Source organism: Molothrus aeneus, chromosome Z, assembly GCF_037042795.1.
Source record: "Molothrus aeneus isolate 106 chromosome Z, BPBGC_Maene_1.0, whole genome shotgun sequence".
NCBI classification, from domain to species: Eukaryota; Metazoa; Chordata; class Aves; order Passeriformes; family Icteridae; genus Molothrus; species Molothrus aeneus.
This window is the reverse complement of record NC_089680.1, coordinates 66,378,998-66,451,086: the sequence shown is the minus strand read 5'-3', so window position 1 is coordinate 66,451,086 and position 72,089 is coordinate 66,378,998. Positions and strand designations below refer to the sequence as shown.

At 38.8% G+C, this 72,089-nt stretch overlaps 1 protein-coding gene across 1 annotated transcript; it reads left to right on the top strand.

The window, feature by feature from the left end:
* Positions 1–24,736: 24,736 nt before the first annotated feature.
* PJA2 (praja ring finger ubiquitin ligase 2) lies at positions 24,737–57,640 on the top strand. The gene is given in 10 exon segments (XM_066569074.1): positions 24,737–24,858; positions 36,519–36,710; positions 41,706–42,714; positions 47,534–47,719; positions 49,117–49,302; positions 51,366–51,474; positions 55,701–55,815; positions 56,105–56,220; positions 57,471–57,546; positions 57,549–57,640. Coding segments are annotated over 9 exon segments (2,040 nt in total). The 5' UTR covers positions 24,737–24,858; positions 36,519–36,520; the 3' UTR covers positions 57,602–57,640.
* The last annotated feature ends 14,449 nt before the right edge of the window (positions 57,641–72,089 follow it).

Genomic DNA, 72,089 nt, shown 5'->3' with positions numbered 1-72,089 from the left:
TTTCCAGCATTTTCTCATTTCATTGGCATTGTTAATGGCAATACAGACTACTACTGCTTTTTTGGGGGCTTCATTCTTATAAGAGTTAGATTTGGTACAACTGTGAGAGCGACACATCTAGTACTTGTCTCTGATAATGGAGCAGTTACAGAACGACACGTGCGGATCATTCCTACAGCTGGAACCAACAATTCCCACTGTGGCCTTTGCATGAATACACTTTTTAAAAGAAAACAAGTTTGAACTGTTTTCTCCGTTATTGGCAGGACTAGTTTGGATCACAGATCGTATCTCAGATACTTGGGAGATGGCTGGGTGGGAGATGATGGGATAAGAAAGTTCTAGGGGTTGTAGGGGAAAAGTGATGGGTTGTAAAGGTGGTTCCATGTCTTCCATTCCTGGGTGGTGTGTGGCGGGAGCTCTCCTCTCCAGCTGTCAGAGTGCAGGTCCCCATCCACAGACATGGCTTTTGTTCTCAGACCATACCTGAACAGCTGCTTAATCCTTACAGCAAATTCCTCCACCTTGATCTGTTTTTTCCCCCTTCAGAGAGCTTTGTAGCCTTCTGAAACACTCACATGATCTGATATCTGTTTGGCTTTTCCTTCTGAGTAACCTTCAGAGAATCAAATCTGCAAAAAACCCAAAAGCTTCCTCTTTATTTCCTCATTGTCTTCCAGATTTTAAGATCTGTTTTACCAGTGCTCCCCTCCACATTTCTGGCTAGCTGTTCATGGGAAGTTACCTCTTTAAGAAGAGATTAATCACAAGGGTGTGGTGTTTTCATCATCCTACATTAATACGTTAATAAACATACGCTCAGCATATCTATACTGCTTCTAGCTCTAATGTAATTAATTTTAAAGCTTTTATTCATGAAATAGCTAAAATTAGCTATAATGTCATTAAAACTTCTGAACAAAGTCTTCTATTTGAGCCTCCAAAATGGGGCTTAAGTGTAAAATTTTCAGTGGATTCATTAAACCTTTTATCAGTGATTGAAATTCTTACTTTTTCACTAGAATTCTTGGTTTACATATTCTTGATCTCTTACAGCAATTAGTTAGTGTAATTAATCATAATTTTCATTCTGATAACTTGTAAACATTCCTTACCCTGGTACAATCTCCATTCATCTGGAGCCTCCTGATTTTTCTGGTGTCTGGGCTGGTGAGAAATATGCTTGACACCATTTCACTAGGAGTCAGCTTGAAAATGAAAATGAAAACAGAATAGTGGCACTCTGCTTCTTCCAACAGCTCTACAATCTGCCTCCTTTTTCTATCCTATGTCCTCCTTCCTATGCTTCTGTCTTCTCAAACACATGCCATGGCAGTGCATTGTTAATAAAAATAAGTTTATAAGGTGTCTATACAACAATTGTACACCTCTGCAAATTGGGTATTTCCAGAAACAGAGTTCAATATTCTCTTTGGGTTCCTCTCAAGGAGGGTATCCAGCAGGGTGCAAAGACATTTTCTTAGCCTCGTGCCTTGGATTACATCCCTAGACAAAACTCTTCTTGTGCTAAATATTTGTCAAAGCAAAACCAGGCAAAATTATGGACATTGTACAACATATTTGCTTCAGACACATTGCCCTTACATTTCCTCCTTCCCTTTCATCATTATTATTATGTAGCCATTTTTCTGTCTGCCTCATTAATCCTTTTGTTATATTTGGTATCCTATTTCAGTCATTTCTGTACATTACTGTACACTGTTTGTATTTGCTTGTTCTGCACAGCATGTCTTCCATCACCCAGTTTTTTTGTTTTTCTTTTGTTTCAAGCCATGTGGTTTCCCTGGATTCCTTTCTGGATATTGGTTGCTTTGTTGCTTCTCAGTATTTCTACATGTATCATTTTATTTTGGCTTTTGATTCTGTTGTTCAGGTTTGGTGTATATTTTATGAGTATTATATTACAGTATGTTCATAATTTTAATGCAATTATGATATCATTTTATTTACTTTTAATCTAGGTGTATCAAGGAATTAGCAATAGGAATTCAAGCATGATGTGATGGAAAGATGATATTATTGCACCAGTGTTAGCAGATTTTTAAAGATGCTTTTTCAATATCTTACATATACAAACAAGATAAATAAAATTTGATGACTAATAGATTTCTATGTAAGTGAAAGAAAAATACTAATCTTCTGTGGGAGGAATGATGACTGATTACTAGCAAGATAGAAATCTTTGGGAGAAACCTGAGAGATGTTTAAAATTCCTGACAGTAGAAACCCACAAGGTTTCGACAGCTGCCTAAAAAAGGGGTCAAATAAGAAGGGTAACACATTACTGACTTAAATAGTCTGAAAATAACTTCAGATAGAAATCTTTATCATAAATACTGTTGGGTTGGCTTTGCTTTCTACATTTACTGAACATCTGTACCTCTTTCTCTCTCTTGCTTTTTCTCATTCCACTTTTTCTCTCCTCCCCCTCTCCTTTTTCTCCTGAACTTATCTCTTTTTTCATTTCACTTCTTTGTATTGATTGTTATCAGAATTAAAATAATCCACATGTATTTTGTCCCATTCTGGTTTTACTACAAGGAGAAATCAAAACTAACAGAGTCTTCAACCACAGGCATCTAAGACAATAGTTGGCTTTAAACTGCCAGCGTACACATGGCATTTTCTGTCATGCCTACATTTGCCCATATAGATGGAATGATAATCTGTTGCATTCTGATTTGAATATAGGAAAAAATATAATTAATGGGGCTGCTACTCTTGCTGCTATGTTTGTGTAATGAGCTTGTGGGCCCCGGTAGTACCAAGCACAGATGTAAAACAAAGGAATTGCCTATGTTTTGAAGAATTTGTAATGTGTTAATTTCATTCAGGTAGATGTATTCCACTACAAAGTTACACAAAGTTCATATGCTCAAACTAATATATAAATAAATAATGTTCATACTAATCCACTACAGAAATACAATTTTAAAAGGGAAATTCAATGGAATTTATTATCTCTAAATGGAATTTTAGTCTCTCAATGGGATTGAGACTGTCTTGAAATTCAAGTTTTCTGTGATTATGAAATTGTATTTTATAAAATGTCTCACAGTTATCAATCTAAAAGGAGTTGTCAATATTGCTTTACAATGTTATTTGTATAGCCAACTTTCTTTATTTGAGAAAAGCCCAGGATTAGCTATTTCTTCTTTAATGCTTTCCTGAATATTTTGACACACTTTGATTGAATACACATGATTTTTCTTTACTTTCCAGGGATTTTATCTCAGACTTGTATCTGTGAGAATTGATCAGTACAACTACCTATATAGACACTGTAATTTTTTACAAAACACTAGCTACTGTACATATAATTTAAAACATTTTCAATTAATTGTGAAGGACAGGGAAAAATTAAACATGGATTCAGAATACAGATGCTTTTTTATGTGTGATATGTGAAGGAAGAAAGCAGGGAAAAGAGATTGTGGTCTGCCTTATCATGATTAGATAAAAAGCAGGAATAATTACCAGCTCAGTGGGTATGCTGGTACAAAGGAAGAAACACTCATAAAGCAGTTGTTTTTTCAGCTTCAGCAGATTGTGCACATAAACACACACACCCCCCTTGGTGAGTTTTGCTATCCTGTAAAATCTAATGAATTACCTCCATGGCACATTTTGATGAATATTGTTTTATATTACCAGTTGATGTTATTTCAGTTTTTGTATTGTCTAAGACATTATAATGGCTGCAATTCAAATTAAGGATAACAAGGTACATGTGGAAATTATGAGGGCATTTTCCCAAGTCTTTCCAGATTAAGCTTGTTAGCTGCATGAAATGCAGTGAAGACTCATTGAATAATACTTAAAAATTGAGAGTCTAAAATGTAGACAAGTATGGATAAACCCTAGTGAAGCAAAGCTTTGTTTTCCCCACTTGCTATTCTGGAGTTAGTTGAAATAAGAGATTAGTTCTTTTTCAAGTGGTCATTCAAGTAAACTTCAGAATAGACCTGGGAGTTCTGCAAACCTGGTACAGAGTAAATACATTAATATTAAACAGTATGCTTTTTTATTTGAAATTGCTTGATGTACTCAACATTCTTTTCCAAAATGCCCTGAAGTGTATTATATACATTGCTCACAGGAAGAAGAAGAGGGAGCTTCAGAAAAAAAGTTTACAGAAATCCAGACTTTGTACCCAAAACAGGAATGGTGAGACGAAGACAAAAGATCACATACAGAATCAGGCTCGTCAAGTCAGATGGTTCATGGGCTGCAGTTCTGTTGGAAATGTTTGTTAGTAGTTAGGTGAATGTTGCACAGATTTCTAAGTCTGAATCTACCAACATACAAAGTTCCCTGTCTCTTGGGAAAGGGAGGGAATCATGTCTCTCATAACAGCATAGTTTCTGAGGTTTTAAGTATCTATAATTCTTGCTTAGGTAGTGTGCATCACTAATTTTAAGATAAGGACTAGGCACTTAGAGAAATTAACAATGGAGGTATATAGATATATAAGGAAGTACCAGAGATGAGGAATAAGAATATTTTTATTTTTAGAAGCATCCTAATGATTAGGTAATGATTAGCATCTTCTAATCATTAGTAACAGGCCTAGGGCTATAGATTCAAGGGATACAGTCAGGAGAGAAGAAATGCTTACTGAAACTAATGGTTTGTGCCAGCTTGGTACGAAAAGCAGGCTTAGATGATGTTTGCCTCACATTTTATGTTCTCCGTCACTTAAATCAATGGCTTTTTCTCTTTAGAGTACTAGGTGTAATATAAATCACAGACTACACACACCTTCTTTTTCTTTTATTTTTTTAGCTTCATAAAGTCTTTTTCTTCCTATAATGATTTGAGGAACAAAATTATTTGCTCACTATATGGTGTTACACACAGTTAATAGACTATCCATGCTTCTTTCAGTGAAATATCCAATTGATGGACCTAATTCTTTTTTCATTGGTACCAAATTCAAACTCATGTTTAACTCATGGGAGTACTATATGACGTTTTACCGCTACTCAGGTTTGTTCTTCTCAATGCATGCCCCATAATTGAATTGAAATAGAAATTAAAAGTTAGAAACTCAGTATTTGTTATAAGGAAACACACATCAGTTAATTGTTTCAAGATACTAATTTGTATTTAAGAAAAGGACGTGTAAGGTAGGAAACATAGACATGTTCAATGCATAAGACAATAATCCACAAGCAGATGAGGAAAGTAGAAAATTTTCCCAAGCCAGAAAGTATGATCAGTCATCTACTGACTCACCTAATCTATGCAAATTTGCAGTGTGCTCAGCAGAGATTAAATGTGGTATCAGTAAAGATGGATGTTCCATGTAGACAGAAAGCAATGTTTATCCAGCTGCTGCAAAGCCATCTTAATTTGTGGCTCCTTTAGACCAAGAACAAAGCAAACAGCTTGCAACCATAGCTACTAGTTCAAATGTCAAATTTCTCTCCTAAATGTACTGTGGAGGCAGCAGCAGCTGACAGGCAGTCCAAGCGTAGAGTATAAGTGGGTAATGGAAATTCCAGGAAAGATCCTTTGCAACAATTGAGGAAAGCCAAAGGTAAAAAAAAAAATGCTTCAGTCACTTGGGTGTGAATGTCTGTGAGTATTGCTCTGTCCTGCACTGAGCAGTGCATATTGAGTTCTGTTTCTATTGTCTTCCTCACCCTCTGTAAGAAGACACAATTCTTTTTTCTGTCTTTATTACTGGAAATGCAGACTATAGCTATAACAACAACATCAAGTAAACACCTGGCCTACTCAGCAAAAACGTACCCAGGGATTCTCTCTTCCTGCCCCATGTCTAAGTGCATGGAAATTCTGGTGTCTGCCCAAGTAAAGCATAAAGCTGGAAGGATTCTTCACATATGGTGATCCTGCAGGAAAACAGAGCTCCACAAGTCAGCACCAGAGCCTAGCAGGCTTACTGGACCAGGTGGCAAAACACAAAATTTTGACTAGGTTTAGCTTTTGTCCTTTCTTATACTGTTTTTGAATGGGATGATACTAATGGACAGATCTGACCATCCTAATGCTTTGGAAGGTCATTCCTTCTTTTGTAACTCATATTTGAGTAAGAAAGTGAAAACTTATTTAATATTCTTTTCTCAGTCTCTCCCTTTTTCTTTTTTTCTTTTTCTTTTTCTTTTTTTCTTTTTTATTTTTTCTTTTTTAACATTAAGAGAAGCTAAACAAGAGAGCAGAGGAAAATTCCAGGAACAGGACAGTTCACCTACAGCACATCATATTTTTAAATTAAGTTCCTTGTTTAACACAAGTTTTAACCATTGTCATGCTGACATCTGGGGTGCTGAATAAGCTTGTTTGGGATACAGGCTAGCATTTGCATGTGTATGTTCTTATGTGCAATTTACATAGGGGTTTTTTTGAGATACGTCAAAATTTACATCACTTTTTCTAAAGTGCTTGCAGTATACCAGATGGAATAACTGTTTTCCTTTCCTGAAGGATTATTTTAAACCAAGATCCAGTGCAGTACTCTATTTGTAATTACAGAGAAAAGAAAGAAGCAAGATATAAAGGAACTACATTAAATACTATTTTGTCAGAGTTCTTAGGTGACATTTGACCTCTGTGAACAGTTACTGCTTATCTTCTCTCTGAAATAAAAAACTCTTTTATCCATATCCATGTTGCATTCTAACAAAGACAAATGTTATAAATGCAAAGTCAAATGCACATAAATTAATTAAAGTTTGAAATGGTTCTCTTTCACTGAAACTGCAGTGTTCTGACTGAGTATCACCTGCTTCAAAAGAAAGCACAAGCATTGCTGCAGCAAGTGGCTTAAGGAGAAAAAATATTATTCAGTGGAAATCTCCTTTAAGAGAACAGTTTAGTGTTCCATATTCTACTTTAAACAGTATTCCTGAAGGGAAAGTTAGCCATATGAAATTTGGAGTTAGTCACCTGGTTTCAGATACCCAAAATGGCTAATACAAAACTTGCCATGGTACCTCTGTAACACCTCACCTCAGCTTTGCTTCAAAATTCCCATCACCTTTTCAATACAGCAAGGTTACAAATTCAGTTTGTTTACTGACACTCTTTTTTTTTTCACTTTCAACACATTCAATTTGGTTGCATACCATAAGTATCTGAAAACCTACTTCACAATCTATCTATCAGCTGATGGGTCTGACTAGATGGCATAAAACAAATCTAATTTGAGAGACAGGTAACTCTACATGTTTCATTCCTAAAGATGGTTAGAGTTTGTTGATTAGATGACAGACTGGCGTGATAGACAGATATAAATAAAATTAACAAAGGAGTCTTCCACCTTGGGGCACTATCTGATCTTCCTGCAGCTCTGTGTGAAAGCAGTTAAAATTCTAAACAACAACAACAATAATAATAATTTCCCCATATCTTCTGAAGGCCTAAATAGTACATATCCAGTTATGCATACCTCTTTTGGCCAGATTTTCATATTTTGAGATTTGCATAATCCTCATGAAAACTAAAGGGAAATAATCCTTTTGAAACTATTTAGGAAGGCCATCCTGAGAAAAGAAACTGAACTATTTAAAATTGCCCTAATTTTTTTTAGAGATAATAACCATGTAAAGTATACCACCTAGCTCCTTTGCCTAATTACACCAAACCTTTCCTAAATAATTCTTTAGTTTGAAATGTGATCTATGAATCTTCCATATAATTAAGCTTTACTTTTTAAGGAAAAGCCTGCATTTGTATTAAATTTAAAAGAATTGCCATCCTATTTCTGATAAATACACGAGTTCCACACATGTTACTTAAATCTTTGCAGTAGTTCCCCAGCATGCAACCAGTGAACACAGCGCTGAGTCACAAGAATGTCACTATTCACAAGCACCAGAACCAAGACACTCTTTGCAGTAGCAAATTGTAGACTATTATTTTTCCATCACTTCTCACTCCTTAGTGTTTACCTCTAATGCACCCACAACTTATTTAAGAGTCCGCACGCAAAGTCCTGTGGCTTCACAAGTCCTATGCCCTTAAAAAGACTCGCAATATTACAAGATATAACATTATGCAGAAATTATGCCAGCAGCAACAGCTTTAAACAATCTATTATTTCTCATCATTTTTTGAGGCTCAAAATATGGACAGCCTACTATCCTGAGTGTCATGCCACAATTGAGTAGAGCAGTATTATTCAGCAGGAACTAACTGTAACTATACCAGTAGGAGATATTTGCATGATGAGCATAGATGTAAGAAAAGATTTTTTAATGTTTTGGGAACCAAGAATTTATGAGACCAAATTTGTATCAAAAAATGTGCAAGAACTGCTGTTGGTGTGGGGTATTTTTCAAAGTCATCATACTATCAAAGATCATGATACCATGTAGCAGAAAATAACACTAAAATACAGAGAAAGCATAACTTACAGTACTGGTTTTTTACCAATATTCTTGTAAAATAGTTTTCCATTTTCCAGGAAAGCCATTCATTTTGTTCCTCATTAAAATTCTCATAAAATAACTTAAATGGAATAATTTCTGTGGAAAATCTTACTGTGTTACCATGACTGGATGCAGTCCTAGTTGGGAATATTTGGTCAAGAGAACAACTGGAAACAAAACACCCATGGTGAAATTATGAACAAATTGTTAAGCTCTTAGGACAGCTCTCTACAGCCTTCCTTACTTTTCATAACTCCAACCAATTTATCCATTTCTATAACTTCCAGGCTGTACAGGATGACCTTTGGAATGGTGTCAGTACTGACCACAGCTGTTACCTGATGGCTGCTGCTCAGCAACAAGAGGAGTCAAATTCTGGAAGATGTGGATGGTGTGGAACAGTTTTGATAGCTATGAAATTATGAAATAGAGTACAGTTCAGAGCCACCTGGCAGCCACTCTGGTTAACTGCTCCTCAACAAAAAAATCCTGTTTCCTTTTGATGAACTTGCTTTGTCTCTCTCTCTCTGTTTATTAGCTGAGTCCACACTGAATACAGTAATGGAAGTCAGTGTAAAGTACGTATTGCAGTAATGATACTGAAATATCACATAATTAATAAATTATTGTATCACATATGACTGATGGAGAAGGAGAAATCAGTAGGAATGGGAAAATGACATAGGGCATACAATGCAGTTTGAAAGAAGAGGGGAAGTTAGCAAGAAATGTCAGGAAGAAATGTGAATGGCTTGGACAGTCTGCAAAGGAAGAAAGGAAGGAAGCAGGTTCAAAAGGAAAATAGGAAGTGATGGTGCACAGACAATTTAGGGCTGTAGCTCAGAGGAGGTAAACTGCAGAAAACCTGTAGAGATTGCAAAAAGAAAGGGGTGGCTTTGAACTGGATTTTTTGCCTGACAACTTTCTTCAAGGGGATCAGTTTCTATTCTTAGTCTAAGGAGTGAGATGAGTTGCAGAGATCTGCAGGTAAGATTACAGAGGAGTTACAAGATGACAAAAGGGAATTAAATGGAAAGGAAAGACAGGCCATAGTGCTTGGACAGTGTGCTCAAACAGAGACATGCTGACAGTGGGAACAGAACCACAGTCTGGGATCCAGAGTCCACCACCCTGAGAGGAGTCCTTGACTTCTGTGCCTCAAAATAGCCTCCTCTCTAAATGGGAGAGACACAGATTTGACAGACAGGACAGTCACCATCAAAGGGTTGTTGTCAATGGCTTGATGGTCCCAGGTGGAGACCAGAGACTGATGGATTCCTCCAGTGTTATTGTTGGGTCTGGCCCTGCTGAACACCTTTGTCAGTGACACAGGCAGTGGGATCAGAGCACCCTCAGCAAATGTGCTGACAACACCAATCTGTGTGGTGTGATGGACACACTGCAGGCAGGGGATATCACCCAGAGGCACCTTGACAGGCCTGAGAGGGGCCTGTGTGGATCCCATGAAGAGGAGAGGGAGAGGGAGAGGGAGAGGGAGAGGGAGAGGGAGAGGGAGAGGGAGAGGGAGAGGAGAGGAGAGGAGAGGAGAGGAGAGGAGAGGAGAGGAGAGGAGAGGAGAGGAGAGGAGAGGAGAGGAGAGGAGAGGAGAGGAGAGGAGAGGAGAGGAGAGGAGAGGAGAGGAGAGGAGAGGAGAGGAGAGGAGAGGAGAGGAGAGGAGAGGAGAGGAGAGGAGAGGAGAGGAGAGGAGAGGAGAGGAGAGGAGAGGAGAGGAGAGGAGAGGAGAGGAGAGGAGAGGAGAGGAGAGGAGAGGAGAGGGGCATATAGTGACAGGACAAGGGGGAGGGGGAATGGTTTTCAAAACAAAGAGGATAATTTTAGAATAGATCTTAAGAAGAAATTCTGTACTGTGAGTAGGGTGAGACACTGGCACAGGTTGCCCAGAGATGTTGTGGATGCCCTATCCTGGAAAGTGTTCAAGGCCAGGCTAGATGGGGCTTTGAGTCACTTGGTCCAGTGGCAGATGTCTTTGCCCATGGAAGGTGTCCCTGCCCTTGGCACAGTTGCTGGAAGTAGATAATGTGTGAGCTCACATCAAACCCAAAGCCTTCTCTGATTCTGTCAAGTGAAATACAAGTAAGCAGTCAGCAGTGTCCTCAGAATCCTCCTTACCCTCATAATGCTGCATCTTTAGAATTTTCTGGTGTTATTTCCAAAAAAAGTCAGCACAGAAATCAGCAGCAGAAATCAAACAAAATTTGCAAGCTACCCACACTGTCTGCTAATTGCAACAGGGTGAATGACCACTAATGAGATTCCCATTATACTTAACATCCTCTGAGTTTAACAACCTCTCTCTAGCTAATAAATATATTTTGAGCATTGAAACAGAATGGCTGCAGTTAAAAAAAAAAATAATTTAATACTTAATTGTCATGCTTCAATAACAGACAGCAATTAAATACCATGCAGCCTCTTGCTCATCCCTCTGAGCCCATCATAGTAGGGAGGAGAATTGGAAAAAATAGGTAAAATTAATGGGTTGAGATAACAACAATTTAATAATTGAAACAAGTATAACAGTGATAAAAACAGTTAAAAAAAATAAAAAGCAGAGATAGAGTAACAGAACCCAAGAGAAACAAGAAATACACAATGCAATTATTATCTGCTGACAGATGCCCTGCCCATCCTCAAAGAGTAGCCACCTCCTCCCAGCCAATTCCCTCCAATTTACTTACTGGGCATGTCAGTCTATATTATGAAATATCCCTTTGGCCAGTTTGGGTCAGCAGTCCTGGCCATGCTCCCAAACAACTTCTTCTGAAGATCCTCACTGGCAGAGCATGAGACACTGAAAAGTCCTTGACTAAGGAGAAGCACTATTTAGCAACAACTAAACATAGAGTGTTAGGAACATTATTATCACACTGAAAACAAAATCCACATTATTGAAGCAGCTACTGTGAAGAAAATGGACTCTATCTCTCATCTGATAGTAATGTTAGTGTGTTTACATAGCAGCCTTCGCACTTCTGCATAGAGGTTTTCACCATGTGCTTGCATCCTGCTCTGTCAAATGCTTTGGAATATTCAGAAATCAAGTCAGAAGGGAGTGCTAAAGCCATACTAACACACAAATTATCCTAACCCTCATTCATTTTTTAGAGGATTGGAGCTGTGCTACTGTTTTAATGACATTTACTCAGCTGAAGAATTTCTCACAAACTTTGTTCTGCATTAAAAAACAAACCAGAAAAAAATTTGTATCCTCACCAGTCTTTCTACAAGAGCTTTTCTTCCACCTTGGATACCCTAGATGCTTATTTCCAACTTCCTAATTTGCAGACTTCTCAGCATACTAACTTTTTGGCCTGTCAGCTAATGTCTGTTGACCTCATGGAACATTGCCTTTATGGATTTCAAGCACATGCCAAGCTCCCACAGCAACAGCAGCAGTGGATTATCACAAAGGCCCTAGAGATAAGAAGTGACATCATGCATTATTGTTACTGCTTTTGCTAGCTCAGCAATACACATATCCATACAGCCAAACACTTTGTGGACTTCCTCTCCACGTTGTGTTTCACCTCTTGCAGATGTGAGCCCTGTGAGAGTCACAGACTTATCCAAACATTCAGTTCTTCAACCAGAGTTCCTGTTCTGATGTAAACTGCTTGTGTTAGATATTCCCATGGTAAGCTAAGAGCTGTAATCTGTATGTGTAATCCTCTTTATGTTGTGACGTAGCACGAGTCCACTGTCAGCTATGGTATTTGTATCGTCTCTCACACAGAAAAAAAGGTAGCTAAATCACCATAGTGTCATGAAATTGCACCATATTAAGCTGCTTGTGCCATAATGCTTTGGATACTTCCCATATTCTGAAAAATATGGATTAAATCTTGTTTCCCAAATCCCACCCCCGAAGAAACTGAAATGGTAGATAAGCATTACCAAACACAATAACCAAAAGAATTTATGTAAGAGCTGCACCGGTGCAGCCCCACACCTTCCACAGCTCCTCCACATGTGCATGTGAAGTGTCCCTGGGTGTGATGTCCTGCCACGGCGGAGCCTGGGAACACAACTTTCTCCATTAAACAGCTCATTTTTCGTGTCATTATGTGTGAATCAGCAATTCCATAAACAACAGGGATTTGACTGAGGGCAAGAAAAACTTCACTGCGGCAAGAAGGAAGGGATGAGGTTTACAAAAGAGAGTTCGATCTTGTTCCTGTTTGTCGATTTATTTATGTATTTGTCTGGCTAGCTGTCGTCCCTTCACTTACTTGTTTCGTTAATTATTTAATTAAAGCTGTCCGCGCTCCCCGCCCGGCCCGGGGTCGGCCTCAAGGCAGCCGCGCGGCGCCACCTGGCGGCCGTGCCGGGGAACTGCCGGGGCGGGGCCGGGAGCCTCCCGGGCCCTGCGTCCCGGGAATTCATGGAATACCGACAGCTGCTGCCCGCGCCCCCGCGGCAGGCTTTTCCTTTCCTCACCTGGCAGAGGGAAACACGTCCGTGCTGCAGGCGGCGCCCGAGCCCGAGAGCGGCAGGCTCTCAGGAGTACTCGGTCGGGAAAATCGTCTTTGGCAGCAGCTGCAGCGCAAGGTTGAGGCACCAAAACAGGTGCTGGTGGCTGGAAGCTCAGCAAGAGCTGGCCCTCTTTTTCTCCTGTGAGTCGCAACTGGATCCAAGCCATGTTCTCCAGATTGTGGGGTTTCCTCCTGCAACTGACAATGTCAACCATTTCACAGCTGCATCCGCCACAGCCTCTGAGAATTGATCTAGGGACAGCCCGCACCTCTTCACCTCTGCTGCTCAAGGATTAAGACCTATATATGCTGCTAAGTATCTTCATCTGTGACCAAAACCTCGCAGTTTTGTCTTATTTAATAGCTGGGTGCTTTGGAGCATTGTGATAGTCTGTAGGCTGTGTCAGATCCTTAGACTTATCCCTTAGTACTAGCATTCCTTCTTATTAATGGCAGGGATAAAGTGTGTATGGAGACTCCTAGAAACCTTGACATAGCTTGCTAACAGGCACATTAGGCAACAGTGCAATTCACCCCCTGATCCTCTACAGATCTCTGCTCTACGTAGGGGGATAGACTTTCAGCACAATAATTGGCTGCAATTTGGACTGAAGTGCACAGGAGGCTAGCTGACCATTAGTGTTAAGTTGTAGGAATGCATTGCATACTAAATCCTTTGAAAAAAACTCTTCCATTTCTAAAATCTTATGCCAAGCATATGTGGACAATTGCCAGCTGACATTCTTCTCTTGTACTGTACGAATGCTCCTCTCTTGGCTCTTCACCTTTACACTGCAAGCTCTTCAGGGCTGGGACAAACACTTATATTTCCTTTTGTCTGAAACAACAGAAAACATAAACCAGGTAATAATAGATACTAACTATTGTGCTATGATATTTACATATTCATACAGGTGAAGGAAATGCAGGGCAGAGATGCTTGACATTTCTCTCTCTATCTCTCTTCTTAAAATATCAGTTTTTCAGAATTAATGCCTCCACAGAAATGTCTCTATTTAGGAAAAATGCATTTAGAAATGTATAATATAAGGTGATGTGTCATAAGGCAAAACTGAAAAATTCCATTTTGGAATTTCAGCATTTAGCTTTTTTCTGTTTCAACAGCATATTGCATTATTTAAAATTTTTATATAAGAAAGCCCCTAAAAGCTGGAAATACACACTGGTTTACAAACCATTCAAAGTCTTTACTCACTTTTTTAAGCTGTATAAGCTATTGCTGAAAGGAATTCCAATGAGTCTTTGCAAGCAGAATAGATCCCCAGGATTTCTTCCATGAAATTTTGCTCAAATGAGTATACACTCAGATTTTGTTGTTGATGTCTGCAAGTGTTGTGAGAGACTTCATTGTATTTTATTCTAACTCTCCTTGTAATAGTGGGCTTCACTGATTTCTATGTTCACTTTGAACAATAAGGTCCTAAAATCTGTAGATTATCCACATATAATAATGCCATTATATTGTCTATTATTTATTTTAACATAAGAGATAAGATTTGGGAAATTCTGCAAAACAGCCTTCTGTGTGATTTGTTAATGAGTTTCTCCCTAAAGCCTGTTTCTTAAGGCAGAGAGCCAGACCACTTCCACAGTATTTATTCTCTGTTTACATATGGGACAGTATCATTGGATCTCATTCCTTAATGTCATCTCTGGGTCACGAAGGTCTGAATCCTGCCTCTTTAAACATGTCCTGTGGTACAGCTTCTTAATGTGACCTGACTGGTACCTTTTCAATGCCTACATACACAGTATGTGAAAAATACGTAAACTTGTTTACTCATAGAAGAGTAGAATGGTTGTCAGTAGACTTTTCTCCTTTAAAATTAGATGAGATGTTGCTGCAGTGAGAACATTCTTTCACTGTTTATTTCCTGGATGATACGTTAAAATACTGGTACTGGGAAAATCAACACAGTATATTTGAAAGTGTATAGAAACAGTAAAAAAAGGATGAAGAAAGTTGGGCATAATTTTGCACGTTACAGCAACCATTTTAAGTCAGATAACTGTGTTTTGTATAGTTATTAACTGGCTGAGTTTGAATAAGTAATCTGACTGGCCAGGGAAGATTATGAGCTCAATAAATAAAGAAAATTCAGACTGTTTATATATGCCACTTTCTTTGCCAGGAAACAAATTAGCTTGAAGTGTGTAACAGAATAAACAAAACAGACTTGGCTTTCCCAGCACGATCTGTGAGGGTTGCAGAAACCATGCATAACTTTTAGATTCTGCCAATGATTTCCTGATGTCTTGCACATAAAAGATATGAACACAGCCACCAGATTCTAGAGGATAGGGAAGTATGTAGCAATCAATAGCATAGTAGATTATCAACAAACATAACAAGGAGGCTTGATTTAATATAGGTCAATATGTACATCCAATTTAATATTCTCCAGTTGTCCTACACAATGACTGTATAAAAAAATCAATCACTTCCCTCCCAAAAAAAATTTAGCAAAGTTGCCATCTGGTTTGCTTGTTACATCAATAAGATCTTGCAGGTGCTGTTACTGAAACAGAATGAAGATAAGTAGCAAGATAATTCCTATAATAACTCCTAGGTTCTGGTTGCTGAAAAATCAAGCTCTAGCAAATGCTTTACGCCATCTTATTTAACCTGGAATGTTTCCATTCTGAATTTTCAGTTCCTCTGTTAATTATGTTGTTTGTGCCATGCTTAAATCAGTTGTGCTATGAAGAGAACTGATGGGTCAGGCCTCCTGTGGATGAAAGAACTGGTGCTGAACAAACATAGGAGTTATTCCACATGGACTCTGGACTGTGTGTTTTCACTGTTCTACTCACTGCCTTTGAACAAAAACTCTGAGGCAGGCAGACAGACAAATAATCGGATTAATTAGGAAACCAAACTGCAGAAATTACATACTTAACCATGGAATTTGAATATTTTAACTTTCTAATAAGTAGGCCATGTCAATTTTTTGATCAGTTAGCTTTTTGATGAAGCTATACCCGAAAATTGACAGATTTTACCCTTTTCATAAATTAGTTTTCATTGCAAAATATTTGCCCTTCTTAGGCTTATTATCTTAATTAAAAGGATAAAAAATTCTGTTTCCAAAACAAGTGCAGACTTTGTCTGCAACTTCGGCCAAAGTATCTCACACATTTCTGCTGTGCAGCGTTAGGGAGGGAGGACTCTGGTGTTTTGTGTGCAGCAATAAGTGTTAGGCAGCAGTCCCAGTTTCTCTGGGGTGGTACAAGCTGAGGCTCCATAATTTCAGGATTTGTAATTATAGTGAGACACCTAAATTTCTTCTTAGCCATTCACATGAAAACTCAGTATTGCACTACCTGCAGAGAACAACTTGTAAAGGTTCAGACAGTCTTGAGTTTGAGAAAAAATATACTAAAAGGTACGGGAGAACAAATTCTACTAAATGTAAGCTACTCTTTTTGGGGGAAAGATGCACACAGCTCTCTTGAGCCTTTTGGAAAACCTTAACCACAATACTTACAGATAAGATCACCATATGTGCATTTATCATCTAAAATAACTTTATTCCCCTTTGTAAAGCCAAGACCTCTTTTTCTACGTATGATTGCAGACTTGCTTAGAAAGTTTTTAATATCACCTAGACTCAGTAAGGAAAAGTATATTGAAGAAGTGAAAAATAGATTCACAGCACTACAAAGTGGTGTCAGTGAGCTGGATGGGGATTCTTCAACTTCAGTAGCTTAAGATGGAAAAAATCCCAGTTCACTCATAAGAAAAAAAAATTTAAAAATCAATTCTCTGTGGACATAAACACATATCCTCACAGGGAAAAAAAACCCAACAAAAACAAACCAGGCAGTTTTAAAATATGGGGTCATTTTATAGTACTTTCTGTATAAATATAGCATACAAGGGTTTGAAAGACATGCTTGCAGTAGCTATACAAGTCATACAGTTATTTTCTTTGCATTTTAGAATCAAGTTTTCTTCACCCATAGCACCTAGCAAATTACAGAGTAGCTTAATGCATTAGTCTCCCTTCTCTCATGAAAGATATTCCATCATTTCAAGAAGGAGAAGGGAGTGGCTTGAGCATTTGTGTATTCAAGTGTGTCAAAAAAAAAAGGCTAAAAGGGAAGTTTGGAACTTGGAAAAAAGCACAGTAATTCAGACTTTACTGACAATTACATGAATACAACTCCTTGGATCATACTGCCTTTGCCAGAAATGGAGTCAGAAGTAAAAATGCATCAATGTTGTCCTTTCTTGAACCTGTACCTCTGCACTTAAAAGCAGAATTTTGTTCAATACTTATAAATACATCTGTCAGATCAATAAGCTAAGACAAATTCCTCTTTCATTATGTTTTTTGCTAAAAAGCCAGGCTGAGGACTAGAGATTCTGAGACACAGGAATGGTTTTCCTTATGACTGCTTGAGAAAGGTAATCTTTATCTTCCCCAGGCTTGGAACAGTAATCTTTTTATTCTCTGAGCAGCAGAAACCCTCATGCAAGCAAAGTCAGAAGGCACTTATGTTGAGCTTTTGAGAAGCTTTCCAATATTTTGTCTCTTTGTTCTTGACTAGGCCAGGATTTATTTTTAAATTTAATCTTTACCATGATACCAATAATGGCAGCATGGCAAACCTCTTAACTTACCTGGGTCCTAATGTATTAAACTTGAGGTGTATCTCTCAGGCTTTGAGATCCTTCTCAATAAACAATTTCTAGTCCTAAATTCCAAATTTGTTTCTTTGTGACAAACCAGTTTCTCAGAGTTGCATTGGGCCCAGTGAGGCTTGACTGCTCTGGAAAGGAAGGCAAGCCAGCATCCAAGTGTGACAGCAAGACAGGTGGGAGCAGTGGCCTCACTGACAAAATGACAGAGCTCAGAATTAAGGTCAAGGGCTGCTGACCCCAGTTAGACACAGCCCAGGGTGAGGCTGAGCTGGGAAGTTCATCCCAAGGGTGCAGCTTCTGGGCCAGACAGGGGAAGGTCCAAGACTGTGCCCAGACCAGCTGTTGCACAGCTGTGGCACCAGCAGTAAACCCACAGCTGGAAATTCCCCCTGGGGGAACTATGGGGGCAAGTCCTTCCCTCCAGCTTTCCTCACTGCACTGGTGGGAGAGGCCACCTTGGACTCTAACAGCTCTTCACCCTTCCTTCACTTCAACTTCTTTACTCTGTCAACTAAATCCAAAGATGTTCAAACTCATAGACCTGACAAATTTGACTTTGTGCCAGAATTTGGAGATGTAACACACATATATAGATATATATGCTGTATTTCCATCAGCCTCAGAGAATTATGACAGAATTGCTTCAGCTACTCTGGGCTTTGATACCAAAAAAATAATTATAATTCTGTTCTGAAAAGCAAAAGTTATCCATTTTGGAACAGTTGTTAGGATTTCCAATTAAGCTGGTTCGCTTACTATAAATGGGCAAAATACAGACTTTTGAAACTAGTGGCTGAAACATTTTGCTATATATTTATAAACTAATCCTAGAATCTCTTCAATTTTTTTGGCTAGAAAACCAAATCAATCACTGTGGCAGTTTTCATTTCTGTCAGTGCGCTTAGAGGATGCAGTGTCACTATTTTACTGTGTTACATTATCACACTGACACCCGAGACATTTGGAAGAGGGGAGGAGTCTTGCCCGGCTACAGGCTCTTATTTCACTCAATTTTGTTGGAACTTTCATGACTAGTTTTAAAGGCTGTTGCATGCCTACAACATAGCAAGTTTGAAGCAACAGCTATAGCTGCTACAGTAGATGAAGGAGAGGCATAAAAGCATTTAGTTGTCTTTTAACATTCTTTTGCTCAGGACAGAAAAAGTTGGCTGCTTCTGTTTAAAAAACCTCCTTCCCGTCATTTAGGAAGGAGGTACAGGGTTTCCACAACCTTAAGGGAACCTTTGACTTGTCTGTGCATAGGCCTTCTGTATCTCTTTGAATGCTTTCCTGATGAAGAACATTTCCCTGACTAAAGCCTTTTGAATTAAAATCTTAATATGTGCTGTATTGATGGATTAACAGGATATATATTTGTATCTTGAATAAGAAAGCCTCTTATAACTATAACTAGTAGGGTACCTGATCTATAACTAGTAGGGTACCTGTTTGTGTAGCAGCTTTTTGTGAAATTTTGGAGGGTTTTGTGGGGGTTGTATTTTTAATACATGGGTTTTAGACCCTATGTGCTAGGGTCTATTCTTTGATTCAACGTATCACTGCCAAATGAATTGAATTAATCAGAGACCTTGTTGGGAATTCAAATTACAAAGAGCTTTTCTTTAGGAATTACTTTTAGAGATAGAGAGATTGCATGCAATATTTTTTTCATACTTAACAGCCTGTGTATATCCTAATATAACATGAGATACAAATATATGTAGAGTATTCTGTCTCTTTAATGAAACTTTAATTTGTTATGGTTGCCTAGGGAATTTTTCTTTGTTAGTATTTAATTTACTAGTCTGAGTTATGCTGCAGAGCTCAGGTTTTGCTAAACCGTATCAACAGGTACATGAGGAGGTCTGGATGATAGGAACATGGCTGAGTCTGTAATTCATAGTTTAACAGGTATTTGTGCAATGCCCTTCCTAATACACTTTACCTGTTGGTCAAGCCTGAAGGGGTCAGACAATTAGACATGATGATCATTTTATGTCCCTTACAACTGAAAATTCTAATTCGATTCTATTCTATTCTATTCTATTCTATTCTATTCTATTCTATTCTATTCTATTCTTTTTTTTTCTATTCCAATATAAAACATACATTTATTAACCAGTTAGTAATTGCTATGAATAACAACCATGTTACCAATAAAACAATCATTTAAATATTGTTATTCTTTCATGCCCGGTTTAAGTGTACAGCACAAATGAGGACTGTCCAAGCAATATTTTATATCTTAGAGTTGTGTTTTAGCATCCAAGTGGATTATCTAGATAATGTGACCTGGAATAAAACCATATTTCATTTGTTACTTTTTTTCTTTGTTTTTGGAGATGTAAAAGGATCTGAAACAGTAGCTAGTTTGTTTAGCAGCTCAGTAGGCTGAGTCCTAGTGCAATGCAAAGGAAGTGATTTTAGCTGTAAGAAATAAAAATAAATTTTATTAAGCTGGTTTTGTGTATTTGCAGGACTATTTAATTGATTTTAGTACAGAAATTAATGTTTTGTTACATAGAAATTGCCATAGTGAGTGAAGGAAAAACTTAAATCTTGTTAAGTCATTGCTAGAGCAGCAGGAATAAAAGGATCTTGGGGAAGTACTCTGAAGTACAAGGGCAGGAAATAATCCAATAATTGATTAAGAAGAAATAGTCTTCTTAATCAATTAAAAATAGTTTGAAATCTAAAATTCTGGACATAGATTTATAATAATTTCTCCCATAATTGTTGGTATGCATTTGTTATTTATACTAATGTAAAATTAGATGTTGATCTTATATCCATAATTTGTAAAGTATACCTTATATTTTACCAGACACTTGTTCTTAATGATAGTTTTAAATAACACAATTTGTATGTAATACTTCCTTGCAGATCCCTTGGCTAGTTTTACAACGTGTCAGCTAAATTATTTTAAACAGTTTAAAATTTTCTACCTTTACTTTATTAAACTGAACGTTTCCTTGTTCTTGTGTCACATGGGATTAAATTTACATTATCTATGTTTAAACCTGGAATACAATATGCTTTCCTAAACTTACAGCCATCTGAATATTCTGGAGACAAGATTTCATTTGCAGTTTTGTATTTGTTAGTGGTGTTTTTACAGCTTCTTGTGCTGTAATTTCAGAGTTTGGGGGATGCCTCTGAGTAACTGTACTTAAATAAATCACTTGTAGTGTGTACATACAATAATTCTTTTTCTTCTAAGAAATATTTGCTCTGCTGTGAAGTACACATAATATCCTGTTTGCTCAGAAACATCCTGAAATAACCAATTGTACAACATTCCTAACACAGAACAATTCCAATTGAAGCTGCTGTTCATGCACACTGTAGGGATACCAAGCACCTGAAAAAAAAAAAAAGAAAAAAAAAGAAAATACTTGAAAACTGCTAGACAAAATTTCTGCAGAGAAAATGGGACACATCAAGAACGCACATCGGCATGACAGTTAATGGTTTACAATAGAATTTTTTTACAGGAATCATATTTTCATGTCTGCCTTTCAGTATTCTGTCACAGTTTTCTTTGAAATCCTCTGTGAGGAAGGATGCTCATAAAAACTTTTTTCAATCATTATAAAGAATAATAAGCTAGGGTTGGAAAAAGAGGTGGCACTCCTTGACAATGTGATCTTGATAATATTATGTATGCTTTTTCTGGGTGCAGCATCAGTATGAGAAGCTACAGTTTGGCTTCCTGAGGAAAAACCCGTATAGTCTGAATACTGGAAGATTTTAAAAGTTATGAAATACTAAATGCTTACCTGCACAGATCTTTCTATTTATGTGTTTATTTAGCCCTTTGAATACAACATGAATGATAGCATGGATGCATCAGTTGCATCAGAAGGGTCTTATGCAACCATTAAAAATTCATTAGAAAAAAACTTAATGGACTTTTGTATTTTGTTTTTACTAGAGTAAAACCATCAATCAGCAAAGCAAGTCTTCCGAAAGAATTCCCACTTGTTGCTAGCTGAAGATACAAAAGCAAAGTGTTTGCACAGTAGTAGCATTCCTCTATTTAGACAGACATTTTCAGCCAAAACTTCTTGTATTGCCATGGAATGATGAGTTGGTGCACCATGATGAGAATTCACAGAGGGTCATTTTAACCTTTAGTGCCTCATTTCTCCTGTTTCCTTTTATGCCAGTCTGTGGGTATGGGGGTTGACTCCTTAAGAGGATGTTTATCAATAGAAGCCAGAGTTGAAAAGTTGTATCCTTTGCTGCTGAAGGATTTAGGCTCTACTAATAATAGAGATAGTCTACAAACAATAGCCTAGCTTGACCATTTTGAATAATTTTGCATCATTGCCTCAAAGTATCTGAATTGGGCTTGCCTTTCCACAAGTCTGTCTGCATACATTCCTGTAAGCACCCCTCTCTAATAGTTTTGAACCATCAGCTGTTCCTAGGAAAAGTAATTTTAGAAAAAAGGAACTCTGGAATAGATTTGAATAAATAGAATAGAATAGAATAGAATAGAATAGAATAGAATAGAATAGAATAGAATAGAATAGAATAGAATAGGCCTCACCAACAGAGTACAGCAGGACAAACCCCTCTGTTGGCTGTTGGGCTGTGCTGTGTCTGTCACACCCCAGGATGGGGTTTCCCCTCCTGCTGACTGAGGTGGAGCCTGCTGTCCTCCAGCACCCTCAGACCCCTTTCTGCCAATCCTCTCCCATTCCCAACACCAGGATTGTGCCTGGTGTTACTTGATTCCAGGGTCTCAGTTTAGTGTCATCAGCAAATCTGTCAATTCCTGCATCCAGAGAATTGATAAATACATGGAATAAAACCGTCTCTAGAACTGAGCCCTGAGGAACAGCAACAGCATCAACAGACACATTTGCAACAACCCTTTGATCCCAGACTTTATTCAGTGCAGCTTGTACGTTCTCTTTGGAGAACTTGTCCAAAAGGATGTTGTGAGGGACAGTGTTAAAATCCAAAAAAACCAACATGCACTTTGGATGAAGCCTTCCCTTCATCCTATGGGCAGGTGACCTTAGCATAGAAGGATAGAAATTAGTTAAGCAGGATTTTCCCTTTCTGAATCCCTGTTGACTGTTCCTGAAGATTGTATTGCTCTTTTGACTGTCTTTCAGTGGTACCCAGTATGTTCTTCTCCATAACTTTCCCAAGTCCTTAGACCCACAGGTCTGTCATTCCCTGAGTCCTCCCCCACACCCTTTTGGGTAAATTGGAAAAACATAGTCAACTTCCAGTCGGTGGGGACCTCCCTAATCTCCCAAGACTTCTTGGATGATCAAGAGGGGTCATGTCATAACATCCACCAGTTCTACCAGTACCTTGTGATGAATCCCACCAAACTCCATGGACTTCTGAACATTCACCTCATACACAATTTTAGTGTCCAGGAATAGAACTTGACTGTTCCCACACTGGTGGTAGTGACTCATGGGACCAGGCCACACAGTTTGCTAAAAGGCCTGTCAGTTTACTAAAGACTGAAGCAAAAAAAAGAAGTTATTGAATACCTCTGCTTTTTATTCATCCCTATTAGTCAGGTGACCATCTTTAGCACATGTAAACTTTTGTAAGTTCTGCAAAAAATTAGCAACTATGTACAGAAGAAAGAAAACAAATTCAGAATTTCTATGGGGCATGAATTCCCCAGCTAGCTATTCAGGAGGCTAGCAGCTGGCATGGCACATACTGGCCAAGGTATTAGAATACTAGAAATTAGCTGCAGTGCATCCTGTCACTTCTCTTGCTTAAACTGGAGGGACATGAAAAATTATGACAGAAAATACAGAAGAGCAAAATGAGTAAAAATGAGATCTGAACTGATAATGTAAGGGAGGAAGGAAGGGGTTTGATTTATTTTACTCTTTTTGCTGAATGGCAGCACAAATATGGGCTACATTAATAGAAATCACATTTCTTTAGGCCCAGTGATCACTTGTTTTCTTCTTTAGGGATAAAGTTTGTTCCCTTTCATGGTTGCCATGTTTCAATAGGTAGATATTGGTGTTCCTAACCATTTAGAATGTACCTAACATGGTAATACTGAATAGCCAAAAAAACATTTGATGTAGATAGAAGCAGGTTAGGGTGCCATCATCTAATACTTTTTCTATTTTCCAATAACTGATTTTGTGTATCATTGGAACAGAGTGTAGGAATACTTGTGCAGATAAGAGTGTCAAACAGTCTCAGCTTATCTTAGTTGAAATATTCCACACAAAGCTGACATTGAGAGATTTCCCTGATGAATGACTAATATTAATAAAAATTAATAGTCAAGTCTGTGCTGGTTTGACTGGGGTTCAGGTAGTTTTCTTCACAGTGTCTAGTATAAGGTTTTGTGCTGAACAGAGATCTGATCATTCAGAGATGTTTTTGTTATTGCTGAGCAGGGATTGCACAGAGCCAAAGCCTTTCCTGCTTTTCACATCACCTTACTGGGAGGCTGGGAGGGGACATAGCCAGGACAGATGACCCCAAACTGACCAAAGGGATATTCCAGACTATATGGCATCACAGTCAGTATAAAGTGCGGAGAAGAAGGAAGGGTGGGATGTTTGGACTGATGGCGTTTGTGCTCCCAAGTCACCTTAGTGTGATAGGCTGTCCTCTGCTGGAAATGGCTCAACAACGGGAAGCAAGGAATTCATTCCTTGTGTTGGTTTGCTTGTGCGCAGGCCTTTTGCTTTCTCTGTTATAAACTGTCTGTATCTCAATGCATGAGTTTTGTAGTTTTTACCCTTCCAATTCTCTCCCTAGTCCTGCTGGCGGGGAGTGAGGGAGCAGCTGCCTGGCGCTGGGCTGCTGCGGGGGTTGAAGCACGGCAAATCCTACAAGGCAGTGGTGAGAAGTGGCAGTGGTGAACAGCAGACGAAGGCCCATCCGGGGCGCTCCGGGCACGGCGTCCCTCACTGCCAGCCCGGCCCGGCCCAGTCCTCGCCGCGCCCCGCCCCGGGCCCCGCTCCTCATTCGAGATTGGCCGCTGCCCTCCACCCTGGCTTCTGATTGGGCGGCGCGGGCGCTGCTGGCGGCGGGATTGGCCGCGGCGGAGGCGGCGGGCGGGAGGTGGTGGCAGGAGTGGGCGGGGTGAGTGCGGCTCCAGCCCCGGCCCGGCTCCGCAGGGCGCCCATAAAAGGGGGCGGGCGGGGGCCGGGGGCACCGGGTCGAGCCGCTGGTGGTCCTGGTGACGGTCGTTTGTGCTGTGGAGCAGCCGCCTTGCTCCATCCCTCCGGGACGGGCCTGCGGCCGAGGGCGGGGGCCTCAGCCGGTGGGTCAGGAGGCACGGCGGGCGGGCCGTGGCGGCCCCGCGAGTGCCCGTCCGTGAGGGGCCGGGGCCGTTTGTGGGCGCGGGGCAGCCAGCGGGGCGCGCAGCGGCAGAGCAAACATGGGCAGGTCTTCGGGGGCAAAGGGCTTGCAATTAGTTTCCTTTCTTTGTTGCTGGTTTGGTTTGTTCTTGTTTGGTTGGGGGTTTTTGTTGTGTTTTTTAGTTTTTCTCCCACACCACCGTGGCGGTGACTCAGTACCCTGGGGAAAGGGGAGGTCCTGGCCTGGGGTCTGCGCTGTGCTATCCGAGCACCCGCGGGTGTGAGGAGAGCCACTGGCCAAGGGACATCGCTGACATCGCTCCAGCGAGGTTGTGAAACACTCACACTTCTCTCTTTGCTTGAGGAGAGGATGTCCGAGCCAGCAGAGCAACCCTCAAACGCAGGGTCAGAGGGAACGTGCTTTGGGCCCAGAATCCAGGGGGGATTTGTCAGTGCCTTTTCTTCCGCACGAGTGAAATTAATTAACCTGTAGTTACACTGCCAGGGATGGTTCTTGCACCTGTAGGAAAGCAGCACCTCCTGCTGCACCTTTGGAAGTTCTCTTGAATGCTCGTGGCAGTGTTGGCTATGGTGGAGCTGAGTGTTCTCAGGATGCCCTGACCTGCTCATGGGCTTTACTGGGTACTGCTGGTCAATTAACACTGAAATATTTGGGTGACACAGCATATGAATCTCCGTGGTGCACAAAAACTTAGGAAGTTTATTCTAAGTTTAGAAGCTGTGTACTTTAGGGGATGTGTTTGAAAGCTTAGAGACTGTGTTTAGGTCCTCTTTATGTACTGTAACATATTCACCACATTTTTTTCAGTGTAGTTCTTGATCTGCATTTGTCTGTGCATATAGTTAAGCAGTTTAGAAGAATGACTTTTGATTGGATTTTTGCCACACTATCTAGAAAAAAATGTGTACTGTAGCAATGAAGAATGGTGTCAGACTGTTAGTGTTCTCTTTAATGCAGAAATGAAGAATACATACTTTATGGTTTGAAATTTCATTTGGGAGAAGTATGTTTATTTAAAATTGTGTGAGCAAATGTGCATAATAAAATAGGTTTTCTTGTAGCTGAGTCAGCGTCTCACAGAATTTATTTTTCTCTCACTCACTAAGAAAGGAAGAAGTCTGGAAAAAAGTTGTTCACAAAAATCTTTATTTTGAAGTTGCATTAAAATGCAGGATGAGAAAACTTCTGTGAAATAGGCCTGTTTTTAAAATTTCCTTTACTGGTAGAGTGAATGGCAGTGTAGTAAGGTGCAAGAGTTCCTGACAGATCAAAACCTCATCTAAGTAAGAAATACTCATGAATTGTTGCCTTGTTAAGATAACTGATCCTAGGAAGAGGTGTGCCTTTACAAAAGTAGTTTAGCATAGCAAGTGAAAAACACTGATGGGATGTACTGCATGACTTCCCCAAACACTGTAGTGGGTATTTATTGCAAAAAGTTGATCTGGCATTGTTACCATTTTTACACAGTAATCTCCTTGATGGCCCATAGTACTTGTTGAGCTGTGTTTGTTTTGATTCTTGGATTCTTAGGAAGGCTTGAATGAAACCAAAAGTATTACTGTGCTGTACAGCAGTAGGGCTGTTTTTGGGGCAGGCAGGTGGTTGCGGGATGAGTCACGTTTATTTGGCATCTTAGGTAATTGGAGGTGTGGATGTTGTTTGGAGATGTGACCATATAACTTACCATTCTCTCAAGGCTTGTCCTAATAGTATTTTGAATAGTATTTTGAAAAATAGGGAGAAAAAATTGGTTTTAATTAATTTAATTCACTGATACAGTAATAAGCCCCCTGCATTTTAGTGGCTATGTGTATGAATCCAATAGAGCCTACTTCAGTTGCAGTGGTGCTTCAGCAATCCTGTATCTCTATGTTTAATAGTGTACGTTTATAGGTTCTAAAGGGCTACTTTGCATTTATTTCAGTTGGAAAATATGTTTAAAGACTTCAGTTACTACTGTGCAATAAACGCTCAAGTTACAGAAACAGCTTCAAATGTGGAATAAGCAGATAAACCCTGACTACTAGAGAAGGACAATGAGCTCATCTCAGCCTTCTGTTCAGAACATCCATGGATAGGGGGCACTGTGGTTGTCCCTAAAGGACACACTCACCTGAACCAGTGTCTGGAACTTCAGCTTCTGTGGTTTTGATAGCCTGGACTCAAACAAAACTCACCATGCAGTTTATTAAGGGAATGTCCTGAAGCTCTTGTAGTGGTGCTGTGCACATTTAATTGGGGGGCAGTTATTTGAGGTGTCAAGGTGCAAAATGCAGTAATTCTTACAAGAGCCTAAGTTGTCATACAGGCCACACCTGGCTGTCTGTTTATGTGGAGCAGGGCAATGACTTATTTATATGGGAAATTGAGGTAATTATTGATGAGCTCGTAGTAATGAGTGCAATACTGTGCTAGGATGACAGAGTGGATGGTCATGTAAATTGCTAAATGCTCATGTGTTGTGATGGGGAAAAAATACTTATAAATTCTGCTGCTAATGGCATTAATCATTCTGAGTAGTTTTAAAACAGCTTTTCAAATTTGATTAATTTACAGTGTGATGTTTTTATACTAAATCCTTATCAACATTTCAGGTAACTAAATATGTGAGTGTGGAAGCAGAGAGAATTCCATGTGGCACATGTCTGTGTGTCCTTAAAAATTATTAAAACAGAATCTGAAAAGTTTGTGTTTCAGATTCTGAAGTCCCCTGTGATTTTTATGTATTGCTGTAACATCGTCAATATCTCTCTGCTAGAAGCAAAGCAGGGAAAAGAAAATTCAAGATCATAACAAATTTGAGATTTAAATTATGCCGTTAGTTGATACTGTAGAAAAGTGTAATACAAAGAAGTGATTGTGAGGATTGTGGATTATTTCTTAGGAGATTAGTGATAATTGGTTATACCAAAGTTTCCTATCATGTCAGCTTAGTGTCAGAATGTTCCAAAACATTCAAGAGAAGTTTCCCTAACCCAGGTGCTTTTAAACAGTAGCAAAATCTGCCTTTTGTTTTGGTGGTGCTATAGTCAACTTCATATGTTAAATAGATCTTTATTCATTATGTGTCTGGTGAATCAGATATTTATTGTTTGGAGCTTAAAAAAATTGTGGTGTAGGGTTCTGAGAGTACTGTCAGGATCCTGCAGCAGTATTTTTGAGGCCTAAAATTTGGCTCCTAGGTAATGGATCTGTAATATGCTTCCAGGATTGTAATAAAGTGCTTTAAGTGCAAAGTAGTGTCTTTTAAAAGGAGATGACAAAAAAAAAATAAAATACTTGTACCACACCAAGTAAACCCAGTGCAATTTCATACAGCATATTAATTGTGTAACCTTTCAAACATTTTTGAAAAGAAAAGAAGTGTAAAAGTAATAAAAATTGTGATTTATCTTCTGTGTGAAAACAAGCAAATAGTTATAGGTAGTCACGTTGTAGCACCAGTAGTTTGGAGGAAAAAAACCCCAGATTTTCCACTCCATCCAAAAGTAGGTATGTAGGACTGTGATTCCAGCCTGGGGGCAGAATAAATATCTGAAATTCTGGAGCTTTGGTTAGGGAAATGACTGTGGAGCTGGTAAGGACCTCAAACTTGTCAGGCATTCCTCTTTCCCAGCCCTTCCTCCCAGTGATTCTTCACCCGATGTTTGTTTGTTTGAATACTTTTCTTTGGGCTGTGTTTCTGATGGATATTTTTCAGCCTCCCCAGGCAATCTGTTTGAGGGATACAGTATCCTTACAGGTAGAAACATTTCCCTTGTGTCATTTCCATGTATTGTTTCTATGTGTCAGGGAAAAGAGTGATCTTTTTTGAAGCATGGTGTTTTAAAACTGTATGCAGAGCATAAGATCTGATTTACATTGTTGGTCAGGATACAAGTGTTACTTTTCCTGTCCTGTAGTTTTCACTCTAATGCAGCTCTGTGTGTTGCTATTTGCCAAAACAGAGGGAAGCAATGATTTGACTTCTGTCTATTGTGGTCCTCTATAATCCTCCACTGTCCTTCTGCTTAGCTGAACATTGCCAGTTGCTCCCCCTTTAGTAATTCCCTCAGTTGTTTTATCCTACTTGACAATAATCTCTCATGCTTCTCTTTTTGAGAATGATTTTACTTCTTCACAGGTTTATTGGAATCACTTCAGATTCTGTTTCATGACACTTCAGGTGAACTCTCCTGTCTGTTGATTGGATCAGAGGCTTTTGTTACCCTTGAATCCAAGATAAAGAATTAAGTTTATGAAAGAAGAAGAGTTTGAAGTGCTGAGACCTCACTGTTCTTCAGGGAAAAAAAACCAACAAACAAAACAAAACACCTCTAAACTTTGAAAAAAAGGTTTAAAAGTTGCTTTTACTGCTTCTGATAATAAGGCTTGATTACATGTTTTAGGTTAATTTTGCATTAATAAAGACAGTTATAGAAGATTATAGCAATGTGAAAACACATCTTCTGGTCTTCTAGTCTGATGAATTATATCTCTCCATCATGTAAGAATTTCCAGGGCCTGCACTTCCACCTTGGGATTCTTTTGTCATTTCTAGTTGCTGTGTTTATCAGGAGGAAAGGAAGTGATTGTTCTGGTTTCTTAAAGTGTTTTGGGGTCATCTGCACTGACAAAAGTAAAAGTGTATCTGTTCTGCTCAAAGTGTAGACAGCTCTTTTCATTTTGTTGATTATTCGCTTCTATTTGAAGTGTTTCACCTCCAGAGACATGCTTCCTCCTCTGGGAAGCTTATAATCAGAACTAAAATAAGAATATGAGATGTGAAAGTCAGAAGAGAGGAGAGATATGGAGGTGGGGGGTTAGTGTCTGAATTTCTGTATGTCTTCCAACAAGTAGTGGGTAAAAATCGCTACTTCTGCACCCTTAGTTTAGTACACCTACTTAAAATTACTTAAAAAAACTTGTGATATTGGGGAAGGAGGGAGATAAGAAAGCTTGCCTGATGATTAGCAGCACATAATAGTGTTCTGTATTAACAGAATAGATTGCTACAGGGACAACTGGAGAAGTTAGGCTTTTTATTCTCAAAATGCTAGCTTTCTGTGGGAGGATAGGGCTTGCTGTTACTTGGTTAGTACATGGCATACACATTGTCCTCATCTTTAAAAGCTTTTAGTACTGCAGTTGTTTAATCTTCCCTCTTGAGATTTAATGTGTAATTTCTGCTGAAGCTGTTAGGATAAAAGCTGTAAAACTGATTATTACAGTGGTAAGGCAAAGCTGTCAGTTTATCAGATCAAACAGAGGATTGAGGATTTTCATCAGGGGAGATGAAAACGATGCATTCAAACTATTTACAGTAATGTGTAAGAAAGTAAAGGCAACTGGGCTGAAGTCAGAGCAAGTCAGTATAAAAATCCTGGAAATAATGCAGGAGTTGTGTATAGCACTGAAGCAGATAGACCCTCAGAAAATGGTGTAAAATCAGTAATGGAATGGCTCAGTTGTGCCACCTGAGCTGCGCTAATGCAACAGCCTGCTGAGCTTCTTGAAAATGAAGACAGACTCTCAAAGAAAAAGATTTGTCAGAGCTGAGTAAGTTAATGCAGGCTGCTTTAGAGCCTGACAGCCAACCATTGCAGTGACACATGAAGCTGCATCAGAGCAAGCCACCCTAACTGGCTCCTTGGCTGAAGTCAGCAGATCGCAAACATCAGTCTAGGAGGATTCTGTGCTCTCATGTTGGTCAGAAGAGCCTGGATGAGAGGAGCTGTGCAGGATCTTCAGCTCTAGGAGGATGTTTAAGGACAGAAAGGAACTGCCTCAAGTTGGTTATTTGTAGCAACCTGCCTATTCAGACACCTCTGTATGGAAGGTGATGGCTGGGCTCCACTTATTAAGGGAGTTCTGGACTTGAAGAATTTTTGTCTCTTTTGTGACAAAAATTTGTGACTTGTCCTGTGAATATATCCAATGCATTTCTTTTAGAGCAACCACTGATACTTTCCTGTATACACTTAATTCGCTCTTGTTTGTATAGGGGCAGCACTTGCTCCATTTCAAGTCTGGCAAAATTTTTTCGTAATTTGGGTAGAGTCGTGAATTGTTTATGATGTTTATAGGAGGTCATTATTATGATTTGGAGTATACGGACAATGTCCAAAATAGTAATCAACTTCTTTCTTTTAGCCTTCATGTTGACTAATGCTTTGGTAAATGCAGAAATTTAATTATTTGTAAAACTAATAGTAATATGTGTAATATTAATAGACTGTCATAATTCAGAACTTCAGTTTTGCATTTATGGCACAAATTGCATGCAAAACTGCAGGCTTTTAGGGAAATGCAAAACAGAAACCATTTAGTGTTTAAATGGGAGGAAGCTGCTCTTTATTTGCTGGTGATCATTTGCCTCTTTTGGGAAGAGTCTCAGATCAGTATCAGAATATTTTGATATGATCATGGTTTTTGGAGGTCTATTTTTTTAAAAATGTAATGTGAGAGGTAAAAAAACACAACTAAACAATATTCTAATTTAAAAATAAATCTGTAGTGGACCAGCGTGACAACTTAGAGAATTTGGGCTACAGGCTACTTGCAGCCTCAGACAGAGAGAGGGAACTAGATTGAGTAAAAAAATTGACTTAGTGGCATCTGTAGCTCAAAGGAGAGTTCAAAATGACCTGTTAGGCTGATGAAAAGACAATGCCTGGAAAGTATGTCCCTGAAGCATATTCCATTTGTCAGTGTACTTGTAGCTGATACTGCTTATGAAGATAATTGCTGCTGTGCTCTCAAATATCATAGTGAGGAGACTTAAGTCATTTCTAAATCAGAGAGTTTGAGGAAGGAAGGTAGAATGGATTGGATCCATAAGAAAAATATTTGATTTTTGCTTATCATCCAGTGTACAGTTTTAAGCTGTGATAGAGCTAAATTTCTACACGAGAGTTTGCATGGGATAATGTTCTGTTTGACTGAAAACAGTGTTGAAAACATAGGGATGTTTCTGTAATTGCTAGCTAAGCCCTTTTCTGCTTCTTACTCCACCTTTGAGAAGGTTGGGGGTGCACAAGGAGCTGGAGGGGACACAGCCAGGACAGTTGACCCCAACTGACCAGAGGCTTATTCGAGACCATGTGGCATCACGCTCAGCTGGTTGGGGACGAAGGTTGGCCAGGCTGCTGTGACTTCGTAACTGTCTGAGCATTGTTGGGTTGCTGGTGAGCAACTAGGGGTTATTTGTGTTATCCATTTTTCCTTGCTTTTATGTCTTTGTCTTCTTATTTATTGTTTCCCTAAAAACCCTCAAATTCCAAAACACTCTTTATCTTTTTCACTTTTACCCTTCTTAGTCTCTCTCCAAATTGACTGGGTTGGAGAGTGAGTGACCACCTGTGTGGTGCTTAGCTGCCTACCGGGGTTAGACTCTGGTATATGGTTTTCTGAGGCTGAGATTAATACCAGACCGCAAAAGTAAATTTTAACTGAATATTCTTTGCTTTGAGTATTAATCTGCTAGTGTATGTAGTCTGAAGCTTGTAAGCATTGTAAAAAAAATTAAATAATTTCAGTGTTAATCTGCCCATAGAGGCAAGAGAAGGAAATTGTGACAGTAGTATGTTGTTTCACTTATTTAAATTGAAATTTTCCTCTTATTTTTGGGATTATTGTGTGCCTTCGTTCTGTTAACTGAAATGAAGTAATCTGTTTGCAGTCCTGAGCAGTGGTGCTTAGCAAACTGAAAATTCTCCATTCTAATTATTTTCTTTTTTAAATTCATCTGCACTTATAAGCTTTCAATACCTGCAGGGAAGAAAGAGATGTAGAATACTGGTTCCATGTAAAAAATTTGGATAATGCAGTTTAAAAGAATTTGAATACTTTTCCTGCAATATTTATTTGTGTTGATCAGAGCTATGATTTCGTTATGATTCAGAAATAGTCAATTATGGGGGAGGGTGTGAAGAATATGAGTTGATTTTCAGTTTTGCCCATTTGACAGCCAAATAAATTCATACACTTCTGGGAATAAATGCAGATGTATTTTTTTTAAGATGATAACCTAGAAAACAGTAATCGTGTCAGTATAAAATGCATTCCCTTTTAAAACTTTGAATGTGAAATCCTGTTGTTGCCTTGTAGGAGAAAATATTTTCTGTAATTCATGGATATAAAAGAAAAAAGAGCAATTGTGGAGGATAAAGGATTTATTTTTATTTCCATGTCAAATGTTGAGATTGGGTCCAGAATGTGCATGCAAGTTTTTTTACAAATCTGGAGGAAAATCTAGGAAAATCTGAAGAACATTTTAAAAAATTATTTGTTAAAAGATTGCAAATATACTTCTTAGAAGTATTTGAGACTAACTTCACATTTCTTAAAAGAAAAAAAAAAGGGCTAGTTAAATACTTCCTGCAGCAGGAGAAACTTGGAACTGTTTCCTTCCAACTTCTTGCCCAATCCCCTCTGGGCCCCTCAGTCACATTCTGCCAAGCTTTTTCCTTCTGTGTAATAGGCCTACTGTAAGAAGTCCCTCTCCAGCTCTCTTGTAGCCCCACTTTACGTACTGGAAGGTTGCTATAAGGTCTTCCTGGAGCCTTCTCTAGGCAGAACAGCCCCAGCTCTCTCAGCCTGTCTTCATAGGAGGGGTGCTCTAGCCTCAGATCACCTTCATGGCCCTCAGTCATGCACTCCTTGACCCAAGAGAGCTGCTGCTCTTGTCACTAGTGCACAGGATGTGATGGAGTTGAGAAGATAGAAGGGAATACAAGGTAATGGTGAGGAAAGTAAAGGGAGGTGACCAAGTTTCAGTGGGTGAAGACAGGATCCTGCCAGCATCCATCTGAGCAGGAAATTCCAGTCCTACATGTAGCTCTGTAAATCAGTTTGAGATTTTTTTTTATGTAGTATTGTGGTCAAGAACATGGATGATTTCTGTAACTTAAATTACAGTGCTACATTGTGAACACTTGAAGGCATGCATCTACTCTAATCTTGAACACTTGAACGCACTATCTGGAAAAAGGGGGATTTTTTTTTCCTTTTTTAAATTCTATGGAAGAGGACAAGTAGGTTAGGATTTGGTCTAGATTTGGAGGCTTTCTGTGCTACACACTATAATTTGCTGTCTCTAGAGAGTGGTGTCCTTAGTGCAGTGTTGGTAGAAGTAGAGGAAGCACACCACTCTGTCAGTGATTAAGGCAGTGCCTGTTAAAGGCTGGACCTACGTGTTTGTGAACTGTGCATTTTATGAGACAATCACACCCATTTTTTTTAATCAGTGCTGGTAATCCAAAATGCTTTCCTGTTCATGATCCTTTTGAGGAATTCAGGTGACTCTAATAATGTTCTGGAAGTATGGAGATGTGTATGTGACCATCTTCAGCCAGAGACGTGAATAATTATCTCGTTTGCCCTATACCTTTGTTATTTATTCACTGGTGTGTTGCTTCTCTAAGACTGGTCAGTTTTGCAGATACATCAGGGACTATTGGATGTGCTTTGAACAGGTCTAATGAACAGACCTTCTGAAGCAGTAACCACTCCTTAGGTTGAGCTAGTCTGGAAGAAATACCTGAGAGAGGATAATGTGTTTCACAGCTTCATTGTGTGAAGGGTTTCTTGTAAATTCGTCTCTGCATTCATGTGGCTAAATGCTGCTGATTTTAAGCATGTAGGTAAATAAGTTCATGCCTCCATCTCTTATTTTTAGATATTTTGTATTTGGGTGGAAGTTAGCCTCTCCTAAAAACCAAATGTGACAACCATACCTCCAGTAAGTGGTGAAAACTTTCACTGTCTTTATCCAGTAAGTCTTTCCCAGGACAGAAGAATAATAACTGCCTGCTCTATCTTCTAGAGACAACTGAATACATGATGAGAGACTCTGTATGCGAGAGCATTTTTTGGAACAAAAAATGTAGTGCATTAAATTTTAATTTTGTCAACATCAGTTTTTTAAAAATGAAACATTTGCATTCAGAGAGCTTGACTCTGTTGAGTGGACATTTGTTTTTGAACAATACTGATGTTTTAGAGAACAAAATGAAATTAAGAGTGATGCAATTTTGTTGTATTTTTACCTTGTTTGTTTCAAACACTTGTTTGAGAACAGATTTCTGCATTGCTACTCTGATTTACTAATTTAACTATTGGATTTTAGTGTGCAGATTTGGATGTGGCTGCTAATTGTCAGCTCCTTCTGGCAGTCTGCTGACCAACCATGTTGTAATGAAGGGAAATTTCAGAATTGTCAGAGCTTGGTTGAAAATAAATAACTTGCTGGTTGACTTAATAAAAATATTAACTACTGGCTGACTAGATAGGAAAATGAATTGTCAGTCCTGTTATTTCTTGCATTAGTTGCCAGGATTTTTGTTTTGCAAAGATGCCAGAGTTTTCACCTTTCTAAAGATTGCAAGAATTGTATAGTTAATAACAAAACAAACATTTTAGGTTCTGGTTTTTAATGTAGGATGGGCAGGTCTGGACAAATACTCAAAAATATTTCCAGGGAAAATGATGTGTAATCAAACTACATAGAGCTTCATAGATGAATAAGTAAAAAAAGGCCTCAGATACTTGCTAGTTTTTTTCTTCCAAGGTTCAATCTCTTTCATATGTCTCTGCCCATAGACACTCTTTGTAAGTGTAATGGAGAGATTAGTTGCACAGCCAGGAAATAAAAAATCTTTCATATTTTTCTGAAGTTTATAATACTCTATATTAATGGTTGCAAGCTTTATCTTCCTTGTCTTTAATGTTAACTGTTAAATTTGGTGAGTTTCAAGAACAGAAACTTTTTAATTCCATATCTACTAAAGATTAAAAGTGACTTAGAGGGGCACAAAGAAGTCACTGTATAACTGAAATAGTGAACTTCTAATTGCATTTGTACAAGCAACAGCTTTTGGGCATGAACCCTTGTGTTAGATTATTAATCCTGAGAATACTGTTGTATTAAAATCTCTCTTTATTACAATATTGGCAGCCTTTTACCACCATTTCTCAAGTTCCTTTTTACTCCTTATCCTGTATTTCCTTGGTAAAAGCTGTAAGCTTCATTATCATGAAAAACTGCTGCAAGAAGAAGCAGTGTGTGGGCAATTGGGCAATGCTTTGTATGGCCATGCCTGAACATACTACCTCTAGCAGTAAGAATAAAGCCTTTTCCCTGACTTTCATGTTAGGTGTGATTTGATTAATTATACTTTTCCAGTCACAAAGATAAGCTAGCTAGAGCTGCTTGAATTGTGCTGTATTACCTGAAGGATTTTTCATTGTAGTGCTTGCAAATCTTTTCTGCAAGCTGATTTGTGTTGCGTCAGATTTATGAACAGGCTGGAAAAAAAAAGCTGGGACATCTGGGATTGATTTTTAAAAAACCAAATTATTAAGTCTCTGTTATGTACTAAAAACATGTTAAGATGGGGGTACAATCAGTGTTTGTCAATATTATTCAGTGTAGATGAAAACTCAGTTACATGCTTTCATAACATATCGACCCAGAGCACTCTATGTTCTTAATAATCATATTGTAAAATTCCTTGATAAAAACGTCTATCAAACTTCTAGGGGAGAGAGAAACTGCAAAGACAAATTGTTGTTTAACAAATATCTCTGTCTTTTTCTTTCCTCCATAATCTTGTGTAGCAATGGGCCAAGGACTTGGTAAAACTGCCTGGCTCAAACCTGCAGGAGCATATCAGACTTTTACAAGTGGAAGAAGACATTCCTTTGTTGGGTTTAGACCATTTTTGAATAATCAAGACATAGATGGACATCAACAGAATGATGACTGCAAACAATTAGAATTGGAAGATGTTCAGAAAGAGAATTCTTTATGTATGTACATATCTTTGTGTATGTGCCATTTTATTGCAAACTGGGATGCTTGGGGCTGGAGGAGAAAGGCACAATGAGAGCCATATAAGAGGCGCATGTTATTGAGCCACTTAAATAACATGAAAAGTACATTTCTTGTGTCTTTAATTTGCTTTTATACTAAATTTCATTCTATAAAATATAAGTAATCTAATAAATCTGTATTAGGCTATGTAGTTTTGCTTGAAGAACATTCATAATGAGTTAATGCATTCTAATAAACTAGAAAACAGTAGCATTGTTTAGTTCAAATTATTTTCTCTCCAAATTAAAATTCACATTTGGAAGAAAATGCCGATTCTAACCTTCTGTTTAGAATGAGGCTGTGAAATATTTGATGCATCATGAACCAGGTTGTTCTCTTTGTCAACCATAGTGAAAATTGGTTTAAGCCCCTAAAACATCTTTAAAAGTTCCTTTTATTTTTGTGTATACCAGTTAGACCACTTTCCTTTCTTGTTTAATGCATATTGGATGTTATTATTTACCAAAATGCCTTCTGTGACATTCGCATCTGAATAATAATTTAATAGAGGAATACAGAATCCCTTATTGGATTAGAAATATGGTCCCATTTCTTTGTCTGAGGTTTTCAGCTTAAAAAACCTTATTTGATATAGCCTTAGATCTTTGAAAGTGCCTGGAGGGAAAGGACTTGGAGGTACTTCTCAACACTGGCTGAGTATGAGCCATCAGTGTGCCCAGGTGGGCAAGGATGCCTGGCCTGTGTCAGCAATAGTGTGGCACCAGGGCAGTGGCAATCCCCCTGTGCTGGGCACTGGTTCGGTTACAGCTCAAGTGATGTGTCCAGTTCTGGACCCCTCAGTGCAGGAAGGACATTGAGGGGCTGGAATGTGTCCAGAGAAGGGCAGCAGGGCTGGGGAAGGGTCTGGAGTACAAGTCAAATGAAGAGCAGCTGAGGGAGCTGGGGGTGTTCAGCCTGAAGAAAAGGAGGTTTGAGGGACCTTCCTGCTCTGTACAATTGCTTGAGTGGAGGCTGGAGTGAGTCAGGTGTGGTTCTTTCTGCCCAATAACAAGTGATGGAACAAGAAAAAAGGGCTTCAGATTGCACCAGAGGAGGTTTAATTGGCTTTTAGGGAAAATATGTTCACCAGAGGGTTTGCCAGTCATTGAAAGAGGCTGCCCAGAAAAGTGGCAGTTGTCAGTTCCTCGTAATCCATAAGAGGTGTGCATACATAGTCTTGGCAGTGTTAGATTTAAGGTTGCACTTGATACATTAGTGGTCTTTTCCAGCATAAGTGATTCTATTGCTCTACAAGGTAACTTTTTTCATCCTCCTTCCTTTTAGACTATTTTGAAACTGCTTTCTTATTCTAATTTTTTTTCTTTTTAAATGATAATGGTATAGTGCTGTTTTAGCTTTGTATGCAAGGGTGGTTTTAATTTGTTGTAATTGAAGTGTGTTTACTGTTGTCCTTGCTTCATACATTTTTTTATACTTTCATCTAGTTAAAGGTCTATTTCCTGTAAGGCAGTGTTGAGTCTGGAGTGGCATCTCTATATAATGCTACCACATTTCTTTTTTCAGTTACACAGAGATGCATGCAGTTATTTTATGGGTCATTAGAAATTCCCTGTTCCCAATACAGTTGCTTTGTATGTAAAGTAGTTTAATAACAAAATGCCTTTCCTTTACATGTGTTTGTGTGTATATTGCAACTCTTCAAATTTATCTTACAGAACCATTTTGGATTGATTTACTTTCTTTGTCTCCACTAGGCTACATTTTTCCCCATCTGTTGTTATATTTGGGTGGATAGGTATTACCTAAAATGCTGCATATTTTCTGAATACGCAGCATAGCATATTTCACAAGCATCATTGAGTCCAATTCCTGGCTATAGGACATCCCCAAGAATCACTCTGTGGGGCCTGAGAGCATTGTCCAAACACTTCTTGCACTTGGTTAGGCTGGTGCTGTGACCACTGCCCTGGGGAGTCTGTTCCAGTGCCCAAACACCCTTTGGGGCAAGAACCTTTACCTGATACTGAGACTAAACCTGCTCTGACGCAAGATCAGGACATTCCCTTGGGTCCTGTTACTGTACCCCAGAGAAGAGATCAGGGTCTGCCCCTCCTCTTCCTCTCTGGGGTTCTTGCAGACCCCCGTGAGATCTTCTCTCAGTTTCCTCTTCTCCAAGATGAGCAGACCAAGTGACCTCAGCTGCTCCTTGTGTGTCTTCCCTCTATTGGTTCCTCATCAATCTTCTTGGCCCTCCTTTAGACATTGTCTAATATCTTTATATCTTACATTGTGGTACCCAAAACTGCCCCCACCACCTTACATGAGGCTGCCCCAGAGCAGAGTGGGACAATCCCCTCCCTTGCCCAGCTGGTGATGCTGGGCCTGATGCCCCCAGGACAAGACTGACCCTCCTGGCTGCCAGGGCACTGCTTACACATGTTGAACTTGCCATTGACCAGGATCTCCTGTGCTGCTCTCCAGCATCCCAATTTAGTGTCATCAGCAAACTTACTTAATGTACCTTGAGTCCTGTGTCTTAGTTTTTTATGAAGATCTGAAGAGCACAAGGATGAGGATGGAGCCCTGTGGAATTCCACTAGTTACAGGTCACCAGTGTGATTTCACTCCATTCACTGTCACCTTTTGTGCCTGACCCATGAGCCAGTTACTCACCCATCACATGATGTGTTTATGCATCTGTGTGCTGGGTGTTTTGTCCAGAAGGATGCTATGTGAGGCAGCATCAAAAGCTTTGCTAAAATCCATAAAGATTACATGAACTGGTTCCCTTGTCCAATAGGTGGGATACCTTGTTATGAAAGGAAATTAGGTTTGACAGGCAGGATTTTGCCTTTATGAAGCTGTGGTGACTGTGACCAGTGGCTGCATTTCCTTCAGGTTTTTCACTACACCAGAATAGTCATCTCTGTGATTTTTATCAGTCACTGAAGTGGACTGATAGGCCTGCCTTTCCAGGGTCATCCTTGCCCTCCTTGAAAACCGGGACAGCATTATTATGGTCCAGTTAGCTGGGACCTCTGCAGTTTCCCAGAATTGTTCAAAAATCATTGTGAGAGGCCTTGCTGTGACTAGTTGACTACCTTCAGATGAATCCCATCAGGCCTTATAAACTTACAGAGATTCAGCAGGAGCAGCAGATCCCATACAAGTTCAGGATTGACTGAGTTGATCATTCTCCAGATCAGGTACTGGGGCCTCCTTGGTCATCCTGTCTTCATCAGTCTTGAAGATGGGCAACGAAATCATTTAACAATTCTGCCTTGTCTCTGTCCTTGTCTGTGAGGTGACCATCCTCATCCTGTAATGGGCTTATGTTATTCCTGCACTGCCTTTGCTACTGGCATACTTAATAAAACTCTTTTTATTGTCCCCTGTGTTTCTGGCCTGCATCAACCCCAACTGAGCTTTGGACACATTAATTTTCTCCCTAGAGTGGCAGCAGCATCTCTGTATTCCTCCCATGTCACCTGGCTTTTGCTTCCACTGGCCATACACCTTCTTTTCTTGCTTTAGCTCCAAAAGAAGATCCCTGATCATCCAAGCCAGCCTTCTGCCTCACTTGCTTGACTTCCAGCATTTTTGGAATCACATGTTCCTGTGCCCTTGGGACATGGTCCTTAGAAAGTGACCAGCACTGACCTCAGCACCTTCCAAAGCATTTTCCCAGAATCTCACTAACTAGTTCCCTGAGCAGCCTGAAGTCTGCTCTCATGTCCAGAGTTGAAGTTTTTACTTTTTTCTTCTGTCAGCAGAGACTTGGAACTCTATGACATCATGTTCACTGTGGCCAAGACTGTCAACAGTCTCTACTTGGGTCATGAGACCCTCTGTTATCAAGCAATAAATCAAGGAGGGTACCTCTCCTAGTTGCACACTCCCCTTTAATGCCTGCACCATGAAGTTACCATCGAGGTGCTTTAGGAACCTAAGAAACTGTTGAAGATGGGTAGGAGGAGATATTATTTATAATATTAAATATATGACTGGATTTGATCCTTGGTAACTCAATATATGTGACTCTGCTTGAGCAAGAGGAATGGAGTAGATGATCTCTAGAGGGGCCTGCCTACCAGCCTTGGCTCATAGCAATTTTGTGGAGGAGCTTCAAGATTCTAATTAGATACAGTATTATTTCCTAGAAGCCAGACTCCTAGTGCTGAGGGGCATAGCTCTCATAAGACTCCAGTGCCAGGAATTCACCAACCAAGTAATGGAGCCTCATCTAATGATTTAGATGAGATTTTGGACAAAAAAGTCTGGACTATTGCCTTGGTTAGGAGTTCAAAAATTACTTGAAAAGTATTGATCTTGTAGTAGCAGTAGTATAGATGTTTTTACCTTCTTTAACTCTTGCTGCTAGATTTGATGTTTATTGTCCCTTTATGCAAGAGTTGTTCAAGTGTAATATAACTAAAATGCATTTGTTATGAAGCAGCTATTACCTGTAATACCACATTCAACCCTGCTATTTTCTTCTTAAGAGGAGTTGCACTCAAAGGTGCAGGTAAAAATTACAGTTCTTTTAGTATGTAATTTATAGTAGCAATATAGCAACTCAGACTTTATCTGAGTGTGGCAGAAGGCACAGTTTAGCCGGTTAATGAATGGATATTCCAGTATGGAGAGAAATGTTCATTCAGTTTGCCTATTATATTATAATTCCCTTTTATATAAACAATGTAAAAATTCTGCTTGTGTATGTGTTCCTTTAATACTTTTTTCCCTATCACATCTGTAGCTGGAATTGTATAATTTAGATCTATTTCTATAGGCTTAGTTTGTATAAATGAGAAGGTAAATATATTACTGAAGAATGACTGCATCTCTGATAAATGTTTCTATCACTTTGTACGACAGTCCTAGTAACTTATCCCTTCTTTTTAAATGAGCAGTTGTAGACAAGAATATTTCTGTTGGATTTGATTATTCCAGTGCATTCTTTCTTACAGCTTTCTCTGAAGATTCTAGTCCATTGGTTCAAGTTTCTGAGCCTTTGTCAAAAGATGCTGGCACTAGAGAACCTGTTAGCCAAAGTGCATCAAGCCAAACATCACCATTTTCTGTATTCTGTTATGGCCTAGAAGGCAACCAAACCTCACGGGACCTGATGAATCCTAATGAAAAATCTGAGGACGTTGCAGAACACACGCCTGGAGGGCATAATGATTTGAACGGTAAAAATGGAATTGCTTTTGTAAACATTGACTCTTATGAGCCAGATAGCAGTGATGGAGAAGAAGAGGATGCTCTAGACAAATATTCTTGGATAAGAGAAGCAGCGGGTCTAATTCAGGGAAGACTAGATAACATACTTTCTCAGTGTGAAAAAGACATGGAGTCTATTAATGACTTACAGTCCCGACTCTCTGCTTTCAACCACAGTGTTTATAAAGAAAGTTGCGAAGAAGCACGACCGTCTTTGGCATGTCCAAGCAATAGGAGACCTAAATCCACTGAAGATGAAGCTACACCAAAAATTAGCCTGGGTGATGACAGTGATGAAACACAGCAGATAAAACATATAGTGGATGTAGGAATTGGAACCCCTGTACCAGTTGCTGATGTATTAAACATCTGTGATGGAGAGTCTGACCAAGAAAATTCATCTGAACTAGTAGTGAGACCTAAAATTAGAAAACAAAATACTGCTAAACAACTGGAGAGAGAAAAACATCTCCCTAGTGATGATGAAGAGGAAAATGATTCCTGGAGGAGAATTGGAACTGCTGATGTCCAGCAGTGCCATCCTGAGTGTCCCTTGAGAGATGGCAAAGATGAGATGAGTTCTGGTATGTTCTTTCTCTCAAGAATGCGCAGTCATCAAAAGAACATAGAAATAGACTTAAGAAGAAATGCACTAGCTCGAGTACAAAACAATGTTCTAAGTGACAGTGCTTTTTGGAATGAGTTTGAAGACCACAACACACATTACTTAATGTCCCACAAAGATGAAGACAGGTAAAAGTTTTATTTTTCTATCTGTTTTAGTATTGAATCTTTTGTGTAAATAGTGTGTGAAACTGAACAATATGTTAGCAAATGAGACATAAAAACTTAAGGCATTTCAGAATATGATCAGATAACAAGATGCCAGCTTTTCCTTTCAGTTATCCCTCACTCTTCTGGTAATGTAAAAAGCCTTTCCTTATGTCTGCAGTCAGAGCATCTTATCACTGAGGAATATTGTTTATTTTTATTTCATTTTTACTGAGCAGATGGAGGGTAAAGACTGAAAGCCTTGTTCAGCTTTGAAAGTTTCTTTCTAGGCTTACTCTTCAGAATTAGTTTTTTTGCTTCCAAATCTCAGTATTCTACATGGCAGCCTATTTATGTTATTGTCTCTATTGAAAGAAATTGTTCTTCCTTGTAATATCTGAAGAATAACTTGATAGGGTTTTTTAAACCCATTTTAATGGAAATTCTTCAGACTACTAGGTGTTTCCAAAGTAACTATTAATTATGACAGTTTTAGATTTACAAATTGCTCCAACCTTGACATGAGAAGCAGTGTTCAGGTTTCTCCTGCTTTGAGCTCTTCAGGTGTCCTGGTTTAGGGCATATTTTCAAGGAAACTCCAAAAGCAGTCCCTCTAGAAAGCAGATCCAAGTGGCCCTGCCCCCAACTGATTCGGGAAAATATTTCCTTGGAGAAAAGTGGAAAAAACTGTTTATTTAACAAGAAAAGTATTCACAAGAATAAAAAAAGAAAAAATATTAAAATTCAGAGAGTCCTTGTTGTGGAGTGTAAGTCGGCTCCCCCAGTCTCTTAGTCCCTCCAGCACTGGAATGCAGCATCCCGGACTCCGACAGGTGTGTGAGCTCCTGGTGTTTTTCTGGGTTTTCAGTCCAGAGCAGGCTTGAACAGTTCCAAGAAAAAGAAAAACCACAATCCAGGGAACTTCTCTGCCTTAGCTAGCTAAAAACTGACTAAAAGCAAAGGAGAGCTCTGTCCCGCTGTCTGTCTATGCCACAGAGAACACAGTCCAGGAGCAGGAATGTGGAGGAGTGAGTGCAGTGTCTGAAAACAAACTGCGTGCTTCTTCTTCACCCCCCTTCACTCTCTGCAACAAGTCTTAAAGGTTCAAAACTTAATATTGAGCATAAAACAGAACAGATGATTGGGGATGCAAGCACCATATAATTACTCTAAGACATCATCCAAAAGACAAAATAATTTGGATAAACCTTATGTTGATTAACTTCTATTCATAAAATGTTAGCTTAGAACTCTTCACTATTAATTGGAATTATATAACTGAGCTATTTGAGGGTAAAAACATTTCTAACTGTATGAGATGTAGTAGTATTTGTGATGGCTTTTTTCCCTCTTTTTCTTGCAGTTTGCTTTCATCTTGTTGATTCTGTTCCCACTCTACAAGACATATCTTCTGGATATTGATGTGGCTCTCTGTTGATGTACATGTGCTTGTCATTCATAAGCTAACCTGCTTAGTAGATTGTATGTCCTGTATTTTTGTAGAGAGAAAAGCATGAAAATTAATTAGCATAAAATCTTGTCTTTAAAACTTAAAAGTTGCAGACTTGCAACTATGAGAGAACAAAATGCATTTTAAAATAGTAGACTTGGAGGCTTTTCTTTTTCAAGGTGTTAAGTATGGGGTCCTGTACTTGGTGGGGGGATAATGCCCAGTAGCAGCACAGGCTGGGGGCTCACCCACTGGAGAGCAGCTCTTCTGGGTAGGACCTTGTGGTGCTGGTGGGTGACAAGTTGACCATGAGCTGGTCATGTGTGCCCTGGGGGCCAGGAGAGACAGTGGTATCCTGGGATGCATCAGGAAGAGCTTGGCCAGCAGGTCAGGGAGGTGATCCTGCTCCCCTTCTTGCCCTAGTGAGGCCCATCTGGGGTACTGTGTTCATTTTTGGTTTCCACAGTTGTAGAAAGATAAGGAGCTACTGAAGAGGGTCCAGTGGAGGCTGCAGAGATGATGAGGGGTCTGGGGCACGTCTCTTAGGAGGAGAGGTGGGATCTGGGTCTGTTTAGTCTGGGGAAGACTGAGAGGGGATCTCACTAATGCAAATAAATAGCTCCAAGGTGGGTGCCAGGAGGATGAATCCAGACTCCCTGCAGTGGTTCTCATTGACAGGACAAGGAGTAATAGCCATAAACTAAAACACAAGAAGCTCTGCTGCAGCAAAAAGAACTTTAGGTTGAGGGTGGCAAAGCACTGGAACAGGTAGCGTAGAGAGGTCATGGAGTCTCCCTTTCTGGAGACATTCCAAACCCACCTGGGACCATTCCTGTGTCCCAGGTTGGACTGTAGAACGGTTGGATGGCAGGGTGGCAAAAGGGTTGGACTGGATGGTCTTCAGAGGTCCCTTCCAACCCTGACAATTCTGTGATTCTTAATAAAGGTACTTGCAAATGAATCCATCACTTCCTTGTAAGGTTTGCTTTTTAAAAATTTTAATTAATGCATGGTCTTTTCCCTTTTTGAAATGATGCTGCTAGAAAATTAAAATGCCATGAAAGAAGTGCAATATATTCTACAATTGTAGCATTGGCTTCCATGATGCACAATGATGGGTTATTGTAGCATGACAAAAAGAAACATGGATTGATTATTAGAAATGTTCTTGATGCTGACGGTAACTGAACCAGTAAATAGGAATAATGTATTTTTAACTTAGAATCCCCATAATTTATGTTCTAAAACCTAAAAATACTTATGTTTATGAAATAAATTGTCAATTAGTATGTACAAAGAAGTAATATGTTCACTCTTGAAAGGTGAAGTTTTATGTTTAAAGATTTAAACTATATTTTATGTTCATGCAGAGCTGCATGAAAAGTGTATTTGACATATATGTCAAACTACATCCTTCAGGTCAGTTTTAGCTTATTCCCAACCCAGGGAGAAATTCACCTTTTGATTGCTGCAGTGTGGGCCTCCACCTCACATTTTCACTTTGAGGAGGTGCACAGCTTTTGTGGTGTTAGCATGTGGAAGCAGTGTGGGAAGGAGAAAGTTTTGCATGTTTCTTAGAACCATGTATGTTTGAAGGGTGGTGGAAGGTCCCAGGGCAGGGTTGGAGGGAAGAGGATCATATTTATTAGCTCCTTCCATTTTATTTTGGACTGTATGCCAAGTACAGGTTAGGAAGGGGTTCAGTCAGGGGGAGGGACTAGTGTCAGCTAATCCACATGCAGATGCTCAGTTCATATATGCTATGCTTTTGGCAAGTGATAAATCTGTAACTCTCTAACCATTAAGTAATGTTCTGCACCCATGCAGAACGGAGCACAATTAAATCCTGAGTTCTGAAATATTTAATGTTCTTCAGTTGTTTAGAGTTAGTGACTTTAGGTATATCCTTTTCTGGTTTGAATTAGTGTTTGTGTATAAATGTTAAATAGAACAAATTTGACTAAAAGCAAAGGAGGAGTGTTTTAAAGTGTGTTGGAAGTCATTCTCAGATTGTAAAATAGAGACAACTGAAACAAGGCATGAGTATTTCAGCTATATACAATTTTATCTAAGAGGAAATTGTATAATATATATTAAAAACTTGATCAAACTACATAAAAACAAACAATATTCCAAACCAAACTCCCAACCCAAAACCAAAGAACCAAACAGATCAAAAGTTTTAAAAAGTCAATATTCAGCTTTAGATGGTGTAATGCATTAGATGAGATGCCCAAAATTAATGAATATTCTCATTTCCATCACTTTTCTTAGTCATCAGAATTGTGGTAGAAAAAATTATTCCTGCCTCAAATTAAAATGCTTATATATAATCTTTGTCTTGAACTTCTTTATTCTTGTAAATCTTGCAGTATATACTATGCAGTTTTTCAAAAGCACTGAAAATTCCTTAAATTGAAAGTTCTACTGGCATACATTTATAATATTCGATAAAGGGAGGAAATTAGTGAGTTTTTAGGTGGGGGAATAACAATACACTTAAACATTCTGGGTTTAGCAGATTAGAGAACTATGCTGTGGGTGTTGTGGATTGCTTTATAAAATGAGGTCCAGTAAGCAAGTTGGCTGTTCACATGTATGTTTCCTCCAACTTTTTGAAATGACAGAGCTAGTTGACTTTTTTTTTGATTTTCAGTAATTGTCACTGTAGTGAGTGAATCATCAAAATGCCATTACCAATGGTAGCAGTAGTTTATCCTTCCTAAGATTGTGCTAGCACTACTATTTTGTTTAAGCTGCTCAAAGCTTATTTATTGCCCTTTCCTATGTGGTGGCTGAGCAAATTGTCTTTTCAAAACTCCCTGCCGTTCATATTTTTTGGGGTAGTGAATCAAATAGTTTGAAGTAAGTAATCCATTATATCATTCTATGTTACAAAAGGTCATTCTATATGGCTTATATGTTCTGAGATCTGTGACTTTAAATTTGTTTGGCTGAGAGGTAAGGCTAACATTGATTATTATTTGTTAATCAGGCAGTGCCACTGCTGCCATTTTTCTAATCTGGGAGAAAGATGTGTATAGTGAGACTGGTTTCTGGTTTTTAGTTGTTTCCTGTACTCTACATATGGGGCAAGGGAAGAACAAAACATTTTTACAAAGTAGGATGGGTAGAATGTTTGAATTTTTTTTTACAGACTAATTTTCTTTTTTTTTAAATAACTCTGTGTGCATTTGATTTGTAATGCATCTATAGATAGCACAAGATTAATTTCTCTTAGGAAAAAAAGTTGCCTATATTGAGAGCAATGTTGATAGAAAAGTAGGAAATTATTTTCTTTCCCTGAAAGCAGTGTTTGAATTCATACTCTGTTACTTGTTTAAATTGCAGCTCAGAGTGCAGTGATGGAGAATGGTCTACATCTGTGCCTTCCTATTTTACTGCTGTGGAAAAAGAGCAGTCCTCAAGTGATGAAAGCTGGGAGACTGTCTCGTGCAGGGAGGAGCGTGACCCTGGTGTGCAGAGGAGCAGCAGTGGTGTGAAAGAGGACGGCACAGACTTCTGTTTCCAAGAAGAGTAAGCCTTTATTTTATTGGCTAACTTCCTACAACTTCCAGCATCGCCAGTAGTAGGGTATTCACATAGCACTACATAGAATAACATCTAAAAGCAGTTACCATGCTAGCAACAATCATTTGCCTACATCACAATAATCTCAATAGTTGTATGCATTTCAAATAATGGAAAATATGACATTTCATGCAAGCAGTTCTTTGTAATGAAACATACAGAAACAATGAGAGTGTATTGCCATGTAATGTCAATATGGCTAATAGACTTAATATTGACTTTAAAAAGCCAGTTAGGCAAGTTATTGTTAATATATACATGTTACATAAACATCCTTTGATACTGCATAGGACTCCTGGAAAAGAACTTGTTTATCTCTCTGCTTTATTACTTCTCCTATTCCACTGCTGCTCCTTATTTTCTGCAGCCCTATCAGTGATTAAAGAAAACTTGAATTTCTTGCTTGCTCTAGTAACTTTAAACTTTATTTTTCCAGTCATTCAACTGTAGCTGCCTTTGCTATAAGGCAAAATTTGTAACTATGTACAGCTAAGAGGAATGTTCTTGGCTTTTTTTAAGCATTTCATATTGACTCTAGTTTGGATCTTTATAAAGCAAAGGCCACTCTTAAGTGTTCTTTCAGCTTCTTAGGTGCACAGTACCTAATGCTAAGCAGTCCTGTTTGTTAATGCTTTTTTAGTATTCTCCACATTCTTGGGTCTTGAAGAACTAGTGTGACTTTATGAAAACTTTATAACAACTCATCTCTTTCAGAACGACAATAATGGAGGTTTTTAACTTTTTTTGATATGAACAGCATAAAAATGTATCCATCTTTAACATAATTCATGTTTATTTTCCCTTCTATAAGGAAAGTGGGCCTCACAGCCTCATGAGACTCTGCATCCAGGTGACTTCTGCTCCTCTAGAATATCCAGGAATGAGAGGAGTCTTTCTCTTGCAAGATAGCTTCTCTTGCAAGTAGTAGCTCTTTGCATTGCATGCAAGCCAAGCTTTGCCATGGAGGCTGCTCTGGGTTGTCAAGACAATCTTTCTCCTTAGTGCCTTTAGGAACTTGTAGATAAATAAGATGTTTAGTACCAAATTTATTAACCCTGGCAGGGATGTTGTCTGTACTAGGGAAAATTTGAAACAAACTGCTTACTGTACTGCTGGCCTTGAGCATTAGACAAAACTTTGCCACAGAATCATGGGTGTTATTAGATTGTGAGTTCTGTGAATTTCTTGAGTTTTTATGGCAAATGCTTAATTCCTAATCTGTGACTCTGTAGTCTGGGAACATGCCTGTTTAGTCTTTGTGTTTTGTTTGGCTTTTGTTGCTTATGTATGTTTGTAAATTCTCTTAGCTTTTTAGTTTTAGCTTTTTATTTATTTATATAAAGGGAACAGGCATTATTGGAGGAAGGTGAAATTCCTTGGTTACAGTACCAAGAAGAAGTAGAAAGTAGCAGTGATGAGGAAAATGATCCAATTCGTGATTTTGTACATCTTGGATTCTTCTTGTTGGATGGAAATAACAATCTTGAGGATGACTCCAGTGTGAGTGAAGACCTGGATGTGGAGTGGAGGTATGCATTTGATAGTCGTCTGCTTTCATTTCAGAGGTTTTGTAGTTACTATTTTGTTTTCTGTATAAGATGTCAAAAGTACTTATGGCTATCAGTATGCAGTTGCTTCAAGGACTAATAATCTCAGTTTTAAAGTTTAAGGTATTTCAAGTGCTATGTATCTTCTAATAAGAGAAAAGGGAATAGATTTGCTAAATCTAAATCAGGCTGTGATTTGAGAAAATTTTGGTGCCCTAAATATGCAAGGCAGGACTTTATTTTCTAATTTAATTTTCAAATGGAAGTGTAACAGAAATAAGGCAATATAAATGTAATCAGCATTCAAGTCAGTCCTATTTTATAATTGGTCTTTTCCTCCTTTCAAACTGGTGTAAGTTACATTACAAATCTATCTTATTTCTCTTTGAAATGCCATACACTTACCCAATATTATAATAAATAATTTTTATAATACTTTTGAATGCTTCACTCCATTTTCTGTCATTAGATTACTGAAGGATATTGCAATCAATTTATTATAAAAATGCTTCAAATACCAGGAATAAAGTGATTTGAGCCACATACAAAATAGTATAATGTATAATAGTATAATGTGTTTGTTTTAGAATGTGATAGACAAAAGGTTTTCCAGTGAGAGACATAACACACGTTCTCTTCTGGTTATTAAAATGTAGACTTGAGTGCAGACATACCAACACTGTTGTTTTCTCCTTGTGAAGTTATATTGTAGAAAAGCATAATAGGGACTAATGCATGAGAGTCCAAACTAGAAGTAAGGCCTTACGCTGTCAGGCAGTAAGCTAGCAATGCAATTGTTTGATAGGGACAGAAGCTGTCTTTTAAGTGTTGGAGGTTAGCCTTGGTAAGCTTCTTAGTTACTAAAAACAGGAACAAAGATGTTGATGGTCTGTTAAGTTTGGTCTGCTGAACATATGCAGACCTGTACATCATTTCACTTGTGCCTCTTTTAAGATTTAATTTCTGAATTTCTAAAACAGAACTCAAAGGATCTGACACATGATGTAATCAAAATCTGATTGTTAGTTGTAAAACAACTTTACAGCAATACATATGAAACATATTAGCTGAACATATACCCTTTCACCGTAAGAACTCCCATCAGGATGTTCTGAAGTATATACTGTGGGAATGTGATACCACTTTGCTGGGACCAGAACTGCAGAACTGTCTCTGAGAGGCTGGGGCTGCCCCATGTGGGACAAAGCTTGTTCCAGCTGACTCCAGTGGACCCACCATAGGGTGGGGCCTCTGGGAAAGGTCTAAGAAAGGATAAAAAATGTTGAATAGCAAGCAGTATGTGAGAGAGAAATGAGGATGATGTGAGAGAAGCAACCCTGCAGACACCAAGGTCAGAAAAGAGGGGGGAGGAAGTGCTCTAATGCTGGAGAAGACCGTGGTGGAACAGGTAGGAATTTGCTGATGGAACTGTATCTGGGACGAACCTGTGCTGGAGTAGCTGATGAAGGACTGCAGCTTGTGGGAAAAACCCATGTAGGAGCAGGGAAACAGTGTGAGGAGGAAGTAATTGCAACGAGGAACTACCCATGGATAGACCACAATCCCTGTTCCTTTTCCTCTGCCCTGCTTGGGATAGGAAAAACTAGAGGCCTCAAGGATTAAGGAGTGAAGTTGAGCCTGGAAATAAAGAGAGGGTTAAGAGAAAGGTGGTTTAGTTTCTGTCTTTGTTTCTTACCATTCAAATCCATTTTTATTGGCAATAAATTAATAGAATCACAAGCAGCCTAAATTGAAAAGGAACCTCAAAAGATCATCTGGTTCAACCTTTCAATTAAATTAAGGCTTTTCCTGAATTGAGTCAGTTTTGCCTGTGGTGGTGATTGATGACTCATGGCCCTTATTCTTGACCCATGAGCTTTTTATCTTATTTACATGTCCAGTTGAGGCAAGGGAGGGGGAGATCAATTGGCTGGGTATCAGGCTGTTATTAACAGGTGATGTGCAATAATTTGATATGTCCAGACTTTGTGTTGTAACTATTAATTTTGAAAATAAGACCATGTTTCCTAACCCATGTTTTTCAGACTACTTGATGAGTTTGGTGATGGCCTTGGACTTGGTCAAGCCATTCCTTACATGGAACCTCAATTTCTCACATATATGGCACTAGAGGGACACTTAGAAGCTGTGGAGGTATTAAAATATTTTTGATGGTCTTATATCTTTGATGTTGTAACATAAATATTTATAGTTGAATCCTTTTTCAACTTAATCTGAAAATCAGGAGATTTTCAGATACTTTCCTGTGTTAGCTTGAACTTCTAGGTCAGCAAACATGAAAATACACCTTGAAAGTTTTTTTAAAGGATGTACTACAAAAAGTCATTTTTCAGTACCTGCTCCTTTTAGTATATGCATTTATTTCCTCATAAGGCAAATAAAGTTACTGGTTTCTACCAGTGTAAACATATGCCATTTAATTCTAAAGAATTTTGCCAAATTCTCTGCATAACAAAGGAAAGCTTATGCTTGAACTGCTTGAACCTATGCCTGTGAGTTGTCGCAGCTTTTTTTATTTTTTTTCAAGAGTATATTTGGATTTCTCAAATTTTTATTTATCAGTAGAAGACTCTGTGTTTGACTGTCTTAGTATATTTTAAATTTTAAAAAAAATTTTTAAAAACCCCATCAAGTAACAAACAAACAAAAAAATCCAATCGGGTAAAGAAACCACCTGAAAAAAAAAAGTCTAAAAAGTCTTTTATCTTTACCTTAAACTATTCCGTTTCACCTGTCTAATTTTGGATACAGACCAAAGCATTTATTATCAAGAACCAGCATGGTTATGGTCTTTGTCTTTTGTTTTTAACTTCAGGTTGGTCAATGTCAGAGTGAATATAGAGCTAGCTGAGATCCAGTTTGATGCAGTATGACAATTCTGGCACTGCCAGAAATCTCCCCTGCAGGATATTTGTCAAAATAAGAGCTAAATGATGTGTAGACATATATAATATGGTGTTACAACAGCCGAACTGAATGTTTTGTAGGTTATGTAAGTTTAGGGCAGCAAGGGGCAGTTTGGCTGCTAGCACCCACTTTAAAGGGGTGAACTGGGCAGGCTGTATGTCATAGTGTGCTTGCAGACAAATACCAAGGGCACTTTGAAATGCTCTCTAAAGCTGGCAGACAGTGGAACAATCATAGATAATGGGGTTTTTTTCCATGAATATGTGCAAAGTCAATGATTTTCTGAATAAGGTTCCCAGGTCTTTTCCAAGTCAGTGGATGGGGCCAATCCTGTAAGTTGGCAGTCATGCAGTTTCCAGGTTTTGTACGTTCCCCAAGGTATATGGGAGGTCATCATTCATGGTCAAGTATCACGGGGCCTTCTCCAGCTGTGTAGGATCTTCTTAGCATTTCTTATTTAGACACACTTCATTAATGTGGAGAAGGTCTGTTGATACCCTTATTGTAAAAACAGTGTTTTGAAGCCATGTAGAGAAGGTTCTTGTCTTTTTGTAGTGTCTGGTTCTCACTACATCAAAAAAAACCAGATGAACTGCAAAAACAGTTGGCCTCCTCCTTTGCACCAAAGTGAGAGGATCTGTATAGAGAGGAAAAACTAATCACATCTTTTTTTTTTTTTTAATCTGCAAATTAACACTTGAGAAGGAGACTGAGTTTATTACGATTCTTAAGTTTTGATTTCTCATTCCTATATAACAACATTTGCCTAAGTACTCTGTCAGAAGAAATGTGTGCAGTCCTGTCAGAGTGACCTGTAAAAGTAATCCTAGGTGATTATGTGCATGGCTGGTTGAGGAGGTGCTGTAATTATGTTTGTGTCACCAGGAACAGAGTGTCACTGAACACTATTAGCAAACAGGCAGATCACTACGGAGGTACCTGTGGTAGAGGGCACTGTGAATGTGGAAAAGCCGATTCTCTTACATAGCATTTGTGCTTGAAAGTAGCACAAAAGTGTGTGAAACTTTATGGTAGGCATAGAAGTCTTGGCCTACTTGGAATTAGTCAGCAGAAAGTGGTAACTGAGAAATAAAAGGTAGAGGACTGTGTGTACTTGTATGGACTATGACCACATAGACAACACAGGTTCTGAGTAAGAATTCCAAATATTCCCTTCAAATCTCAACCAGAATATAGAGCACATATTTTTACAGTATGAAATGGTTACTAAAATTGTTCAGGAAATATGAGCAAAATATCAATTTACTATTGCTTTGAAATACTTGAAAGGGATGTGACACAATAAAGCACCCAAAATTCAAGTGTATCTTAATTGGAGGGGAGGGAGTGGGAGAGCTCTATCCCAAATAATTATGACATTTGGACAGGAGATGTAATGAAAGTATTAAATACTTGTTTTGAAAAGCTATGTTGTATAGCTTTTATAGCTCTCTGGGTTCCTAAAACTTAATAGAATATATGTGTGATTTTAAATATTTTTTTCTTCCATCTGTTAGAAAGAAACTACATAGTTGGGAGTGTCTGGTTCACTTCATTAGCAGTACAGAACAGGCTAGTTGCCTCTGCTGCATCAGTGACTTTATAAGTATTCCCTGTGCCATTTCACAGATGTGAGGAGCTCAAACCCTCGTAGGCTGTAGCACTCTTGTTTTGTAGCAAAATGTCCAGCATTTTGGTTTTGGTACATGGAGAAGTAAGCAGTCATGCAAGCAATAAGAGGAAGTACAGGTATTTTGAAGATACATCTTATAAAAGTTATGAAACAGACACTACTTTGGATTTGAAAATGTGGCTTTCAGCCTCAGAGTAAGTGTATGGCTTTGTGTCTATAATGTTTCTTTTGTGTAGGTTTCAGAAGCAAGCAAGTAATACAGTTCTTTCTGTTTGAGAATACTCATGCTGAATATAAACAGAGTAGTTTGACACATAAATAATATTGCAACATTCTGTATCCCTGGGATCTTTTCTAATTTTTCCAGGTGTAGTAGTTACTCTGCTTAAGCATAGTATTTTTACCTACTGTCTATTCTCAGACCATTGCAATTGGAGAAAAAAAACAAATACAAATACTAAAATCATCTTAATGTTAGTCAAGTCATACTGTCTGCTGTACCAGAGTTCGATGGGTATTAGCTGTAAAATTGGAGCAATATACTTGTTTTGTAGGGAAACTTTTACACAACACTAGGAATAACCCCAGGTTTTCCCTTGAACTGACAGATTTCTTGTGGCAATAGAAGCTGTAAATATTTCTTGGCTCATGCTGATCTCTCTCTGCCCCAAAGGTTTGACTGTAGGTATAAAACTGCTGGTTTAGATCTGTGGTAGTGTGGTAGCTTGAGGTACCTTGTCACTGTGATCCAAGTCCAAGCATGTTTTCAGGTAGTCCAAGCATGTTTGAAGCTGTAGTAACTTCAGGGAAAGTTTAAGAGGAATGACAACTGGAGAGGTTTCTGTATAGCCCTGTATTTCTCTAGCATATAGAGCTTTTTAGTTAAGTGTATTCCCAACATGACAAAAATATCATGCTATCTTATACTTCTTACTAAGAGAGTTTTGTAGCCAATAGTGTAAATAATTTTCAAGCTGATTAGAACAGTAAGTAGTTGTACTTAAATGATGCGACTCATTCATTCAGGGTGTGAACCTGAATGAATGAGTCACATCTGTTCTTCATTGGTTCTTCAGTTTGCGTGCTGTTCAAACAAGTTAGTAGTTAGTACATTTCTCAGCAAATACAACCAAAAATTCTGAGTTCTGTGATTTTTTTTTTTTTTTTCTTCTGGATATCCTCCTGAGTGCCTTACACAGTTGAATGTATGATGAACAAAGCAAATACACACAACAAATATGGTGTAGACAAAGTCTTAAAGATTTTGTATGGTAAAAAAATTGAGTTTTAAAAAAAGTTACTTCAGAGCATTTGGTCTGTTTTAAGATTAGAAATATCTACATAGATCTTGGGTTTTTTATTTCTTGAAGTTTACACTCTTAGTGTAGCCAAGGTACTTAATATTTTTTGTTTGTGCCTGAGTAATTTAATAATTGAGGCCAGGAAACACATTAATGAGGCATTTATTTTCAGAAAGACAACGAAAAGACAGTTTTAGGTTGGAAGGCTTTATTACATTTTCAACTTGCTGCTTTTTCAGTAACTTTATAAAATTAACAAATGTTCACTGTAGATTAAGTTGTGACTGTCCTCATACTCTAAGAATGCTTTAGAAGCAAGGCATTGCTGTTTTGACCTTCAGTTTCATCTCATTCATTACAAAAATAAAAATGATAAAATGGTTAGTTTGACAGACATATCTTCCATTTTAAAAAGTAACACTGCTAGAATTGGATTCCTTTTCATGCTTGTTTGTTTGTTTTGTATGAAATGTTACATTTGTGAATAATAGAACTTGATCTCTGCTTACCCCTTTCAGACTGCTCTGGCACAGTTGGAGTCTCTTACATTTGATGTTGAACAGACTCATCCACCAGCTAGAAAAGAAACCATAGATAGTCTGCCACAGATTATTGTCACAGGTGACTACAATGGTATGGAAAAATAAGGAACAAGTAATTTCCACAAATTTTGTAAGAACAAATTCAACTTTCTCTAATACCATAGATGCAATATTTAAGTATTCTTACTGCATAATGCTGTCTTAAGATCTTTTGAATCTGAGTATAATTTTGATCCATTTGGAAAAGTAATCTTTAATGGAGTTACTGTGACTGTATTTTGTAACAATTAGTGATACTGTTGGTAATATATGTATTTGAATCTGAGCTCACCTGAGATGTAAAACAAGGTATTAATGCTTTTTCTTCATCATGGGTTTAGGTCAAGAGCAGTGTTGTACTATCTGTTGCAGTGAATATGTGGAAGGTGAAATCATAACAGAGCTACCCTGTCATCATTTGTTTCACAAACCTTGTGTAACTCTTTGGTTACAGAGAGTAAGTACTACAGGATTGGTGGAGGGTTTGGGGGCAGGGGGTGTTGTGTATATTGTGTATTCTTCTGGGAAGAACAACTTTTAACTCTTTGAAAATGTGGGATGAAATACCAAGAATTTATGAAATATTATTTGAATTTATGCATTTTAGAACCAAATTCTAGTGCAAGTGAGGAAAAAAATTTATATTTGTACTCACCTGAAGGTCAGTTTCTTCAATAGAGGGAATATTTCTGTAAGGGAAAACATGTTTTCCTTTACTAAGAATGAAAAACATGGATTAGTTATAACTTATTTTGGTACCAGAAAAGCTTTCTTTACTATACTTCTGTCTTGAAGTAAAGACAATGGAATAATTTTCTCTGAGAAGAGCAAACGGTTTGGTCTGTCTTACCACAATGTCAGGCCCATTTATTGTGACAGAGGCTGGCAGAGGAAATAGTGAAGCGCTTGTAGATTAACTTTTTTTAAAATTACCTTTATTAATTCTATACAATATTAGATTTAATTTTCATTATCTATAATCAGTTTGCTTCCAAATGTCTTAAAAAGGCTTGCACCATGTTGAAGCTAAACTAAAACAACTGTAATTAATGAACAGGAATTTTTTTTTTAGTTACACTTCTTCTCTCCTTTATGTGCTGTACAAGCCTGGATTTGGTAGTTCTCAGTGAGCTTACAGAGTAACACAATTTCCTCAAGAGTATAAGAGAAAGATTAATTGGTTTTACCCCATGGTTTTACCATGGGGTAAATATTAGAATACCTCTAGCATGGAGGCCTGATGGATTTCCTTGATGGGTTTATAATTTTTTTTACCACGATAATGTTGATTACCATACTCATTTTTCTTGTTTTACACATCCTGCCTTTTTTTTTTTCTGTCGTCATAGTAAGCAGCTATTGCTGAAAACTAGGTTTTTCAACATCTTAGATTTGGGCTGTACCTAACTTATTTTTAATCTTTGCCTCAAAAAAAAAAAGCCCCACCTGTAAAATCAATGCTGTGAAGAACTTGCAGAGAACCTAATGCATTTGCTATGTAGCTGGTGTAAAAGCAAAACAACTCTCTCTTCTGAGTTTGTCAGCTCTAGGTAGCTGTCAGCCTTAGGTAGCTATGGAGTCAAATTTGAGTTTGAGGTGGTGCTGTTGTGGAGACCCTAAATACTTTATAAATAATAACTTTAGGCTTTTCAGTAGAATTGAATGCAAACTGTGCAAATGACTTGGTTTTTTTTTCTCTTTTTGTAGTCGGGAACATGCCCTGTTTGTCGTCATGTCCTTGAACCTGTACTTCCCGAAGCAGCTGATGACACTGTTTTTTTTATTTGATTGATGATTCAGCATCTTCTGTTAACATTGCTACAGGACCCTCAGACTAGGGTTGAAAATAAAATCTGCCACCAAAATAAAAATGTAAATTTTGCCTGTTTTAATTATCATGTGAAAAAAATTCAATATAAAATATTGATATATAGTCATGTATTGGCTTGGGTTGGAAGGGATTCTAAAGATCTGGCTCCAACCCCCTTTGCTGTGGGCAGGGACATGTTCCTCTAGACCAGGTCACTCCAAGTCCCATCCAAGCTGACCTTGAACACTTCCAGGGCTGCAGCATCCACAGCTTCTCTGGGCAACCCGTGCCAGGGCCTTACCACCCTCACCGTAAAGAACTACCTCCTAATATGTAATCCAAACCTATTTTCTTTTTGTTTGAAACCATTCTCCCTTGTCCTGTCATAAGCCATTGTGAATAGTCCCTCTCCATCCTTCTTGTAGAGTCCTTTCAGGGACTGGAAGGGACCTCAAAGCTTTCTCTTCTCTGGGCTGAACAATCCCCATTCTCTCAGCCTTCCCCCATAGCAGAGGTGCTCCATCCCCCTGATCACCTTGGTGCCTCCTCTGGACTCTCTCCAGCAGCTCCATGTCCTTCCTGTGCTGGGACCCCAGGGCTGGAGGCAGCTCTGCAGGTGGGGTCTCAGCAGAGCGGGGCAGAGGGGCAGAATCCCCTCCCTGCCCTGCTGCCCAGGGGCTCTGGGTGCAGCCCAGGACACACTTGGCTCTCTGGGCTGGGAGTGCCCATGGCTGGCTCATGTCCAGCTCTCACCCACAGCACCCCCAAGTCCTTCTGGGCAGGGCTGCTCTCGATCTGTTCATGCCCAGCCTGGGCTGGCACCAGGGATTGCCCTGACCCAGGTGCAGCACCTGAGCTTGGCCTTGTTAAACCTCATGGGATTCCCATGGGCCACTGCTCGAGCTTGTCCAGGTCCCTCTGGATGTGTCAGCTGCACCACTCAGCTTGGTGTCATCTGCAGATTTGTAAAGGGAGCACTTTATCCCTTTGTCTGTGTCATTAATGAAGACATTAAACAGTTCTGGTCCCAGTAGTGACCTTCAAGGCCCACCAGCTGTTGTTGATCTGAGCCATTGAGCACCACCCTCTGGACACGGCTGTCCAACCACTTTTTAGCCCACTCATCAAATCCATTTCCAATTTAGAGAGAAGGATATTGTGGAGGATGCTGCCATTTATCTGAAGTCCAGATAAATGACACCCCTAACACTTTCTTTATCCACTGCTGTAGTCACTCCATCATAGAAGGTCACCAAATGGGAAAGAATGTGAAAGCAAATGGAAAAAAATAAGCTTGTTTCTGTCCAAGTTTCATGTTATCTATACATGCACTAGTACATTGGAAGCATTCAGATTCTGGCAGGTGTTGGTAAGTTAATTTGTTTTGACCATTAGACAAAGAGGTAACAATCTTTTTCTAACTAGCCATAGCAATACTAATTAACATAGTATGAAAAGAATTTCCCTCAAGTCAAAGGGAAAGTTCACAGGGTTTTGGATAAAGTTACATGGTAAGATGCCTCATAAGTCGAAACTCTGTAGATGCCTTCCATGTTATACAAGGCAGAAAGCTCCTGTTTCCCCTCTTTCCTTGTTCTGTGCTTGACTGAACACGTGAGAAAAACAAACATTTTTTTAATAAAGTAAAGCTGCAAAATGCAAATACTTTCTGTCTCTAAGAAAATAACTCTGTACAAGCCACATAAGCTTATATAAGCTGTGAAAAGTGTTTAGATCAGAGTGTCTGAGTTGAAAGGGCCCTTACACATCACCTGGTTCTAACCCCCCTGCCGTGGGGGGGTTAGAAGCCCAGACAGCCTGTTCCAGTGCCTCAGCACCCTCACAGTAAACAATTCTTTCCAATATCTAATCTAAAACATCTCTCAGTTTAAAACCCTTAGCCCTCCTCTTATCACTCTTATCACCCTGGTTAAAAGTTCCTCTTCAACTATTCTGTAGCCCCACTGGAAGGCTGCTCTAAGGTGCCCCTGGAGCATTCTCATCTCTGGGCTGAACAACCCTAGCTCTCTCAGCCTATCCTCAAAGGGCAGGTGCTCCAGCTCCCTGGATGTTTTTGCAGCTCTCCTCAGGTTCTGCTTGAGTATGTCTATGTCTTTCTTAAGCTGAGGGCTCCAGAGCTGGACACAGCACTCCAGGTAGGGGAGAATTCTCCATGGGAGTGAAGCAGGAAGGCAGAATCATCTCCCTTGACCTGCTGCCCACAATCTTTTAACACAGCCCAGGACACGTTTGGCTTTCAGGACTGCCAGTGCATGTTGCAGTGTCATATCAAGCTTTTCATCTTCCAGCATCCCAAGTACTTCTAAGTGCTGTTCTCAACCCATTCTCTGCCCAGCCTGTGATTTATGTTGTTCTTGGAATTGTCCTGACCCAGGTGCAGGACCTTGCACTTGGCTCTGTGGAACTTGATGAGATCCACACAGGCCCCTCTCAGGCCTGTCAAGGTGCCTCTGGGTGATATCCCCTGCCTGCAGTGTGTCCATCACACCACACAGATTGGTGTTGTCAGCACATTTGCTGAGGGTGCTCTGATCCCACTGCCTGTGTCACTGACAAAGGTGTTCAGCAGGGCCAGACCCAACAATAACACTGGAGGAATCCATCAGTCTCTGGTCTCCACCTGGGACCATCAAGCCATTGACAACAACCCTTTGATGGTGACTGTCCTGTCTGTCAAATCTGTGTCTCTCCCATTTAGAGAGGAGGCTATTTTGAGGCACAGAAGTCAAGGACTCCTCTCAGGGTGGTGGACTCTGGATCCCAGACTGTGGTTCTGTTCCCACTGTCAGCATGTCTCTGTTTGAGCACACTGTCCAAGCACTATGGCCTGTCTTTCCTTTCCATTTAATTCCCTTTTGTCATCTTGTAACTCCTCTGTAATCTTACCTGCAGATCTCTGCAACTCATCTCACTCCTTAGACTAAGAATAGAAACTGATCCCCTTGAAGAAAGTTGTCAGGCAAAAAATCCAGTTCAAAGCCACCCCTTTCTTTTTGCAATCTCTACAGGTTTTCTGCAGTTTACCTCCTCTGAGCTACAGCCCTAAATTGTCTGTGCACCATCACTTCCTATTTTCCTTTTGAACCTGCTTCCTTCCTTTCTTCCTTTGCAGACTGTCCAAGCCATTCACATTTCTTCCTGACATTTCTTGCTAACTTCCCCTCTTCTTTCAAACTGCATTGTATGCCATATTTGGTTTATGGTGCTCATTCTACTTGTTACCAGACCTTCACCCCTCAACACTGGAAATTCCTCCAGGGCCTGATTTCTGTAGCCCAGGCTACCTCCCGTTTTGGTGTCCCTCCTAAATTCCTTCATACTAATGAGAAACAAGTCAAGAAATTCTTCTCCTCTGGTCTGTCTTCATGGTCTGGACTAGAAGGCTACCCTTGATGCTCTCCTGTATTTACCTGGACTGCTTGCAGTTGGCTGTGCGATTTTCCCAGCAAGCATCTATGTGGCTGAAGTCTTCTGTTGGGATTGTGGCCTACAAATGTGATTGTTCCTGCAGCTGAAGAAAGAGCTCTTCACCAACCTCCTCTCCTTGATCCGGTAATGTGTAGTAGACACCAACCTCAAGGTTTCTGTTGTGGGTGTAGTCTCTAATTTCCATAAGCTCTTGAGTTGCACATTGCTGTTCTTCAAAAACATCTTTGTGAAATCAATCTCATTTTTGGCATAGAGGAAAATTCCCTCAACTGTCTTTTTTGCTTGTCCTTTTTGAATAGTTTATAGCCATCAGTCACAGCACTCCAGTTGTACAATTCATCCCAGCAAGTTTCTGTAGTAGCAATCAGGTCATGGTTATGTCTCATCTTCTGGAAAGAGGTCGGTAATACCTGAACTTTTAATCTCTTTCACGAATATAGTGCTGGTCACAAATATGTGAGCCTTTGGAGGCTCTTACACCAACAACATTCAACCTATAGTACCTTTGTGTTTGCTCAAGCAGTTTTTCCATTTCCCTGTTGGATTTGTGAAACCTGTGGGATCTGAAGTAGCTTAAGTTGATTCCTCATTTTATTTATTTTCTCTATTTATTTTAATTCCTCACAATTATTTCCTCATTATATTTCTTTGGGTTTTTTTCTGCTTTATCACTTGTCTCTGGTCTTGCTTTGGAGTGAAAGTGTTCAGCTGAAGCTCTCACTATGGGCAGATTTTCATCTGCCTGAGCTCAACAGCTGTGGCTGTTTCAGAGCTGTGCACCACTGTTCCTACTTTACAGCTTGGCCCTTAGTGAGCTGTTACTCTGGGGTTTATCTGACAGCCTTGGAGCCCCAGGATGCGATGCTGCTTTGGCCCTAGTGTTTTCCTTCAATTTTCATACTCTACATTGAAAATTATCTGCTACTGTCTTTCTGCATGGTGTCATTTCCCCTCAGAATACATTTCTGGGGCATCAGTGTTCTGGCTCACCTTTCCAGGCTTGAATTTATTGATCATCAGATTGACTTTAGAACACACTGAAAGTATTTTCTTTCTGCTGCTTTTAACATCTTCTCTTGAACTTTTTTGTGAGGTAGGTGATCAAACTTTTAGGGACAGCATTTAGGATCAGTTGTTAAATGTTTAGCTATTTCCAACATACTACCTTCTTGTTGTATTTTTAAAGATATAAAAATTCCTGTGTTCTTCAGTTTGTTTAAAGAATTGCAAGGTTGGGTTGCACAAAAACTAAGTATTGCAACAAAATAATTCTTCTGAGCATGAAGACGAGTATAGTTTTTGAGAGCTTTTTACTCCAGAGATGGTTTACCCATTTTAAATTAAAATGAAATTTTAAATTAATTAAATAATTTAAATTAAAATGAAATACATCTCGCTGGAGAAGGGAACTGGCTATAACTTGTTGACATGATGTTACAATATGATTTGATACTTGTGCCCTATTTTGCAAAGCACAGAATTTTTCCTAACTTTGGGGGATTTAATTTTTTTTTTATTGGCGCTAGTAAGGCCTACTGAGTGAGCCTTGGAACTCTTCTTTTTTTCTGTTTTTTTCATGTTTGTTTTTAGTTTTTTGGTGGGTTTTTTGTTTTTGTTTTGTTTGTTTTGTTGTTGTTGTTGTTTATAGAAATCTCCCCTGTTCGGGAATTAGTGCTTTACAGTTTGAATCCTAAAAGCTGTATTAATACTGTAGTGATGCTGCATGGCATGCCGCATAAATACTTTGGTGTATTCTCCCAAAATTCCAGTTTCTCTTACTTGAACACAACAGGGATAAAAGTGTGGCTTTCTTAGGCTTTTGGACAGAATTTGTCCAATACAGTGCTTCCTTTAGTCGATTTTTAGTTGTTAAAGATCAAGAAAATTTATTTCTATTGTAACCTCCCTATAAGATACCGCTATTTCCACTGAACGAAATACACTGCTGTAGTTGGTAGGCTCATTCTTTCTCAGAAAGCCAAGGCAAAGACTGGAACAAATAAAATTCAGTTTTCTCCTTAAACACCTGGCTGCTCTTCTACCTTGAAAATACATTATTTTCTTTCCAGTTGCTTTTTGTTGAAACAGATGTAATGAGGTATTGTTGGACACTGAGGGTATACAAAGAGAGCCTTCTTTACACTGAGACTTGATTCATTATGGAGGAGGGCTCAATTACTGAATTGTAGAACAGCTGGCAAGGACTAGTAGATAAGGCTCCTTGTCTTGTGTTACAAGGAGACAAGTGGGCTGACAGTCATCTCTGCACAGTCTTTGGATGTACAGACCTGGTAATGAAAGCTTAAGCCTTTGTTTAAACCTTTTAAAGGTGTTCAGGAGCCCTGAGGTTCCCCTGAATTTTGCTATCGTGCCATTGAAATCCAGTGCAAACTAAGCCTGGTACTAGTCAAAGCCCAGGGAGTGCAAGGGTTCATCATAAGTTCATGCCACATTCCTTAAATGCAGTGTAAATAATAATTGAAAATAAAAGTTCTCTTCCCTAAGTTTGAAGCAAAGTTTTTCAGATGACTTTGGATGGAGAGAGAGGAGCATATATTGCTGAGAATATGATGTATTTGGCTTTTTGTATTTGGATGTAATTCACTCCAAAAAATATTTCCAGGTACATTATCTTTCTCTTTGAACTTACAATAGAATCATTCCTGAAAAGGCCCATTGTGGTTTAGTGAATTTAAGACTATTGCCATAAGGGATATATTTTAAAGCAGCAGCATCAGAGTTGTTTATTTCATAAAATGAATTTGTGCAACTGTAATAATCCTGCTCCACATTTTCCTTTTAATAGGACAATCTCTCTGTGGTGATGCATTAATGTGAGTGCTTCTGAATTGACTCAATGAATGCAGTAGGTATCCTGTTCTGAAAAATGCCAAAGATGGAAAAAGAAAAACAACCCTGGCTCAGTAATTTCAGTTTTATTTTATCTGCACATTTTTACAATCCATGCTCTTTCCCCTGTATTTTTCCTTTTTTTTTTGGTGTCAGTGAGTGCTTTAGGATATACATAATAGAAAACAGAAAAATATGTTAGTTATCTGCAGTCCTTTGGTCAATGTGGTACACACAGACAACTAAGATACATACTTATTTGAGTATTACAAGAGAAGTAATATCACTATGTGGAAAATAAGTCTTTTTATAGGTTATATATGTATTTCCAGATTTTATTGTCCTAAAATTCCACATAATTTTAATTTTTTTCCACACTGAAAAAAAATATATACACAAAGTCTCTGTGTATATAGACAATTACTATGCTCTGAGCCATGCATGATAAATAATTACACACAAAACAACTAATAATGGTTATTAATGAGTAAGTATAAGGATTTAATGATGTATTGAGGCCAAAATGTAAAGGGCATGATTTTCATTTATACTACAGTTGCTTTGCCCTCCTGAGGCAAAAGAAAAGGCTCTGCAGAAGACGTAAAAGACAATTAGGTAAATAGGAAATAGGAAGGAGGATTAGTCTAGCTGGTTTCTTCACCTACCTTTAAATCACAGTAAAAACAGGTCCTTCTTTCAGTTGTGAAGCAGACTTGTCTTTAGCTTACCAGGCAGGAACCTTTGAGAATATGTCAAGGAAGTCAATGAAATTTAATGTGATGGTGAGAATTATGTTTTCCAAGGCAGGTTAGGTATTTTATGTCAGATTTTCTAATTGACACGAACCAAGGGCTACAATTTTATTGTTGTAAGTGCTACTGATTGGTGATAGTTAGGATCTTTCATAGCTTTGTATTAAGAAAACCTAAAGAGGAAATAAATTTCTTAATAGGATAGAAAAATCATTGGTGAAAGTATTTCTTTATTGTACATTGAGTACTATGCTAACATGTATGACCTGCTAATTTGGAAGATTGTCTATGTCAATGGGTAGAAGAGTTTCCCTGTGGATGATTGGAATTCCCTCCACTTACTAAAAGCAGAAACACAAAAAATTCTTTTCTAACACTGCTTTAATTCTGCAGTAGGAGGATGTCAACTGCACAGACACTGACACAGATTTGAAAATGCTTTTTGCATATTCCAGATATCCTTTTATAAGGTGTTAACTTGCTTTGCTAGTCAAGGAAGATGTTCTTGTCAGCAATACTGTAAATAGGTTCCTCTTAAGCTATTTTAGTGAAATGAATTGGAGCCTACATACTACACATGCCTTTGTCTTCTTTATTGTTTTAACTCCCAAGAGTTAAAGAGTCACAAGTCATGTAAGAAAGAAGTTTCGCTATAGAGATTAAAAATGTGATTTAGTCCCCATTATTTACATTAAAGCTTCATGAGACTGTGAGGCTTTTCTTCTGATATGAATAAATGAATGGACCAACAAAAAGCAAATCTAGCATCGCACACACAAATAAAAAAAATAGCCTGACTAAAGAGTTTGCTCCTAAATGGTGAGCTTTTAGGACATGAATGAATAGCACCATTTAAACAGAAGTGATGCAAGAGAACAAGGGATCCTCAGTATTTGTTACCTGCAGAGAGCCACAGTCCTTCAGTTATCTTTCTCCCTGTGACACAGCAAGTATCTTCCTTGGAGCTTTTGAAACAAATTTCTAGTTCATCGGGATTTTTGGTGAAGAAATGCCCTTTAGGTCCATTCACTTCATGCAGTCTTTCTTCTGAAAGTGGCCGTCAGGAAGGGGAGAAATGGGAGCAGAAAAAGTGTGTTCTTTCAAGTGAATCTAGGCAACCTACAGTATCAACCAAGACCAAATTCAGTTGTGAGTAGAGGGAAAGAAGCAAAAAACAAATGAGTGTGTGGCACCAAAATGCTTTTGGCAGCTCTATCCCACAGCAGAAAGCATGGAAGCTCCCGAGGCACTGCTGACTGGCCCACTGCACTCCTCTAGCTCTTCAGGAAATGTGGAGCCTGATCACTAAAATAGATTGAAAATCTCTTGGTCCAAATCTTACATGATCTGTGAGACAGGTTTTTTCTGACTGAGAGGAATAATTTGCGTTTATTAGTGTCAGGGACACAGAAAGGATGCCTGTGTACCCTGCAGGTTAAAGGTGTGTTCATAAGACTTTATCTTTTCAGATAAAGACCCTGCAGAAGGGTCTTTATCTGAAATTATCACTTCAGAGTGTGTCACTGTACACTCTCCTGCTCTGAATCAGTTATCATATCTAACTGAAAAAAGAAACATCAGTTAATTTGTTGAGAAAAATTAATTTATGTTCTGTCACTGAAAATGATTTGATGAATGACAGTAATCAGAGGCATATATTGCTGCTACAGTCAGTGTGTGTTAGTGAGGAAGTATCTGAGGGTAGCATTTTCTCCTTCTATACACCTTCCAGTGAGAAGGTGTCTCTTTGTGGGCATAATTCAAGCACAGAGCACCAAGAGCAACCTCTGGATGTCTCATTTTCAAAATAAATACATATTGAAATTGCAACTTATATTCTAAACAATTATAGATGATTTTTATGTTTTAGGGTTTGTACTTGGGATGCCAGTACTTCTAGCAACTGTTCTTCTTCTGTCTTATGTTAGGCATGACATCATGCATGTGAGGGAGACAACTAAATTTTTTCCCAGCCACCTGCTGCATTTTGAAGTTATCAGCAAGGCAGTATTATTAGTTACCTTGCATTCTGGTTGCCTTGTTATGCTGTGAATTGGAGCACAATGGAGAGTGCAAGTAGCCTCAACTCCTTTACAGTACCAGAACAGATGCACTCAGGGAATGTACTGCAATGCAGGGTAGCAGCATGTCAGAAAGACTTTAGACAATATTGCCTTAAAAAAAAGGGGGGGGGGAGCATGTCAGGGCTGATCCAATTTTTCATAGATTTTTTTGCATAGTTTCAATGTTCATTGGATAATCATCTGAATACTGGGTTGATACCACAGGGCCAGACTGAAGTACAGTATCTGAATAAACTGTTTGGGTTTTTTTTTTACATAATTACCTGCCTTCAAAACAGATCACAGCTATGTACAACATATGGTGGAATTTCTAGTTCACTTTAAAGCTCCAGAGATCAGTTAGAAATCCTTTCAGGCTTTTCATTATCCAAGTAAAAATATATATCAAATATTGATGAACTTCTTGAAGCACTGTGATCTGTCATTACATCATTTTAATTAAAAAACCCTAGTCTAAAAAATAAATATATACATTTTTATTGGCTACAGTTAAAACTGTTCTCATGCAGCTTTTTGCTATCATTCTTATGAATGCTATTTATGTCTTCCTGTATCACATAAATTAAGCTTTGATGAAGGTCTAATTCTTCAAAATTCTTGCTGCTCTTTCCATGCATAAAATTCAAATGTATTTTCAGTTCCCAAATGCAAAACTCTGTTGCTGTTATATGACACACATCCTCATGCAGATGCAAATTAGTTTTTTACTTTCCTGAGGTAAAAAAGGAGTGAGAAAGCAAAAAAGTAGCTGAGCCTTTGTCTGTTTCCTTAAGTGAGTCTCTTGTCCTCTGTATGTGTGACAATTTGACATATGACGTGATGACTAATTTTGCAAAATTTCAGGAATATATCTTAGAATGGCAGAACTGGCTGAAAGATGTTGTGAAAGTTCAATTTGAAATTCTAAAATACATATTCATTGCAAAGATGCCTACAAGCCTGCAAGCATTTGCATTCCTTTCTGTGCTACTTAAAAAGCTAATGGAGGATAGTACTAGATGTTCAAGTGTTAATCTTTCAGCCTTTAAATATCTTTATTATGAGCTTTATTATGTTTTCTTAACCATGACCACTATCCTTTTTTTTGTCCTGAGCATCTGTGTAATACTACTGGGAAGTGATTTATAGTTCAAAGTAGGGAAGCAGAAGATTGAAAGCTGTCCCTCAGTAGCTAAATACAGACTGCAATGTGCAAGGGAAAATGAAAAGCTTGGTTATTTTCCAGAAATCTTAGTAGTGACGTCCTTTTCAGGCAATATTCCCACTGAAATCAGTGTACTAAATTAATATTAAATAGATTTAAATTTTTCTTCACAATTGTATTATTCAATGCAGAAGCATCTGAGTTCTTCTAAGAGCTTTTATTTACTATTACCTCAAGGCATATGGCATTTGTTTTCTTTAGCTATTCATAAAACTTTAGTTTGCGGCTTTTATAATTTTGACACAGTAAATTCTAGAGCACTTGATAAAGCATTAGGGATCATTGTAAGCAATGAAAAAAAAAAGAAAAGAAAAGAAAAACATTACATTTCCTAAATGCTTGTATAAAATAGTGTGGGATTACACAAAGCACTAGTAAGAACTGTGCAGCAGGAGTGTATGGTCTACTGGAGACTGAAATGTCAGCAAAATAAATGTATCTTAGATACAAATGGACAGTCTTTGCTTGGCAGCTGTCTCAGCATGATCAGATTACAAAGTGGTTGAGTGATCTCTGCAGAGCTTTCATAAGAGTTGCGAAGGAGGACAAGGCAGAGTCTTTATGGAGTTTGACAGGTAGCATTGCAGTGACACTTTTCTTCCAGAAGGCATCTTGGTGCTGGGGACAGGAGGCTCTCTGGCACTTCACACTATTGCAGTGTATGCTATTGCTGCATTTTGTCTGGCCAAATATTGGATTTCAGAAGTCATAGTGTAGCCATAACTGTGCTAAATCCTGCAGAGAGGCTTAGACAAATTAGAGAGATAAGCAATCACCAGACATCTGGAGCTCAGTGAGGGAAAGTGCTGGATGCTGCACCTGCGATGGGCAACCCTGGATGTATGAACACACTGGGAAATGAGAGGTTGGAGAGCAGTGCTGTGGAAAGGGACCTGGAAGTCCTGGTTGGTGGTAAGTTGGATCTGAGTCAGCAGTGCCCTGGCAGCCAGGAGGGCCAGCCCTGTCCTGGGGACATGAAGCCCAGCATCACCAGCTGGGAAAGGGAGGGGATTGTCCCACTCTGCTCTGGGCAGGGATGGCCTCACCCGGAGTGTTGGGGGAAGTTTTGGGTACCATAACATAAGAAAAACATTGAGCTATCAGAGGGTGTCCAAAGGAAGGCAATGAAGACAGTGAAGGGCCTCGAGGCAAGCAGTATGAGAAAAGGCTGTGGGCACTTGGTTTGTTCAGCCTGGAGAAGAGGAGACTGAGGATGAAACTCAATGCAGTTACATCTTCCTTGTAAGGGGAAGAGGAGGGGCAGACATTGATCTCTTCTCTGTGGTGACCACTGACAGGACTCAAGTAAATAGCCTAAAGTTGAGTCAGAAGATGTTAAGATTAAATATCAGAAATAGGTTTTTTTCACCTAGAGAGTGAAAACATGCCTGTGCATATTTGGGCACTGAACAGGCTCCCCAGGGCAGCAGTCACAGCACCAAGCCTGCAGCATTTGGACAGTGCTGCACACATGGTATGCCGTAGGGATGTCCTGTGCAGGGCTGTGTCTTGGGGCATCCCCATGTCTTGGGGGATGGTCCTGTGCAGGGCCAGGGGTTGGATTCAATGATCCTTGTGGTTCCCTTCCAAATGAGGATATCCTGTGATTCTGTGATGCAATGAATCAGTGATTTTTGATTTTCCTCTAAGTCTAGGGCATACTTTTTTAAGGTGAGCTACCAGAATTATGACTCCTGGTTTAGCGCCCCTAGCATACCTCTTTTCTTTGGTATCTGAAAGCAGGTGGTTTGTGCTGTGGTGTCCACAAAGGTGGTCTTTATTGCTCCATGTGGCCACTAGGAACTTAGTGTGCGCTATTATGGGACAATACACTCATAACAGGTCATCACAGTATACTACTTGTATACTGTCCAAAAATCATGCCTCAAATATGTTTGAGAATCACTGAACTGACATCGACTGGAGGAGCCAAGGAAGGATTTATAGAGTGCAGTGTGGAAGGCCATATGCTCCTGGGTGCAGCCATAGGGTCATGATCTATGAGCAGAACATTCACCAGGTCCTTTGTAGCCCTTCTGTCTGTGCTGCTCTGCCAAGTGCTGCCTGTGCTGCAGTGTTCTCCAGGGTCAGTTGGAGGTGGCTCGCATGGAGTAACAGGGCTTTGCACTATTTCCAAATGTACAGAAGGAAGGAAGAGACTTTGCTCCCTGATGCTCAAAAAGGAATTTGGGCCAACAGACACTTGTGCAAATTCCAGTCAAGAAAACTTTTGCCCTTCCAAGAATTTTAAAAGTCAGAAAAGAGTATTTTTTTTTAATTTCAATATTATGTTGTAATAGCTGGAAGGACACAAACCCCATGTTGTTTAAGAAGTCATTAAATAGATGGGTTAGTGTTTATCATGTATTTAAAAATGAGTACATTTCTGTAATTTCAGCAATGTGATTTTAGAGTAACTAAATGCAATTTAGTACATTTTTACATCTCTTCATGTAGGTACACAGGAGAGAGCAGTAAAACATTGACATTAAGATGAGAGGGTGGAAGCTGATGGTTCATTCACTTAAATGTATACTTTTTTGGCAGATGGGAAAAGTGCTGTCCTCCAGCTATGCATCTTTCAGGTCTGCCAGGAATGGTTACAGTTTGGGTGGTCTCCATTTTGTTTTTGTGAAGGGATTTTGTGATGTGCTACTGCTGCTTCCGGATGGTGTCATATATGAGGATGATGTAACACCACAACAAAACTTGAAATCTAAAGTGTTTCTGTCAGTTGTGCACTTAAAATATCTTCAGAACCAGAATATTTTTCTGTTTGCGTCTTCTTTGGCTGTAAGTCTATTTTCACACATTTTTTTTAGAATAGGACATTTGAGGTTAAAAGTTGTGATGTGGTTTTGAACAGAGCTGAATATAGTTATGGGTTGCTTTAGCACAGGCTCATGCAGATGTTTGTTTTTTTTATTTTTCAGTGCCAAAATTCAACAATTCATTTAAAAGCTGGTTGTTCTTTCTGCATCCCTGGATTTTTAGCTCCACCATTCACCTTCTAACACCCCAGAGAAAGGTAAAAGGCTGTGACAGTGATTGCTAGGGGAAAATACTAAGAAGATTAGGGGTAAAAGAAATCTGATAATAAACTGTAGCACAGTTTCTCCTTGGCATGAGGCAATTTAGAAATAGTTCATGGAACTGAAAAGCATGATTGGATATAAATTTATCACATGCATTGGTATGTATTATATTTTGCATGTGACTGTAATATTCTGTTCATTGCATCTATGCCCATTTTTTCGGCATATTTGGAAGTGCTTTCCCACACAAAATGAAATAATTTGGTTTTAATACAGTGCAGATGAAAATACAAAATTTTTATTGTTTGGTTACTGGAAATTTATTGTTGACATTGGTCTGATTGGTCTTAAAAGAAGAATTTAGATAGATTCTTCTTATATTTGTAATTTTTTTTTTAATTGAACCAAATCCATGCATGTTTTAACTGCATTGATTTCAGTCTGGTTTTCCTAGTTTGCTTTGGCATATTAAGTCCAGGCAGTGCACTGTGTTTTTATACACTAGACAAATAGAACTCTGCAGGTCTAGGAGAGAAATCATACTATCCTTATCAGAAATAGTCCTGTGGTGAGCATCATCAAGAAAAGGAAAAAGGCACTGTGATGAAACCTGGAAAATATTTTGCTGCAAGCAATGAAAATGAAAGATAGAGAGCACATACCTATTACATCTCTTGTAATAGTGGCAGAAAGTTAAATACTTTCTAATAACCTTTTGGTCATTATCATGTTTCTGAGCACTCAAACGTGTATGAGGTGAAAATCTTTCTTTTTTGAGCGCAGGAAAAATGAAACACACAAGAGAGGAGGAACATGGGTATATTATTTGTCTTTCACTGTCCTCTAACCTTCCCATATTTCCACTATACTATATAGTGCATCAATTGTCAATATTGGGTTTCCTTAAAAGGTCACTGAAAATGCATTCTGGATTTGAAAAGTAGGTTGTATTAGCTTTGGATGGATGTATTATATTATTTTCAGAAATGGTAAGGAGGAAAAAAATATAATCTTCCTATTAATCCTCATGTGAAATATAGTATCCTCAGTTGTGGATAAGTGGGCAATCATCAGCCTAGTGCTGCCAAAAAGGCAGAGAGGAATGCATTGATTTAATCTGTTGGTTTGGAACGATTATTTT